We start from the raw sequence: 69,737 nt of genomic DNA on the forward strand, positions 1-69,737 counted from the left end.
TCCATATTGGTTTGTTTGTTGGCTCCAGTGTGCAGGATGTAAAGGGTTGTTCATCCCAGTGGACAGAGGTAGATGAAGCTCTTGTGAAGAAAGTGATTAGAGAATGAATGACTTGGAGCTCACTTTGGTTTGTACAGGTAGAGGTATGCTCAGCCTTGTCTCATACAGTGTAAATTCTGTCACTCTTAACATGTCCAACTGGAATAGTCAGGTTCTGTGCAGACTGGATACAGTGTGAGGAAGCACCCTTTAAGTGAGAATGTGGAAAATAATTTCACCAGTATTTGCTGTATTACTTTGTCAGTAACAGCATTATATATATATTCTATGATTCTATGATTAGCTGTCTGACTTGCTCTGAGAGCATCATTCTCCTTTGCTGTTGCTGATAGCTTTGCTAGTTTAAGTTGTCTTGTAAATTAGAGGCATGGAATTTGGTTGAAAATTAGATTTACCTTCAATTTTTCTCCCCCCTAATATGTTTGCCTTACTATTGTAACAATGGTTACTTAAGAGGCTGGGTGAGGTTTTCAGCCAGGATTCACACAGAACACTCAATCTGAGGTTTTAACGCATGATGGGCCTGCAAAGCTCTTGCACATCATGATAATGATGTGAAGCACCTGCTCTGGAGGGAACGCATTCAGACTGTCCTTGGAGTAGCAGTGGATTCATGGTAATGTTGCTGACTAACAGTTTGGCTCTCTGCAGTTCATTAGCTGTGACTTGCCTGTGTCAAGCCACAAGTCCCTGGGCCGTTGGAGCATGGTGCTGTTGGAGAAGTCAGTCAAAAGCTTCTGGTCCTGCATTTCTGCTGTTCTCTGCAACACCAAAGCTCCACTTTAAGAAAGCATGGATTAGAATTTCTCTTCAGTTTTCAAATTGTTGCCTTGTTCTTTCAAGTGCAACCAGACGTATTCTGCAGAACCATCCCTACATCAGGTTCATGTCTGGCTGGTTGCAGACAAGAGACCTGTCACTACACTTGATGCTTTTGGCCATTTCTATTGCTGATTGCTTTGGTGGGTCATTCAGACCTGTCTGCAGTTTGGGCAGGAGTGTCCTTCCAGGTGCACTTTTACAGCTGCTGCACAATGAGACCATATTGAAGCTATTTTCTGTCATTAGGATAGTTGTGTTGGATTGGAAATGTTTCTGAACGTGGAACCTAAAGGCCAGCAGAGAATAACCCATTGCTGATGTTCCTTGTGAACGTGTACCTTGTGGCCGCAGCAAAAGTAGTGCCGTCAGTTGTTAGGGATGATGTAGACAAGTGACCTTCCCCTTGTAATTCAAAGGGGAGAACTGCATTGCTCTCCAGTGGTCAATGTTCTCTTCAGAGATAAGTAGTGGACTCAAACTAGGGAAATCAAGGGTGTGTGAGGAGCAGAAGTCATCAGCAGTTGGCCCTCACGTCCTCGGAGTGCTGTTGAGGGGCTGTGCTTTGCTCTGCTTAGCGAAGGAAACTGGTTACATTGGGCAGAGATCTTGTCCCTCAAATTCCTGAGCTGTCTGAGTGCCATGGGAGACAGCTGGCGATTCAGGGAGTGGGAAGTCATTTGAAAAGACTTGCTAGATTGATGTCTGCATTGTGGAGCTTTCAAAGGATGTTAATAAACCTTCCTGCTCCGAGAAGATGAGTTGCAAGGAGACATCAGGAGACAGCTGTGCTCATGCCATGTGAACAGCTGACTTCAGAGCCTCATTCAGTGATTCACCTCAGCTTGTTTCCTCTCTGAATTATACCCTGGACAGCTTGTATGTATTCACTGACTACATGGGTGCCCCAGAGCCGTAGCATAAAAGCGGGTCTGTAGCAGTGAGGAGATGCTATGTCTGTTCCTGTCCTAACTCACTTAAAGAATAAAGTGGGACCTTTGTAGGGATACAGAGATGTGGGAGAGCAGTGCAGTTTTACACATTTATGCCAAGGAGTTAAAATAGGCAGCTTGAACATTTTCCTGATAGCTCTGTTGAATTGCATGAGTCACGCAGGTGTAAATGAGGTTTATTTTTGTCCCATCCTGTGGGTGCACTTGTTGCTCTGGGGCAAGCTGTGGTGCTCTGTGAGGTCCCCATAAGTCAGCAAAATTCCCTATAATGGAACCCTCTTTATGGATGGAGTTCTTCTGCGTTCAGTGTGTGTCTTCTCACAGCATAGGCAGTGCCATTAACGGGATTTACTGTGTTAAGTGCAAGGTCATACGGTGGAGCAGCTGAACATTCACAGTTGTTCTGCAGGGCTGAGCTAACGAGCATGTGATTTAGTTTGCAACTAATACCTTCTGCATTTGGCACATCCATGGTAGTGAGCCGGCATCGAGGTTCAAACAGCGGGAATTTATTTCACCTGTTGTGATTTCCAGGCAGGTCTGAAAATAAGGGGCCTGAGCAGTAATGCAGGTCGTAGTCTCATGAGGAATTTGAAAGAACAACTCCACTGAATTATAAAATGTTTAATGCCTACATCTGTTTACAAAGAAGAGCCTGGGGAAGGGTCTGAAATGTACAGAATGGTCCTCAAGCAGGAGGGCCCAGTTTGTGTCCTGGGGGTGACAAGGCGAGATGGCATAGGGGATTAGCCAAAACTGCTGTGACTAGTCGCTGGCAGATGCTGACTTTGAAAGAGGAAGGAGATGACTGCAACTTTAGGCTTTTTTTAAAGGTATTTACTTCCAAAGCCATTTTGTGCACATATTGTACCAGTCAGCCTGATCTAGAGGGTCAGACAGCAGGTGTTGCTGCTGGCAGTTTGGTACCCAGGTGGCTGTGGCGGTGGCCGTGCTGGTGTTGCACTGCATGATGTCATTCTTTGAGGATGCATCTCAGAGCTCTGCCTGTGGGTATCTGTGCAGTTTTATCCGGACTACACCTAGCTGTGTACAGAGGAGATTTAGATATATCCTGTCTCAAATGCCACTAAACCAACGTGAGTCTCTTTGCTTCCACCCCTGCTCTCTTTCCTGCGGCTCTGGCTGTGTATTAGTGCAGGGGAGCTGGTGACTTTGTCTTGCTCTGCGGTACTGAAGAAATACATCCAAAAATAATGCAAAGGTTTTCCTTCTCTGACCTTGAATCATCTACATTGTGTGCTACACACATTGACAGACTTTCTTCCTCCTCTTGCTCACAGCTTTACATCCTCCATGGAGAAAGTTTATTGTCCATAAAAATTGTTTTTGGGTAGCTGCTTGTATCTCTGTTTCTCAATGTTGTCTTCCTGGTATGTAGCAATGGTGGCATGGGTATGTTCCCGGTGTATTTAATTTGCATGTGATGGTGTTTCTGGGAGATTGGACACGAATTTGCATAGCTGAGGTTCTTTAAAATATTTCCAGTTATAAGCTGCATGAAAACAGCTTGCAACTGCAGCAGTGCTGACTCAGCAATGCTCTGGCTGAGCAGCAGCTTGTCATTCCTAGAGGAATGAAATTTTGGCACGGTGCGGAGTAAACATTTCATGCAGGATTAGGTACTTAACTGTCACAGAAACTTTTGGTGTTATGAATTGACTGTAATTAACACAGTGAAGCTTTTTGATTGCAAAATATTGGAATTTTTTTCTCCCCTCCCCATAGTCAAATGCTGGATGTTAATATGTATTTCAGATGTTGATAGTATTTGGGGGTTTGGATTTTGGAATGAAGAAAGCTGTTTTATCAGTTGCTTGTATAAAGTACTGGCATTCAGTGTTTCGGTGATGGCCCTAATGCCATCTCAGTGGGGGATTGCTTCACCCTACAGAGTTGTCGTTAGGAACTTGCTGAGCACAGAAGTAGGAAGGAAGTGGAATATACCTGGGGTGATTAGCATCTTCCCAATTAGTAAGATGTTGATTTTCAGTGAGGATGATGTGAAGGGTTTTTACAGCTAAAGCTATGAGAAAGTCCTCATGTGAAACGCTGTCTTTGGCTTGTTGAAACCCTTCAAGTTGATCTGGATTTCTATTCTATGCAAAAGGAAAAAAAATAAATGCTACGAAATGCTTGATTTAATTGGGAAAAAAAATCTCCCTAATTTGAATTAAGGGAAAATGCTGGTTGAGACTTGAATTACAAAAGCACAGTCTGGCAGCGATGGTGGCTGAGAATAAGTTCTTCCTCTGCGGAGATCCACAGATTTGACAAAATGTATTCTTGTTTGTTTCCTGCATACAGGACGGGGTGACATTCAGCCCCAGTTGGATAGTGCTTTACAAGATGTCAATGATAAGTACCTGCTGCTTGAAGAAACTGAGAAGCAAGCTGTCAGAAAAGCTCTGATTGAGGAGCGCGGTCGATTCTGTACTTTCATCTCGATGCTGCGGCCTGTGATAGTAAGAGCTCTCCATTTTATGTCGGTACAATTCACAGATTGGATAAGTGGCCAAAACCCTGTGAAAAGAGGAGCTTGTTATGTCCAAGGAATGAATCTCTAGAGCTATAGAAACTGGCCAAAACTTAACCTGCATCTCTGCCTAGGAAGTGGTGAGGGGTGGGCTCTTTCTCGCAGGCATTTGGAGTAATTCAGGGACCAAACGAAGACACTGAATGATTTCAAGATGATTAATGGAAAAACAGTGGGCACAAAGACTGAAGTGGGCTTGAGTTCCCTATGCATACCAACCTGAGACTGCTTTTTTTTCTTAACATCACATTTTAATACGAATCTTCCTTACTCCTACTCCAGCGCTGGGATTGATAAATGTTTCAAGACCTCCCCTGTGTGTATAATGACATTATCTGACAGATTGCAGGCTGCTTCCATGCGGTTTTCTGGCAGCTCTTTTCCTCCTACATGACAACTTTTTCAGCTCATTGAAAAGGTTTAAGTATATTTTCATAATCTCAGGTTGTCTGAAGCCCAGCGATGAATCTTTTGTGGCTTTGTGCGAGCATGATGCATTTCCAGAGGGCCTCCAGCATACTGGGAGAATGTTCCCATGCTTATTTACAGAGAGCATCAGTCTTAACAGAAAACGGTGGTTGGAGGAGTGGGGAGGTGATGGCTGAGCAGGAGGGGGCGAATTGCAGGCTCTGAGGACCTGGATGAAATTACCATGGTAGCTAAAGGATTACTATGGTAACTTACGGTGTGAATCGTCGGAATTAGCTGTTGATGTAGCTTGAGCCGGAATGAATCATAGATGCACTGATGCTCTGTACCTGTGTAGCACCTTCATCTCACAGCTCCCAAAAGCTAGCAAAAAGTATCAGTGTAACACCTGTTTAGGTTCAGGGTTAAAATCCTTAGGGCACATTCGTGAGGATACATAGAGGGGTTTAATCTTTTCCAACTGCAGCAAAACCAGCACTCTTTTTCTGAAGATGTCACCAAAAGAAGGCTGAGGTTTACTTTATTGGTGAGAGAAAGGATTTCTGGGCCTCACAACTTAGAGCAATCTTAAAGTAGTTATAAAACTCTAAATTAATATTTCCACCCCTGTTTTGAACATAGTGATTCCTAAATGGGCAGGGAAAAGTTCTGCTGGACATTCCACAGCTATCAGTCATATATTCATAGTCACAGAATCACAGAATGGTTCGGGCTGGAAGGGACCTTAAAGATCATCAAGTCCCGACCTCCCTGCCATGGGCAGGGACACCTCTCACTAGACCAGGCTGCACAAGTCCCCATCTAACCCGGTTTTGAACACCTCCAGGGAGGGGGCAGCCACCACCTCCCTGGGCAACCTGTTCCATATTGTGTTATGAGTCTGATTTTTAAAACCGAGGCTGTGATTAGCCTTGCTCTTTTGTCTTTTCAGGAAGAAGAGATATCGATGCTAGGAGAAATAACCCATTTACAAACCATATCAGATGACCTGAAAAGTCTCACCATGGATCCACACAAATTGCCATCCTCAAGTGAACAGGTTAGCTTTTGTTTCCTGGAAATTGTTGGGGTTTTTTGTAGCTTGTACTGATTTTTCTTTTGTGTCATGAGAAATATTGACTACTAGCATTTAGCAGCTTCATGTTATGTGCTGTAGATGCTTCACTGCAGCAAGGTCATTTTTAACGTAAGCAATTTTAAAAAATTATTTTGAAGTACCGACTGAGTGCTCCTGAAGTATTTGGTAAGACCAGTGTGAAGTGGTAGCAGTAACACTGTGAAGTGGGTGAAGATGCCCAATTTCTGCTGAGGGTACACGAGGAATGAATGTCATCTCCTCACCCTGTGTTTGAGCACCCCAGTCTTTATGTGGTCTCAAGATTACTGGGATTAGGTAGCTTGATGAAGTCTAACATTCGAGCATTTCACCATGCTGGCCTTAAAGTGCATAGGGAAATGTCTGTCTTTCAGTGACTCCAAATAGGAGCTTTTTCTCCAGCCCTGCTGTGTGAACTCAGTTTTCTTCTCACACCTTAATCACCAAATGACCTAGAAGTGCAAGGAGGGAAGCCCTGCTGTGCCTGAATATTGGATCCTCCATTATTTTTTAACATGTGACAGGTTTTCAGCTTTAAGGCTGTAGAAGGTTTTCACAGAATCACAGAACTGTAGGGGTTGAAAGGGACCTTGACATCCTCGAGTCCAACACCCTTTTTTTAAAGGGAAAAATCCCAAACCAAACCAGCTTACAGCATGGATACAATAAATCCCCAGCTTCCAATTCAAATCTGAACTTTCCTTCTGTGGTAGAAGCCCTAGAGTTGAAGGATGGTAGTTCTTGGGAAGACAAGGATGAAGCTGACTCCTGTGTAATACACACAGTGTGATTCTGGAAGAGAACTGAGACTGGGTCAGTTGGCACTGAAAGTTTGTAGCGGTGACGAATGTTGTATGACAAGCAGATGCTTTCTGTTAATAGGGGATTTTTTTTCATGTTCTTGATGCTATTGATTATCTTCCATCAGGTGATTTTAGATTTGAAAGGTTCTGATTACAGCTGGTCTTATCAGACTCCTCCATCCTCTCCCAGTACTACCATGTCCAGAAAATCTAGTGTTTGCAGGTAAGTAGGCTGGTAATACTTAATTTTAACCTGTTTGGGGGCAAAGGGAGGCAAGTTCAGACTGTAGTATTGATTTGTTTGCATACTTAAATCATAAATAACAACTCTTCATTAAATCAACCCCTCATGGTCTTTATCTGTTTAAATGTGTGACTGGGAATATTAAAAAGGATGGTCATGACTGAACAACTTTTGAACTCAAGACAACTTGAGGATGCTTTTGGTTCAGTTCTCTTGAATCCGTTTCAGAACAAAGAGCAGACTGTACTGATCGAAGCTCTGAGATTGTTCATTCATAATTTCCTTTTCTGTTTTTCATGTGATGACTTTTTAGATTATTCTAAGTAGCTGTTACTAATCAGTAAGTTAAAGTGTTTGAAAAGGAAAAACATCCTTGGCAATTACTCTATCAGTCTGGTAGATGGAAATGCTTTTTTGATACGAGTTTTTTTGACTGTTTAATGCTGTCTAATGCTGTCCTGAAATATGTTGAAACACTGGATTCTGTCTACGCTTTCTCTGTAAAAACTGTTTTCTCTCAACAAAACAGTTTATTAGCATGTTTCCCCAATACCCTGGTGTCTATATTTACTCTTTCCTTTTACTCAAAAGGAAGATACCCTATTGTGTATTCTGCTCAACACCTCTCTAGCTGCTCTCGAATGGTTACCTTTAAGTTTGCTTTATGAATAACGTACTACAGGTTCCCTGTGTATGAGCAAAGTTACTTACAGCATGTCAGAGCAAGTGAACATGACTTCTTCTATGTACCTACTTGTCTCTGCATGCAGATATATATAAAAAAAAGTCAGTACTTTTTTATATATGTGAGAAAACATGCATATTTAGGAGCAATGAGCACAGGCTTAAAGATGCAATATCCTGAAGCTGTAAAAGAAAATGGCAAAAAACAAACCCTGAAATCCATCATCTGTTCCTAATAAACCTTATCTTTTTGTGTGGTAAAATCTGTATGGGACATGGGTAAACTAAAGTGGACATCCCCTTCCTCTACCCCGAGCCGGATTGTACATCTTCTGTGTACATGGCGTGTGTGAACAGGAGGCGCAGTCCTCGCCCGGGTATCATTTAGAGCCACCCCTTCAGCTACTCAGTGGGCTTCTGCCGTGGAAGGCAGGAAGCTGCCTGCAGATTGATGCATCCTACTCATCCTGCTCAGCCACCCCATTGGGAAACTTCAAGGGCTCCCACATTGTGGCTGGCATGTTGTCACTGTCATTCGTGGATACTGGAGATTAAAAGTCAATCTCTTTGTTTGAAATATCAGGGTTTTTTTTAAATGGATACTTATTTGGAGTTTTAATTCTCTGATCATCTCTCCTAGTAACTAAAGCTATGTACCCAGCAGTGTGACTTCACTCAATATGCTGTCTCATGCTTCTTTTTCTGGTAGAAAGCTTTCCAGTGAGCCAAAGTTGTCCCAGGTACTCTGCAGCCTGGGGTTTTGGCCATGCTTTCCAAGTGTCTCACACATTGGCCTGCTGACTGACTGCAGCGGCATGCGTAGAGGCAGACTTCTAGATGAACTGCAATGCCTTTGGACTCCCTGTTAGAGATCCCATTGAAAATTTGGGCTGTGGTGCAAGAACAACATGGTGTAAGTCAGGAATAGGAGAGAGCCGTCAGCAGACATTGTTTGTGCAAGTGTTGTGCAAATGCTAGAGAGGGCACACAGCGATCCCTGCGTCCCTAACCTGACTTTGAGTGTTTATGGAATTTGATGATTTGAGTGAAATTCAAGGTAAAAATGCCATTTTCTCTCTGGTCACTAGGGATACTGCAGCTGCTTATGGTTCTCTACTGATATATATGTGCATATATATATATATTTTAAATTTAATTTGTCAACATTTTTTCTTTTCCGGTTTATGCTGCCTGTTGCTAGAGACATGTGGAATGTTAATTGTACTGTATATGGGTCTCTCCCCACCCCACCCTTGTGTCTTTTCCTCTCCCCTTTCCTTTCTTTGTTCCTTTTGTCTCTCACAGCAGTCTGAACAGCGTTAACAGTAGTGATTCCCGGTCCAGTGGCTCGCACTCGCACTCACCTAGTTCACACTATCGCTATCGCAGCTCCAATCTGCCTCAGCAGGCACCCATGAGGCTGTCCAGTGTGTCCTCCCATGATTCTGGATTCATGTCCCAGGATGCTTTCCAGTCCAAATCGCCATCCCCCATGCCACCAGAAGCACCTAACCAGGTACGTGCAAGCATGAGAACAAAAACCTGAGCGTGAGCTGGACTCTCTTAACTTGGCTCACTTTTCACAAAACAAATCTGGTGTGGTTTTGGGGTACTTTGGAGTCAGGTTAAACACTGAGAGTAAGGTTTGTCTCACTGCACCTCATCCATCTAAAAGTTGGGCCTCTGGCTGGAGCGATTTATGCTGCTTTTGCAGTTAGCAGTGACAAAGGTGGATGCTCCCAGGGCATTTGGTTTTCAAGCTGGCCCTGGAGGGAGCCTAGATGCCTAACTTTCAGATCCATAACACACAAGAAAGAGCAAGAAATCCCACCTTACAGGAGGGAGTAAATACTCACTTTACCCATTGACGTTACCCCTCAATATCCTGCACAGATTACATGTTGTTAGTATCTGGTGGCTGTTTACTGTTTAATAGACAAATAAGAGTGCCAGAACAGTCTTCTGGCAGCCCCAGTACCGATACTGGTGGCTTCAGCAGCAGAGAAACTGGTTTTATTCCTCCACTGAAAAGGGCCTGGAGTACTCAAAATGCCATTAGGAGTATTGTATGAAATTGGTTTTGCCTTTTTTTATGACATCCCTTTCTGTGGATAGGCTTGCTCTTTTTGACGCTCACTTGAGCACCTTGCAAGAATAAGGTTTCTGCATGAAAATGAGAAGTATTTTTAATTCTTTAGAGAACTCATAAGGATGAGTGTTTGTGTAGTCCTAAACACAACCAAGAATTTCACTATAAACATGAGCAGAACTTTTCCAGAGCATTTTTTGCTCTGCTGCTCTGTTGGTTACGTCATTCCTGTAAATGCTATAGCCATCCTCCAGCAGGTAGAGGTGTGCATGCCTCCATGGCATGTATCTTCCAGCACCTGAATTTTGTTTTGTTTTGGGTTTTTTTAACAAAGCACACAGCAACTGCAGTATTTTTTAAACAAGGCTGAACTGCTGTCTCCCATTTGAGGTCCCACTGTAAATCTTAGTTAGAATTGAAGCGGACCTAATGTCCTGTTGTTGAGCATCACTCATTTTTAATACACCCCAGGTCACTGGAGGAGGTTGTCCTTTAGTGTAATAAGTGTAGCTGCACTCCTTTCCACATGCTGGGGAGTAGATGGCAATGACAGCTTTAATCCTCACAGTCAGCAAGCAGCCAACAGTTTCAGTGTTAGTGGCTACCAGGCATCACCTCCACACTTAAGCTACTCCTAGACCGCCTTTGGCAGCACGCAGACCCTTACTTTTGCAGAACATGTAGTAAGTAGGACCCATAGTGAAATCTGTAAGGTGTCAGTCAAAACTACACCAGCTCATTTAGCCTTGAAACTTTCTGAGGGGAAGCTCAGTAGTTTTTTAATATATTTACTCCTTTCATTTTAATAGAAATGCTTTGTTTTCAAATGAATACATCTTCTGCCTTGTCCCCAATCTGGACACGTCAGCACTTTTTTATAGATGACGTCCTGGAGAACTTTGTGCACACTAATAAAATGAATGTTTTGTTTAGATTGGCTATGGCTAACCTAAGTGAAATGCAAAAAAGTAAATGAGCAATAATAAAGTAAACTGGAATAGTAACAAGGTAAGGAAGTTGACTTTTAAGATACATATATCAGTTATACATGCTAGCATCATCTTTGGTTTTCATAGTATCCACTGCACCTGCATAAAAGGGTGGTAACCGACATGATGATGCCATGTTTGCAGATGAGGATGTAACTTTGCAGTAGCCCTTAGCATGGAAAAAAACCCAACACCTCTCTTTGCAAGTTCCCCTGTTCATCAGGGGAGAGAACTTAGGCCGGTATCAGCTGGCAGAACATCCTGAGAGCTGATGGGAGCCACGCTGATCCACACCAGCTAAGTTCATAATGCTTTCACCTCATTTTAGAAACTGTCCATAAAGTTGCAAACCGATCCAAGCATCACTTGAGCTACTCATGAGCTGTAGAAGGCTGCAGCAGTGTGGCGTTGACTTGACAAGTGTAGTGTGTTGGTATAACAAATAGGTACGTGCTCTGTATGTCTCTAGTTCTGTATACCTTTACGCAGAGGAAAAGGTAACAGATCATTGCCTGGCCGCTTCATCTTCGCTTCAGTGTCTTGCTTTGTATGTTCAGCACTGAGTAAATCGTGTGTGTTGTGCTGACAGAAAATTGTGCTCGTGAGCTTACCGAGAAGCTGTTCGATTTACAGCGTTACTTCATGTTGTGTGTCTCTAACCAACTGACGGGTCTGCCTTGTGGTATTGTGCTTTTGAGGCTCGGTGGTGGGTGGGGAGGAGCAGCCACACTGGCTGCCGGCTGTTTCTAAAACACTGATGTCATTGTTTTTAGTAGTGACACTGAGACAGCAGAAAAGCCAGCTCTGGAATCAACAAAGGAAATTAAAAGCTATATATCTTGCGCAGGTGGACACTTTGCTGATGTTTGCTAGCTACATGCTGTGCCATCTACTGACAGCAGTAGTTTTGAAGGCAACAAAACCCATTTTCTTTTAATAGTAGATGTAAAAAAGAAAGGAGAGGGGGACCACGTGAAATTACCGCATTACGGGAATGAGAATCCATGAGCTGTGTGAAGCTTTTACACTCTCACCTGCATTTAAGATAAGCGAGTGTCACTAAAATTAAACTCAGTTTAATTTATTCAAAATCACAGTTGGGGGGAAAAATACCAAGCAAAGAATAAGTAAAGATTTAGACAAGATACAGTCTGTACCAGAGGCAAGAAAGCTTTTTGGTCTGTAGTTACTACATAGTAAGTCTTTACAGTTAGCCACACTCTGAGTAGAAGATAGGGAAGAGAACAGTTATAAATGCCTTTACACTGGTCTTTTTGCTGCAGCATTGCTGTTAACATCACTGGGAGTAAAAGCGTTTGCCCGTAACAGATAGCTGTACATGTGGAAGGTCACTGCAAAATGCTTTAATCTTAATTAAGCAAATATATTTGGGTATAGTTGAACAGCTGGAAGAGCTTCACAGGTCTCTTTGTGGAGCAGAACAATTTGTCTAAATGCCAGATTTGAGGTCAGCCCTTGCCAGCGCTGCCAATGGAATGTACTGGAGCTACATAAAGCCCTTGACAGACTTGTGCTGGGAGCTCAGAGAAGCTCTTGAGTGGATATTGATCATGGCTGGTGCTGCTAAACCTACACGTTGCCATATGTAGTAGACAAACTAAGGTCTGGAGGTATCTACCATTGTAGGATGGAGTACTGTGGTGGTAGTATGGTTGTGTTTGATTTCGGTCCATGATAATAAAAGGAACCACTGGACTTGGAGTGAGCACGCGTAGGAGAAGCAATTTTACAGTTGGATTTTAGAGGCTGCTTATGACTCTGTGGGGATGAAAGCCAGGGAAGAGAAAGAAACAGATGAAGAAGAGAAGTCCAACCTGTTGATGTGCTATCAAACAGCAGAGGATTAAGTCTTTATTGTTAGAATATACTGGAAGTTACTTTCCCTGAACAGACACGGGGAGGGAAGCTGAATGTGAACTTGCTTCTGCCTCTGCAGATTAGCAAGCTGGAAAGATTCTGCTTTTGGGGAGACACTGTTGCTTGGAATGGCTTGTAGTTTGAATAGGGGAAATGTAGTTACAGCTACTAGGTTTTCCATGTAGATTAAGAAATGCTCCCAAATCTGACCTGAAAAAAAACAAAACCAAAAAGAACTGAAATGCACCTATAAATTACCACCAAGTATTTGTTTCTCCTGAGCTTTCTTTTTAAGTGTCCCAACAGTTTGTCCCTGACTAGAAAAAATGGCTCAGTAGAGCCATGGAAGTGAGATAAATTGAGGAGGTAAACTTGAGGTGAGGTTGATATCCAAAGCTTTTTGGAAGGCAACTGAGACATCTTCCACTGACTGTAGAGGGGCATGGGACCAAGCGCTTCAGTAGGATTTGATCTCCCAGGAATCTCCCTTTAGTCACTGCTGAGGAAGGGAAGGGGTTAAGAAAGCAATAGTATATTCAAATGGAAAACCTAGCAAATGATGCAAGTAACCCAAGGTAACTGCTGTCATTTGATAGGTGAGTAGGTGGAAAATACAATCATACAGCCCAGAATACAGCTTTTATGTAGATGTAGATGTAGATGTAGATGTAGATGTAGATGTAGATGTAGATGTAGATGTAGATGTAGATGTAGATGTAGATGTAGATGTAGACGTAGACGTAGACGTAGACGTAGACGTAGACGTAGACGTAGATGTAGATGTATCTGTCTCCTTGCTGGGATTCATACATACCACACCAAGCAGCGGGTCACTATTAAAGAACAAGCCATGGCACGACGACTGAGAGACCAGATACCAAGCTACATATGTATAATGTACATTTGGGGAACAGTTTGTTACTGTACAGAGCTCACTCTTAGCTTTCTGCTGATGCTGTTAACTTTAAGCTTTTTCTCAGAAGAGATGGTTTGAGAGCAGAGCAGAACCACCATTATCGCAGCTGTGGGGAAAAAGAATAATCTCCCAGGGTTAAAATAGCCCAAATGAATGAACTGATTTTAAAAATTACTCCAACTAAACAATCATTTTAAAAAGAACTGGCTAAAAAAAATGTTGGAAAAGTGCTATGTCAAACATCTCCCTCCATGGGATGTGGAGTAGGAATTGCTCTGCTCTTTGTTTGGCTGTGCGTGTGCTCCCAGGGACGCGTGTGCTGGCGGGTGTGCATCGACAACAAGCACTCAAAGGTTTGAAGACCTTTTTGCCCAGGCAGTAGCTCTGTAGTTCCTGTTTTCAGCCCTTCGTGTACTATCTGCTAAGAAATGAAAGGTGGCCTGTGCTTCCCACACCTGGGTCCTGACAGTCAGGACAGTTCCTGCAGGCTGATCCCAGCAGCCTTTCACCTTTCCACCCCCATTTTCCTGACACTTTTCCTTCAGTATTCTTCTGTCTCCCTCTCCATCACTTTCTCACTGTTGTGATCCTGTTTTTAGCAAGACCAGAGACTCCTCTTCCCTGTGCCATGCAAGTTTCTCAAGATGAGGAGACCCTGTTGCCCTACCACCACCTCTTGCGTTTCCTTCAGGTGTTTCCCCCCGGCCTCTTGGTTCATTCCCTGTCTAGCTCTGCCTGCTGAAAATGGTCATGCTGAGTCAATGGGAGAGTCCTTCCATCTTTTTTTTTCACCTTCAAGACATTTTATTGCAAAAATAATTTTACCACTTCCAGTCTCTTTTCCCCATATGCCAATTAAATGGAACCATTCTTTGCATCTTCAGAATTTGCATTTTTGGCCTTTTCCCGTTTATTTGCTACATGCAGCTTTGTTGCTAATTAAACCTCATTTATGACCCATTTCCATCATTACTTGACATAATCTCTTCAAGCTTCTGGCTTGGAAAAAGAAATAGTCTGTCGGGTGTAAACTCCAAATTCTCACTTGTCAGAGCATCTGCAGAAAGCGAGGTGGTGTGATGCAGTATTTGGAACTCAGATCCGTCTCTGTCCTCCCATCTGCAGAGTCTGCAGTCCCAGGAGGGTCATCAGGCCATAAACATGAGGGTTTAGAAAGCATTTTCTGAAATTACATTTTTCTCTCTTGTTTTTTGTTGTTGCTTTTCTTCCCTGGCCAAAGTGCAACATTAATGTGAGTGTTCTCATGGGGCTTTTCAAACAGTTTCCTTTGCTGAGCTGCCTAGAATGTCAGGCAGAACTTAAAGAGTTTTAGTCTATAAGCTAATTTTCTGTAAAGTTTTTTCTCTAAAGATAGAAAAAATAGCTTCATCTCTGTTCAGCACACTGCAGTTAGCTCTGAGGGCAGTCAACTGCAGCTTCTGTTTGTTGCTGTTCATATTTTTAGAGGCTTTTCTCCTGTAGAAGATGTTGCATTAAAGCAAGAATGTGACAGGTTCCACAAAGCATCCAGCCACTACGTCATCAGGTGCCCCACCACATACTTTTCACTTCTCTCCTTAAATAGCTACATGTCATTTGTTGTAGTTTCTTCTAATCTTATGTTCACCTTGGCTCTTACTGCACTTTGAGTATCAGCCTTGTTAGCTGAGCTTGCTGGTACCCTAAAAGCACTTGACAGGTCACCCACGGAGCTGATCTCATGTCAGCAGAAGATGGAATGTGAGTTATTTCTGTAAAATGATCCACCACATCACATGTTTTCTTTTTCCACAGCCCTTTTTTTACAGTTTCATTTAAATCCATAGTTTGCTAATAAGCTCAGGGTGCCAATGCTGTATTGGCTTCACAACAGCCCCAACACACCAAAATCCTTACGGTGGTGCCATCCCATCTCAGGATGCTGACCATTAGTTAGACATTCCTTAAGCTCCTGGTGAGCAGTGAGACTACTTCTGGGTGCTAACAGTAAAATTTATTGCAAACTTATGCCAAGTCTGAGGTTAACTGATGCAAGTTTATTTCAGGTGAGATTTCCTTCCTCTTCAAAATATCATTCCTTGAAATCTGAGGTTTTTCTACACAAACTTGATACAAGAGGGCATTCCCTCTGCTGCCAGAAAACAGAATGCCGGGGATGTCCCTACGTAGACGTGCTTCACAGGTCTTGGACTACCAAAGGATGAGTTAGTTAGCCCTGATGGTGCTGAATTTCCAGACAATGACTGGAGGCCAGCACTGCCCTGACAGCTTGGCTGGTATTGGCCATTTCCAGGCACTCGCTTGGACCTGCAGAAACATCCCTGCTGGGGGTGATGCCCCTTCTTTGGGGCAGGTGTATGAGAGCATTGTAGATGATAAAATGGTCCACATGGTTACTCACCTTGGCCTGCACGCAGGTGATTGGGGTGCTGTTGTAGAGGTCTTACAGCAGCAGATGTACATAAAGGTGTGCAGTTAAAATTGGGAGAGAAGTTCCCAGCCAGGAGCAAAATGTTCGATGGACTCTGCCTTGCATTTTCCTTCCCTCTCCATCCAAGTCCTCGTTACTTTCTCTCTCTGCTGTTAAGAGGAGGTGGGTGGCAAGCACATGCCACCGTTTATGCACTCAGCAGAGTACTTGTACCTTCATAGCAGCTGCTGGGCAGAAAGGTTTGAGTGAGAGTGCTTTTGGTGTATGCATACTACCCACAGAGGCACATGCATACAGGTAATGCGCTTGGGAAGCCTCCAGCTGTGGTGAGTATCACTTCTTTCTCTGTTCCCTAATATTTGAACTCGGTTGAGCTTTTCACAAGTGCTTTTGCAGATCAGAATATCTCAGAACTTGTGAATGTAAGTGACATTTGCTACTCCATGTTTTAAATCTAAACTTTTGTGTCCTTGAAGTACTGATGATCTGCTTCTCTGTAGAAACCGGTTGTCTCGGTATATTGCATGTTTGGGCCATAGGTGCCCTCAGCTCCCTCAGCTTCTTGCTCTGAGACAGCTAACAGAATTGAGATGCTGGAATTGCAATGAGGAGTTGAGATCGCTGCCTCGATTCCCTCATTGCCCCGCAGCGTGGCAAGTTCTTGCATTAAGCAAATGCCTTGTTTTGTTTCTTGTAGATTTCCTGAACATTAGCAATGGTTTTGAGCAGTTTCTAATTGATTTTTAAAACCCTAACCCTTTGCTTCTCTCATCCTTCCCTCTCTCCTGTGTGTGTGTCTCTGTGTATGTGCTTTTTTTTGTCTTCTTTTTTTTTTAATGTGTGTGGTTTTTGGTTTATTTTCCCTTTTTGGTGGCTTGTGTACCCTTTCCCTGCGTTGCGGTGCTGTTTCACGCTGCAGAATTCGTCCAGCTCTGCCTCTTCAGAAGCCTCTGAAACCTGCCAGTCAGTGAGCGAGTGCAGTTCCCCCACCTCAGTCAGCTCAGGCTCCACCATGGGGGCTTGGGCCTCCACAGATAAGGTGAAAAACTTCATCTCAAAGACATACAAACTTACTAGCTCGTTATCCAAACCCAGCAACACTTGGACAAAGAACACCCCAAACAAATGTGCATGGGACACAGCCAGGATTCCTCGCTGTGAAGATGAGAATAGGAACTGTTGCACGCTGCCTTAGAAGTGAAGGTGTTGGGAGAAGCCTTTAACCTAGCTGCTAGGGGAAAGCTACAAATCGGGCGTCATTTGTTAAGAAAACCTCACTGTCCACCTGTCCTGCTTAAAGACATTGTGGAACGCTGCCCAAACCCAACTGGTTGCCTAACAAAGAGCTTCTTGCCCAGGACGTACCGTTTGTGGCTTCTCCCCTCTCCCTCTCTGCACGCATGACACTGAGCAGCTGTGGTATGCTTCTGACCAAAACAAAAAGAAAACAAATGTTGGAATACATGACAGGGGATAGATCCTCTTGGAGTCAGGGGAGGAAGCGATGGCGGTCTCTATTCTCATCTGGTAAATCCTTGCTGTTGTTTTTTTCTGGGTTTTTTTTCTGGGATTTTGTTTTTCCTTTCCCTTCCATGTCATCACATGGCCAGAACTCGTCATTTTCAAAGGCGGGACGCTTTCCCTCTCTGTCCAGCAACACAGAATAAATGCCACCAGTGCAAATGCCTCCAGTGCTGGAAATGTTTTGTGTCTGTGTCTGCAGTGTGCAGGGTACCCAAATTGCGACGCCTTTGTCACGGTGTGCCGCTTTCCTGGACAGAAGGCAAAGCTGCTCAGCCTGGGGACAATGATGGCTGGAGCAGTGTCTGAAATTTGTTATACCCAATAACAATTTTCACACAGTCTTGCTTCTGAACCAAGCATTGTATCAATTTTCTGTTGTTTATTTGCTGCAAAGCTAAGATTTTTCTTTCTCTTGTTTTAAGATACAGACGTTTTCTCCCTAGAGCATCAGTCGCAGTATATTTTCATATTCATCCTGTTTATATTAATTTCTCTGTTTTTTGTTTGTTTATTTGTTTCGTTTCCAGTTGTCTAATGGGTTTTATCACTGTAGTTTATCAAGTGACCCATCCGTAGCTTCAGTTGGTGCAGGTCCTTTCCCTCATTTCCCGCCTGTCTCCCGCGCGTGGACTCGGGCTCCCTCAGCCCTCCTTCCAGACTACGTTCATTATTACACCATTGGGCCAGGCATGTTACCATCATCTAAGATCCCTAGCTGGAAGGTTTGTGTTCCTTTTGTTGTGGCAGTCCTCACCTCCTCATACCAACGGTGTGCGCACGGCGGTTGTTGCTTCCTTTCGCTCCCTGTAATTGCTCCTTGATTTGCTCTGTTTAATCTCACTCTGAATGAGCACTGCATGGTGATAATCAGTTAAAATCCAGTAGTGGATTATTTCTGAATGACTTTGTTATGGCACTGCCTAAAATGTGTTAAAGCTGACACCACCTAGGTAGGAAGGAATAGTTCAACTCTGGAACGGTGGTGATAGGTGGTGATAGCACTCCGGGCTCTATTCAGCAAGAAAAGAGTTTGTTTAGCACCGACAAAGCGCTCGCATGAGTGGGGGAAGCACAGGCTCGGCGGCCAGTAGGCTTGGTGAAGCCAGGTGTGGAACAACAGGATGTTCTCCCTGAGGCTGTGCTTGGCCCCCACCTCGGCCATAGGCAGGCGTGCTCTGGTAGATCCAGCTGGAGTGGTTCAAGAAGGTGCTCGTCATCAGGCAAACCCAAGGGACAGCTGAAGCTGTCCTGGCTTCACTTCACACCCAGCGTGTTTTGGGTGAGACCCTGGAAAGGGTGCAGTAACATCTTTGGGTTGCTCCAGCTGGATCTGCAGGGATCTTCCTTGGCATCAAAATGTCTCTGCACTGCTCTTCCTCTGGGAGACTCTGTTCCAGAGCAAGGAGAGAAGGTCTCCTGCCTGTGGCCTGGAAGCTTCCCAAGACTGATACGCAGTTGATAGTGGCTGCACAGCTCTTGGACACGCCTGTGGATGGTTATGTGATCCTCCATATGCACCATGGGGCTGCCTTATCCCCCTAAATTGAGATGCCTATTGCACATCCCCCTAATCTCTCTCTCTGGGCCACTATGTTTTAGAGCTAAATTCTTCAAGCAGAGTCAGCCCGTTAAAGCAGAGGTTCCTGTGTGATAACACAACCCAAATCAGTGGTGTCTGCACAGGGCGCTGCCGTGCGCTTCTTATACGTGGGGCTGAGACCTGCCAGTAAAAAGCCAGCGTGCGGTCTCAGCCCAGCACTGCTGAGCCTGCCCTGCAGCCAGCTGCTGCCAGTGGTGGGCTGCATGGACAGGCCTATCCCAAAAGCTGTTCCTTCTGGTTTTATTTTTAAAGCATCCCTTGCCTTGGTGAGGAAAATCTCTCTTTGCAGTGCGCTGGCCCCTGTGGCAGTTTGCATTTGGGGAGCTGCTGCTGAGCAGTGGTTCTGTGTCCCAGCACAGGTCATGGATCCATCCTGCTCTTTGTATGCAGCGTGGGGTTTCTGGACACCCTCAGGACTTCGCTTAATAGAGCCCTCAGAGAATCTAGCCCTCGTGACCTGAGGAGTTCCTGTGATTCAGAGTGAAGTTAGCCTGGCTTCCCTACAGATTGTTACTATAGACTAGATTGCAGCCAGTGAGTTAACCGAGAGATTCCTCGGAGTAAATTGCTCATCTGATGTGTATCAAAAACCTGCTCAAGCCTAATTTTTCAGAATGAAGACATGCATGACAGCACATAATGCTAGAACTTGTGTACCTCCAGAGCAGTCACAGCCAGGGAGTTCCGTGTTTGAGTTTCCAAAAACACAGGCCTTAACACAAGGGAGTTTCATTTAGGGCAAAACAGAGTGTTAAAAGGTTCAGTGTCTTCACGTGAGAGCCCGTAGGTAGAACAGGAAATTCAGACTCCCTGTAATAAAGGAGGTGGGTTTAGAAGTGAAGATTTTGAATGTGCTCAAAATTACTTCATTTTGGGCCTCATTCAGAAAGGCCTGTCCAGTTTGAAACATAGCCTCTTGCATTAAAATGGCCCTTTTGCATAGTTTTACTTGTAATTAGAGCACGATTGCTGACGAAAGCTGTCACTAATGAGCGCCTTTCTTTAGGACTGGGCCAAACCAGGCCCGTACGATCAGCCAATGGTGAACACACTGCAGCGCCGCAAAGAAAAGCGCGAACCAGATCTCAGCAACGGAGGAGCTCAGAGCGGAGCGGCCGTGGCCCCTGAGGAGGCCCAGAGACCTCGGAGCATGACAGTGTCGGCTGCCACAAGGGTGAAGCACTCGTTTTGAATGTGCTGTTTGGTGCAAAGGAAGTGGCTGTGCTTCACACTGGGACATGTTTATCTGACAAGCGGGACTGGTGGGGCATTGGGGTGGTCAGTGGGAGTGACGTGAGCTCAAGAGTAGGTGCCGTTGGGTTTTGGTGTTGGTAGAGCAGAGCAATGGCACCCAAAGAAGCGCCTGCTTCTTTGGAGCCCTAGAAGATGGCCAGACGTGATGCTGGTGGGTTGCAATGGTGACAAGCTCTGCTTGGGAAGAGGCAGCTAAAAGTGGGTGAGGGCTGATGAACCCTTCTGGCTGTAACGAGTCTCCTTCCTGTGTGCCCAGCAGGGTGAGGAGATGGAGGCCTGTGAGGAGCTGGCGCTTGCTCTCACCAGAGGGCTGCAGCTGGACACCCAGAGGAGCAGTCGGGATTCCCTGCAGTGCTCCAGTGGCTACAGCACCCAGACAACAACTCCGTGCTGTTCGGAGGACACAATCCCATCTCAAGGTACCCACCCAAGAGATCCTTCCCAGAGTGTTTGCCATCGTACACTTGCCCCTCAGTGCCAGGGAGCCCCGTTCCAGAAGCTGTCACTCACTGGCTTTGTAGTCAGCTGGGGAGAAAGGGCTGGACGTGGCTGTTGTGAAGCTTTTTCCCAGCTTGGAATGCAGCCTGGGTTTATTAACTGAAGAGAAAATGGGATTGCTGCGCAGTGCGCTGTATGGTCACATTTTCTTGTGCATTACTGGAATGAGTCTTAGCTTAAGGATGCACCATTTCAAAGATGATGCTGGAATCATCATGGGTTAAGCAGAATGACACTTCTTGTGGTAGCAGTATCCTTTCAGAGCTGTTGTTTTAGCAAATACATACTCAGGAGCACTGATTTCTTGCCCTGTCAGTACTCTGAATCTGCTCTTGGTTTCCCTTTATGACCTTCTATTTCCTAAGCAGAAATTGTCATCGTTGGGAAAAGAATCTCTCGGAGACCTTAACTTGGGCGTACCTGGGAAGCTGCCATAAGGTGCTGGGTTTGGTACCCTGTGTCAGAACCAGCAGCGGGCTGGGAGGGACCGAGTTTCTTGTTTGCAGCTCAGCCACCGCCTTGTTTGCTCCGCTGAGGTCGGTAGCACTGCGCAGTCACATGAAGCCGTGGGGCTTGCAGAGGGCCTGGTACCTGGAAAGGAAGGAGTCCAATGCAGTTAATAAAGCTGCTGCTGACAGAGCTGACAGCTGGGATTTGTTTTGTTTGCAAAACAAGCACATTTGCTGCTGACATCACGGGTACACGGTCCCCTGGGCCTGCATTGCCTACTGTGGAGCGCACTGGTTTAGTCACTGACTGTTTTAAGTATTTCTAGCTACAAGCAGTAGCATATGGCTTGTGGGATGCTGGTTTGGGTATCTTAATGTTGGCAACAAACACTGAGTCTTCATTACTTAATTGGTTCTTTCCCGAGGAGGTGACGAATGTGTTCAGTCCTCATTCCCAGGAGACGGAGGTGGGCACCCTGCGGGGTGAGCTGTGGTGCTGCCTTCAGCCATGCAGGCCGAGACGCTTCGTCACTGCCTCTCACTTTCCTTCCTCCTGAAAGTCAAACTTCTCTTAATCTCTTAATTCTCTTGCTATGAGCCAGCAGTGGCTAGGAAGGCCAATGGCATCTTGGCTTGTATCAAAAACAGGGTGGCCAGTAGGTCTAGGGAGGTGACTGTGCCCCTGTACTCAGGATTGGTGAGGCTGCACCTCGAGTACTGTGTGCAGTTCTGAGCTCCTCACCATTGAGGTCCTTGAGCGAGTCCAGAGAAGGGCAACCAGGCTGGTGAAGGGGCCAGAGGGCAAATCCTATGAGGGGCGGCTGAGGGAGCTGGGGATGTTTAGCCTGGAGAAGAGGAGGCTGAGGGGAGACCTTATCACCACCTACAGTTACCTGAAGGGAGGTTATAGAGAGGTGGGTGATGGTCTCTTCAGCCAGGTGACAGGAGATAGGACAAGGGGAAATGGCACTACGCTGTGCCAGGGCAAGGTCAGATCAGATGTTAGGAAAAAATTTTTCACTGAAAGAGCTGTCAGGGCCTGGAACAGGCTGCCCAGGGAGGGGGTTGAGTCAGCATCCCTGGGTGTGTTTAATAAAAGGGCAGATGAGTTACTTAGGGATTGGTTTAGCATAGGATGGGAACGGTTGGACTCTATGATCTTAAAGGTCTTTTCCAACCTTATGATTCTGTGATCACTCCCGACCTCCAGCTTTTTTGGCTCTATATACTTCTTTGGTTCTGCATACTTCAGACGCACTGGTGTGACTCGGCTGCCTTCTCCAGCCTGCCCCTAACTCTTACCTTTTGGCATCAGTTTCAGATTATGATTATTTCTCTGTGAGTGGTGACCAGGAGGCAGAACAACAAGAGTTTGACAAATCTTCCACTATCCCGAGAAACAGTGACATCAGCCAGTCCTATCGCAGAATGTTTCAAACCAAGCGTCCTGCTTCCACCGCAGGTCTGCCAACCACCCTCGGACCGGTCATAGTCACCCCCGGCGTCGCCACCATCAGACGGACCCCTTCCACCAAGCCCTCGGTCAGACGCGGCACCATAGGGGGAGGCCCGATTCCCATCAAGACGCCAGTGATTCCTGTCAAAACACCAACTGTCCCCGATATCCCGGGGGGGCTGCCGGGCGCCCTCGCTGGGACAGAAGAGTGTCCCGAGCAAAGTCCCGACTCTCTGGCAACCGGAGACGGTGGGCAAGGTGTCACCGGCATGCCCTCGTCCTCATGGAGCGGGCAAGCGTCAGTCAACCCTCCGCCGTCGAGCCAGAAACTGAACGCTGCCGATGAGCAGAGACAAGCGGTTCCTGAGAGCGAGGGGGAAGAGAGCGACCGGGACGGCGTCGGCACCCTCACGCCCACGGACCAGCCGGAGCTCGATCCCGGGGAGCTGAGCCCCGGGGACGTCCCGCAGGGTGAAGATATGCTGAACGCCATTCGGCGTGGGGTCAAACTGAAGAAGACGACCACGAATGATCGCTCGGCACCTCGCATTTCCTAGGAGCGGGAAAGCTGCCGGAGTACCAGCTGCCGAGGAGGAACTGTGAGAAAACTAATTTGTCTCTATCCATTCCAATCTGTAATCAATGAATTTTTTAAGATACTCGGTAACAGACAGTCTGGAAGTACTCTAGAAGAGAAAACAAGGTGAAAGAGCGTAGTAAGACATAATCTTCACTGGTGTTTTAATTTGTAAATATATCAATGATTTTTGTTTCTGCATTTTTTTTTGATCTAAGTTACACTTTTAATTTTTTCTGAAGGTGCCAAATCCCATTTACCTTTTTTATAACTCTCTTTGTAAAGTTTTAAATCATAGGAGAAGAAAAAAAAAAACCAACAAAAACAAAAAAAAAGCAGACGAGTAGTCAACTTCAGCAAAGGGATGTAACGAAAATCGGGCTTTTTTGCAAGCTTTTGTAGAGCACCTGGTGATAGTGAGGGTCAAAGCAAACCAACGGGACTTGCTTTCAAGTTGGAGTCAGGCTGTGAGGATCAGATCCTCGTTTAAGTATTAAAAAAAAAAAGAACTCAAAAAGCAGGAATAAAAATCGACAATAAAAGCAATATATAATGCAAGGAAGAAACCTGCAGTTGGTAGAGTATTTGGGGGGTAGTGGGGGGGGAGGGAGATGCCATCAAACTAGCAGACGCTGTTGCACAAAAGTAGCCTAGTAGGATTAATTACTAGTAGCTTCATGGTAAATGCATCAGAATAAGCCATATTGGATTGCAGTGTTTTGTTTCTGTAGGGTGTTTTAAAGACTGTTTGGGGTTGGTTGGTTGGGTTTTGTTTTTTTTCCACGTTTTCTTTTTAGACTGCACAGCAGCAACTCTCAGTCACATGCATGCAGCCTGAACTGTGTGGGCTTGGTTCTTCCACCTTCGCTTTCCGTTCCGCTCATCCTTCCACTGAATACGAAACAAGGACGACAGGCTTAAGGCAGTTACAAATGTGACGACGTTTTTAAAATGCAAGCAGGGAGTTCTTAGATATTATCAAAATGCCTTTTTCTGACTGTGCCCAGCAGGCTGGGCACCTTGGAAAGCCCAAATATTTTGAGAAAACACTATAAACAATTTGACAGGTGTAACCAGCTCGTGATCTGATCAACCGCGAATGTTTCTTTCCAATACAGGGGCTTGTTTTTCTTAACTTCTTTTCAAGGCAGTTGATTGGCTTTTCTTAAATACTGAAAAGAGAGGGGTGAGGGGTGGGGGGTGGGCAGAGATACCGATGTTTTTGATAAAACTGGGAGTCTGACCACTATCTCCTCTTTTTTTTTTTTTGTACTTTAAGTCATGTTTTTTGGAACGCTATTGATAGAATTATTAAGAGTTGGATTTTTTTCCTTAAAGTAAAAGTAAGTTATTGCTGCAATACCCGTCTCCTAAAGCCGATGGAAATCTGCAGCCCTCAGAGCACCGGCGCGTGTTGGGCAAGGATGCCGCGTGCCCGGGCACCAGCCCTGCACAGCTGGGACTGTTCCACCAAGCAAGGGCGGCGAGGGGCGAGTTTCCACCACGCTCTCTGCGGGTTTCCCTTGGCTCTAGACTTACCCTACATAACCCTCTTATGCTTTAATACATAACTGCATTGGATGTGAAACTTCTAGTAACTGTGTAGTCACTGTGTTCTATATAACATTTTACACTGCTGTGGTTGCTGACCTGTTTTGGGTTGGGTTTTTGGGGGTTGGGTTTTTTTTGTTAATGGCTTAAAAGCAAAATAAAATTTAAAAAAAAAGGCAAAAAAAAAGGCATGATTCTTAGAAAATATTAAACCTTTCTTTCTTTGAAAAACAAGCTCCTTATTACAGAATATAATAAACAGTAGTGCCTGTGGTGTAGCCCACCAATCGATCCAGTAGCTGATGCGTCGTGCAAATGAGGCTTCGAGATGGTTTTTGCATAAACAAAAACTGCTAGGAGATAATCTCAATAGTTACGAGTGTTATTTAAACCTTTGGAATAAATGGATGTAACTGTACCCGAGTACAGCTTTTCACTTGTTTAGTTCTTAAACGTTAGTATAATCGGTAAAATTTAATATAAAATGTTGCCAAATTCAATGTAGAAAGAATGTGACAAAACACTTTGGATAGTTCTATTGTTTGTGTTTTTGCATATTGTAAAAGCAGTGTCACAGCTAAAAGAGAAAATGTTTCTAATGGTAAATTATTGTGGTTTAGTTGCTAGTTTGTACTGAGAGTTGACCTCTCCCTGTGCAGTTTTTTGTTCTAAACTGGTATAAATAATTGCTGTACGTGTGTCTCCCTTCTACATTGTAATGATTGCTTAAGCCTACATTATAAATAAAGAACTGCTGGAAAACTTCTGTATTTCAGTTCTTGACGACTTTCTGCTTCCAGAGCTTTGGGTGGCGCTGGCCTGCACCCCTGGGCTGCTGAAGGTCGCGCAGGTTCTGTCTCTGTGTGCCAAAAGCAAGAGAGGATTAAAAAGTAACTGAAATTCCCTGTTGCCATGTTCGCTGGGCAGCAGGGGGGGTGTAAGGGTGAGGGTGCAGCACTAGCACTGGAAATTCCCATTAAATAATAACTGATGCATTTCCCTGTCGCTGCCTGGCCAGGGAGCATGGATAACACTGAGTCTGTGCGTCCGCTGCGGTGGAAAACTGGGGTGGCTTGGCAGGAGACAGGTCCTGTCTGCAGGAGGAGTCCGGTTCCGTTCCCCGTCTCGGTCAGGCTGCAGCTCGTGCTGCTTGGCTGGGCTCCCTTGCTGCAAAGCATATCCCTGCCGCTTCTCCAGGGAATCTCAACTCGATTCCAGCTGCCACACAAAGATGTTTCTTTTGTTGTGGGTGGTTTAGTTGTACTTTGTAATGCTGGGATGGGGGCAGCCATCGCGGTGGGAGCATCGGTCAGACCCGTTCAGGTGTCTGTAGGAGTCAGGAGGGGCTTTTTCCAAAAAAAAAAAAAAAAGCAGTTGTGGCTGGTTGGCTGCCCGGGAGGGAGTGTGGAAAATGGCACATAACCAATGGAAGGAGTATGTTGGTGGTGGTGCCATTTCTGAATAGAACAACCTGACAAAGCACCAGGACGGGGCTTGAGGGGAAGGTGAGGCGCAGTAAGACGGGTCAGGTTTTCTCAGTGTGTATTTGTCAGATGTTCAAACCCACCTGGGGCGCGCGTGCCCGCTGACTGCTCCCACCCTGCGATGACACAGGGCGCTCTGGCTCCAGCCTGATCATACCGCTCACACTCGCCTGGTTACGGCTCCAGTGCCAAGCCGAGGGCTGCTTGTGCTGGGCAGTGTGGGGACTCAGGGGCAGGGCACTGGGTTCGCCCTTGGGGGGGGGGGGGGGGGGGGGGGGTGTTTCCCTGTGCATTTTGCCCAGGCTTTTGGTCCTGCATGTTCCAGTAGCTGCTAAAGCGGATCAGCATTTGTCCCCGAGGGAACGCCGTGCTGGCAGAGCAGCCCCTTCGGTCCTGTAACCTGGAGTTACAGACAAGGGTGCAGATTGGGACTCACTGCAAACCACCAAGTACCGCTGGAGTGAGGGCAGTGAGGGGCACCCATACCCGAGGGGGGAGGAGGGGGGGAGCTTGGTGTTGAGCGGCTGTGCTGGAGGGCAGCTGCACCCCACCCCACTACTGCCTGAGGAGAAATGGGGGCAGGTCCGGCCGCCCGGTAAAACTGGCACTTTCAGCAGTGTGGTATGTGAAGCTTTAGTATTTTTTTTCCCCAAACTTCGGGTCTATGTTAGCATGTAGGCTGATCGTGGACCAGCTCTAAACCACAGCCAGTTAAAGCCTTTCCTTACATAAAAGTGAAGTCCGTGTAGTCCTTACAGCAGCTGAAGTCAGTGCCTTTGCCACCTCTTTCCTTCAAACCTCAAGTTGGGAGCACATGGTGAAATGAAGCCTGGGGGTTTAACATGGTACCAACCAGTAACCTGGGACGCTTGCCAGTCAGAGTTCTCTCCCTAAAACTGGAGAGCGGGAGAGGAACCAGGAGAGTTTCTCCTACAAGCGTGTAACCAGGCTGCTCTGTCCCGCCCCTCACCTGCCTCGCGGGGAGCTCAGCAGGAACCTCGGCAACACTTTGGGGATGTGGCTGGAAGTGAGCAGCTTTCATACCCAGGTCACTGTATCGCACCACATGCTACAGCGGTTCAGGATCCACAAACGAGCACACAAGGAGTGCTGCGTTCCTCAGCGGGTACTGGGTTTAACTGGGGGTGCTCTCTAGCCCCATAGGATTCACTTTACACGGAGGCACATGTGTCCCTCCACTGCAAGCCCAAATGCATCCTGGGCTGCATCAAGTGTGGCCAGCAGATCGAGAGAGGTGATTCTGTCCCTCTACTCTGCTCTGGTGAGACCTCACCTGCAGTACTGTGTCCAGCTTTCGAGTGCTCAACGCAAGAAGGACATGGAGCTGTTGGAGTGTGTCCAGAGGCCACAAAAATGACTGGAGAGCTGGAGCACCCCTCCTATGAAGAGAGGCTGAGAGAGTTGGGCTTGCTCAGCCTGGAGAAGAGAAGGCTCTGGGGACACACCTTATAGTAGCCTTCCAGTACCTGAGAGTGCCTATAAAAAAGCTGGGGAAGAACTGTTCCTGAGGGCACAGAGCAATAGGACAAGGGGTGAGGGTTTTTTACTAGAAAAAGGGAGATTTAGGTTGGGTATTAGGAAAAAGTTCTTCAGTGTAAGGGTGGTGGACCACTGGAACAGGTTGCCCAGACACATAGTGGAGGCCCCATCTCTGGAGATATTCAAGGTCAGGCTTGGTGGGGCTCTGAGCAACCTGATGCAGTGAAGATGTCTCTGCTCAGTGCATGCGAATGGACTAGATGACCTTTAAAGGTCCATCCAAGCTTACATGTTCTATAATTATATGAATCTATTTCTAAGACAGATGTAGGGAAGGTTTGTGTCATGTGAGATGTGACACCCAAGTGAAAAACACAGCAAAGAGCCTACTTAAGGTGGGAGGGGGCGAGAGGAGGGCAAGAAGTCTCTACCCATAAGCAAGGCCAGCAATGCCCACCCTGCAGGAGGAACCCCCTAGCCCATGGCTGTTGCTGTCAAACCTTCAAACTAACTCCTTGCCTGCTTTAAGTGCCAGGATCCAAGTTATGAGGCCAATACAAATTGTTCATTAGTTCCACCTGTTCCCCCAGGCCTCCCCCCCTCCCCTTCTCCACAGGCAGGGACAGGCTCTGGCCCCACTGTTACTCCCAGTTTAGTTGCTTCACAGTTGACCCCATCCTGCAGTAAACCTGCTTCTCCCACGCCTTCCAGCTCACGTTCCATACATAGAACTCGTATGTTTTATATGTGGCCTATTTCCAGTCTTGAAGCTGTCTTCTGACTGTTGCTGGAAAGCTGCAGTGCTGTAAGACCTGCTCTGGGGTTCAGAACCCTGTGAGAATTCCTCACAGGCCCATCAGGGCTCTCTGACAGTTCAGGTGCATCACATAGGTACTAACAGGCATCCCTTCCACCCTGCACAAACTGGAAGTGAAGGGGGAGCATGCTGCAGAAGGACAGGGTGTCAGAAAGACGCTTGTCTTACTTCATCTGGCTTTATTTTGTATCACTTGGAGTAGGAGAGGTCACTGACATGGCAAGTGCCTACAGAAGACCCACCGCTTCGATGCTCAGGTGAAATGCTGCTTTCACATGGGGATCTCACGAGGCCTGGTCACATAGTGCCACCACAGCGGTGGCAGGTGCCCTTCCTTACGAGCCGGAGGCAAAGCTTCGGTCTTTGGACCATCAGCTGGAGTTTCTTCTTGCAGCTGCTTTATCTAGAAGACAAGATGTAAAACTGTGTTAGTAGACACAAGCACATTCCCCTAACGTGGATTTCGGCACCCAGCAGTGAGCCACCTCATCCCTGTTTCAGAAGGGATGAACCAGCAGTACCCAACACCTTCAGCTGGCAGGTTTCCTGTTTCTCAGAATTCACTCAGACTCAACCATCAGTGCAGCCTCATATTACCTAATTAAGAAGGAATTTTTAGGAATAAAGAGCTCTCATCCCTTTGGAATTCCCACAAAGCCACTACAAAAGCCCTGCACAAACTGGAACATGGTTGTGGGGTCAGGTGTAACTTCAGATTGCCTTCCCAGCCTTCGAGCAGCTCTAACTCAGATCTCTGCATACGCAGTTTAAGTCAAGTCAACTGTTCCATATCAACAAGAGTTCGAACAAAGTAGAGTCTAAATGAGGCTGCAGGAGGCATGCAGGCACTTTCCAGGAACACATCTACAAGTCATAGAAACACTCGTGGGCTAAAGAGGTTTTACTCTGGGTCGAGCAAGCACTGACCTCCTTATCCCAGCTCTCCCGCTGCAGCTTCTTCCACTGCTCCCGCTTGGCAAAGTAATCAGGATACATGGCCTTCTCAGAGGGATGCCAGAAGTCCAGGCACCATTCGGGGATCTGTGGCACAAGGAGTTCCATACCCGTTACTCCCACATACTAAATCACACACAGCAACACAGAAGAAGGAAAGGCAATCACAGGAGCCAGTGCTAAAATGGAGAAATAACCCAGGAAACAAAGTACGAGATGAAAACACCTTTTAAGAGCCACCTGGCTACCGTCAGCACGAGGGCACCGTGTGACAGCTCCGTGTGACAGCAGCCAGGCTGACAGTCTCTGGGAAGACATTACAGTGACAGACTTAAACCATCAGATTCCAAAGACAAGGCCCAGGGCATGGCAGTGTACTGAAAACTCCATGTTGTGGGGGAGATTTCACTTTGTCCCTTCCTACTCCCCAAAGTCAGAGAGATCCTTTTCTCTGACTACTGATTGATTTTAGCTGACAGAGGGAGAACCTTGGCTACAGCTACTACAAAACTCAGTGGCCTCAGACTGTGATAACGGCCTGAGCGCTAAGATGTCCTGTCAAAAAAAAACCCCAACCCACAAAATCATATGAGGAACAGCTGAGGGAGCTGGGGATGTTCAGCCTGGAGAAGAGGAGACTGAGGGGAGGCCTTATCATCACCTACAACTACCTGAAGGGAGGTTGTAGAGAGGTGGGTGATGGTCTCTTCAGCCAGGTGACAGGAGATAGGACAAGGGGAAATGGCACAAAGCTGTGCCAGGGCAGGGTCAGATGTCAGGAAAAAATTTTTCACTGAAAGAGTTGTCAGGGCCTGGAACAGGCTGCCCAGGGAGGGGGTTGAGTCAGCATCCCTGGGTGTGTTTAAAAGATGGGTAGATGAGGTACTTAGGGATATGGTTTAGCATAGGACAGGAATGGTTGGACTCTGATCTTAAAGGTCCTTTCTAACCTTGTGATTCTGTGAAAATTTAGAATTCTGCAGCAGCATATCACCGACCATTCACATTTTAACTACAAGAACATTGATTTTAAAATAAAGAAAAACCCACCAAGAGAAAAAAAAAAAAAAACAGAAGAGACCCCAATTCTTCCAGTCATTCATCCAGTGACATTTACACTTGCAGATTGCTGCTGGGGTTCTCATCACTGATTAAGCCTTTGGCTAAAGAGAATTAGTGGAGCTACTAAGAGTAATTAAAAATCTAAATCTACACACTCCAAATACCAATTGAAATGATCAAACAGAGAGAGATCTAAAAATTTACATTTTGCAGCAGCACCCACAATCTACATCAGTGCTACCCACAGTGATACATCCAGAAGCCAAATCCTCGTGACAGCTGTTTGGCTGAAGAACAGTTTTATCATATCAAACAAGGCAAAGAAAAGAGACATAAACCAGTTCATAGTTCTCTGTGAAGATGAATCTTGACCACGTATTGCTCACTGGTTGTTCTTCCTGTCTGGATTCTCTCTCACTATTACCTCTAATACTGCTAAGGCTTGTGACCTTGGCAAAAGCTGAAGTCTCAGCCCCCCTTTTCACTCATGTTCTTTTATCTGTCTCTGACAAATCTACATCAGATTCTTCCTCTCACATGGTTTCTTATAGGCATAAAAATCTGATGAGATCTAGTCTTCTGTCAGCACTTTCTCCAGACTCAGAAGAGGGATGTGTGCACTCTCCAGGTTAGTATTAACTTCTCCTAATACTTCTAAGAGCTGATAAAAAAAAAATCTTGTGTTATTTTATGAAACCTGATTCTTTATCCCTAAATAGAACAATCTATGGAGGGGAAAAAGCCTCTAAGAATCGCCTTAAATTGTAAGAACACTGCTTTCTATTTCTAGGCATACCCCCTACCACACAGTGATACTACAGCACACGATGGGGAAGGATAATTTCACAACATTACTCAGAACACTGGGAGAACGATGGGACTGAGAGGCACCCAACTGCCAAGCCAGTATCTTGATGAGCAGAGAGAAGCCAAGGCTATAACCAGATGCCACCATGACAGAAAGCACAGTCCTTCCTCTGCCTTGTTTGACAGGCTCAGCCCCGCCCCTTCACTGCGTCTGACCCATCACAGTGCAGCTTCCATTTTGCAAAACAGCAGATGATTATCCCTGGAAAAAGAAGCTGTCTGTCTTCAGAGAGACCAGCATAATCCCATTTGAAAGGATCAGGCAAGCAGGACAGCTTCTCCCTCACAAGTGGCAAGATGTTCATCAGCAGTGAGCCCTGCGAAAGCCCACTGAAAGCACTGGCTTTAGGCTCACTGAAGAAGAGCAAGGTGCACACAGTGATACACTGCCTGACAGGCTGCCTTACCTTGTAGCACTCGTATCTCTCATAGGCAGTGCCCCCAGGGGAGTCAGCGAAGATGTACGGCTGAGGATGCTGGTTTGCCCAGAACTCCTCCTCGCCCGCCCTCAGCAGCTCCGTAGCTTTCACCATATCCTTCACATCCTTGTTCTTATCGAACCGCTCTCTCAGCAGGCAGGCGAAGTACCGGTACTTGTCTCTGCAGACAAGGGGTCAAGCAAAAGCTGACGACGCCGAGAAGCAAAGCTTGGCAGCGCCACCGGGCCCCGCCGCGCTGGCAGGGCCCGGCCAGGGGCCCTGAGGCGCTCCGGTTACCGCACTGCCCGCTGCTGCGCCAGGCACAGGCAGGCGACCCTAGAGACCTTCTCCTCAGCCCCTCGACCACCCCCGGGAGAGGGGAGGGAAGCGGACCAAGCCCCAGCCCAGCGCAACGCCCTGTCTCGCCAGGGAAAGCCCCCCCCCAGCCAAGCGCGGAGCCGAGAGACCCCACTCCTGGAAAGCACGGGTCGCCTCCCAGACCCCCTCACCGGTAGATGCACCAGGACTCCAGGTGCCGCAGGGATTTCTTGTAGAGCCGCAGCACCTTCTGCTGGTGCGTCAGGTAGGCCGCCATGACGCGCTGCCCTACGCCTCACCTTCGCGCGCGGGGGCTGACGGGAAGGCGGAGGCCGCCGCGCGCAGGCGCGCAGCCCGCGCTCCAGCTGCCGCAGCCGCCGCCATGAGTCGCGCCAAGTTCATCGGTGAGGAGAGAAAGGGGGGGGAGGGGCGGGATCTGTCTGTCTGTGTCCTCGGCTCTCTCCGTACTGGGCTCATCACCCTCTGTGGCCCCTCTCGGTGTCTCCGGGGCCGCCGCGCTGGCTGCCTCGGAGCCCGCGAGAGGTGCTGGGGAAGGACTGTGCCGCCGCGCGGGGCGCTGAGGGGCTGCTGCGCCCCTCCGCAGGCTCCTCCCCGAGCTCGGGGGGGTCTCTGGCCGCCCCCCGTCCCCAGCTGCGCTAGTTGCACGGAGCTGCCCTGGGTAGAAATGGTGATGTCGTTAGGAAACTGGGCGGGGAGCTTGTAAGCGACTTCAGCGGGTCGCTTCGCATCGAAGCGCCCACCCCGGTAGGAGCGCGGACAGAAAGGCGGCTCTGCCGAGGTAGCGGGTGGTGGGTGAGGTGAGGCGAGGCGCTGGCCGCGCCTCAGCCAAGGGAGCCGGAGAGGGGCTCGGGTGCTGCAGCCTGCCTGGGGCTGGGACAGCCTGCCTGGGGCAGGGACTGGGGCTGCCTCGGTCCCGGAGCTCTTCGAGCATCTGGCCAGGAGGGAGAGCAGGCAGGTTCTGTGGGGCATCCTGCTGCTGCTTCCACCCGGGTGAAGGTGGTGTCCGAGGTGGTGCATTTACCTTCCCTGCTCCTCAGAAGAGGTGAATCTGTGTTTTTGTGGGAAAAGCAGAATTAATTGTGGTAGCTGATGTGCAATCTTTAGCTTTGGTGGTTATGAGGGGGGATGTGCATGTTATACACTCTCAGAATAAATCAGGAGTTGCACAGAAGGCCAACATTTTATTTTTCCATCACATCTACTAAGGTTATGCACGTAACTATCTCTCAGGTTATGCACGTAAACTTATGCTTAAGGCTTATATGGCCTGTAAACATGGGTAGTCAGGGGCTACTAAGATATGCTTCCAATTGTCTTCCCTAGCTGGCTAATGCTCAGAATGAAATGTAGAGCACCTCTAGTATCTGACTTCTATATTTGTTCTTTCATAGATATTGGTATTAACCTGACAGATCCTATGTTCAGAGGAATCTACAGAGGAACACAAAAACATCAAGGTAAATGTTTCTTTGGATCTGCTGAAAGACAAAGTCCCTCTTGTTTAAAACAAACGTCTTGCGTGTCAGAATATGATGTTAGAGTTTCTATTCTCTCCTCAAAAACTTACTAGGGCTTGAAGAAGAAGGAACAAAATAAATTAGATATTCTAAGTAAAATACATTCTCAATTGCTTTTAAGTTGTCATACAGGTAACTCTGCTTCTAGAGCAAAACGGACAAATACTGATCTATTTATATTAGGATTGCATAGAAAAACAGATCTGAGAATTATGAACAATAAGCTGTCAAAGTATTTGTGGTGGGTTGACCCTGGCAGGAGTCCTGTTGCTCACCAAAGCAGCTCGATCACTGTCCATCCTCAGCTACACAGATGAGAGAAAATAGAATGAAAGGCTCGTGGGCTGGGATAAGGACAGGGAGAAATCACTCACCAGTTACCATCATGGGCAAAACAGACTTGATATGAGAAAATCAGTTTAATTTATTACCAAGCAGAGTCGGGTAATGAGAAAAAAAGAAATCTTAAAACACCTTCCCCCACACCTCCTTTCTTTCTGGGCTTGACTTCACTCACAGTTTTCTTTAGGTCCTTTCCCTCACCCACAGCAGCACAGGGGGATGGGGAGTGGAGGGTTTCAGTTCATCACATGTCTCTGCTGCTCCTTCCTTCTCAGTGGGAGGACTCCTTACACTCTTCCCCTCCTCCAGCGTGGGGTCCCTCACACGAGACAGTTCTCCACAGTCTTCTCCAGTGTGGGTTCATACCATGGGCTGCAGTTCTCCATGAACTGCTCCGGCGTGAGACCCCAGTGGGGCCACAGGTCCTGCCAAGAGCTTCGCCCACTGTGGGCATCACACAAGGTCCCAGCCTCCTTCAGGTGCTCCAGCACAGGGTCTTCCAGTGGCTGCAGAGGCCAGGCTGCCTCCCCATGGTCTTCTCCATAGGCTGCAGCAGAATCTCTGCTTCAGCACTGGAGTGCCTCTTGCCCCTCCTTCTGCACCTACCTTGGTGTCTGCAGAGTTGTTCCCCTCACATATGTGCACGTGTCTCTGGTGTCTGCTGCCAGGCAGTATTTTCCCCCCTTTCAGTTATCCCAGAGGCGCTGCCACTGCCGTTGATAGGCTCAGCCTTGGCCAACAGCAGGTCTGACTTGGAGCCAGCTGGGGTTGTCTCTGTCAAATATGGGGAAAGCTTCTAGCAGCTTCTTGCAGAAGCCACCCCTGTAGCCGCCATCATCTCCCACCTCCCTTGCTACCAAAACCTAGCCACACAAGCCCAATGCAGTATTACATTGCTGAATCTAGTTGCTGTTATAACTTGTGCTTTTTGTTCTCACAGCCTTTACATACAGATGTAAAAACTGAGTCTACTGAAGCGTGTGAAAAACTTCTGTTGATGTCTTGGATTTAAATTGGATCTTCAGTTACTGCATTTTGTTACGTTATTGTCTTCTAAAGATTGCTCAAGTGTGGGTTAAAGATTGCTCATGATAGGCATTTTAACTGCATGAAAGTGATTTTTAGTTGAAATACAGTTAAATTGTGCTGTAAAACCTTACATTCAATTAGTGACATTTTTATGAACTTTCACAGATGACTTTTTGGATGTGATAGAGAGAGCAGTCAAAGTTGGCATTAAAAAGGTAATTTTTAATAAAATTCCTTCAATATTTTAAACTGCTTTTTAATACTTCGAGGTTTAGTGCTTCATAATTAAAATAAATGTTTCTGGAACTCACAGTGGAAAATGCAATAGCTTTCTTCAGTAGCATAAAGCAATAATGTTCTGGGCAGAACATTCCCTTTCCTTTGCACAGGTCATTATGTGCTGATAATTTAAGTTCAGTGGTATTGTATGCAATATGTATGGAGAATTTCTTTTGTACTGTTTCAACAGAGAGGTGCTCACCTCTGACCTGCTGCAGTCAACTAGCAGATCATTTTCCATGGTAGTTGTGTTACAGGCAGCCACTCCTGTCATCTTGCATCCCACATTACTTACTCAACAATTACCAGTACAGATCAAAACTCAAAAACTCTTCTGCTAGTGATCATGTAGGTAATTCTATATGTAGAGAAAATGGGTAATTGCAGACAGGCTGGGAGTGCCCATAAATTCTTGTGCTACAGATCTCTGAACATCTGATAGTGAATGTCAGCTTCTGTGTATTAAAAACGCATCATTATGAGCAGGTTTGTAACCCTTGGCTTGAATTGGTATTTTCAGCAGTGGACCACACTCCTTGAGTTACAGCAGTCCAGCCTGCCTGTGTCTCTTTCTCTCAAAACTGAGTTGTCAATCAAAAATATGAATTAAAATAAGACTACAGTGGATACAGTCAAAAGCTGTTCTACTGTACTAATAAGGCTGGTGGGTTAGAAATAAAGAAAGAAACCCTCCTCTAGAAGAGGAACAGGCATCTCACAAGCTTGCTGAAAGGCTCTCCTCTGAAGAGAGTAAGAAATAAACTGGGAGACAAAAAAAAAAAGAAAACTCTAGTGATGCAGAAGTTAGCACACCACAGCAAATCAGTCATTTTTACTGCATTTATATGTGCAACATAAGTACTATTTAATCTTCATACCACCCTCTGAAAGTAAGTGGCAATTTCCCTAATTTATCTTAAAAACGGATTGGTCATATAACTTTTCCAAGATGCACAGTGGATTCAGGAGTGGAATTCAGGAGTTCTGTGTCCTGAGCTGTACTTCCAGTCTGGCCTGTACGGTGTCAGAAGTCTATTCCATTCCAGATTGTTTCTCCTTGCCTAGAAGCTTAATCTGAAGCTGCTGATTCATGGTAATTCTTCTGTTTCGCCCTGTGCTGTGTGTACACTGAGCCAGTTTCAGCCTGACTTCCTTTTCTGGTGGTACTGCTGGGGTCTGTGTGTCTCATGGAGCATATTGCAGGAGTGCCCAACTTGCTGCTGACCGAGTCTGGTGCAGCATGTCAGGATAGGAGCTCTCCAGAAGCATTGTAGTCATGATTTACTGGGACCTAGAGCACAAGATCCTGCGAGCAGTGTTTCAAAAAACACTGTAAGCAACAGTTCTGGTGTGATAACCTTTGATCTTAAGGTAAAAACAGAAGATTGGAGCCAGAAATTCTTAACTTTGTAATCCCAACTCTGATACAGACTCTTTTGTTGGTTTATCTGCTTACTTATGTCTTGTTTTGGGTGCTGGGGAGTGTTTAGTTTCTCTACCTGTAAGACAGGGCGAGTGTTTCTGAATGTCATTTCTTGGATACAAATAACGTTTCCTGAGTCATTGTCTAATGAAGTTAATGTTGCTGTGAATAGAAGTCATTGACTCACTGAAAGGTTTAAGTACTTAGCATAGGAGATACATGTTTTGATACCTCATGTATGTATGAGCTCCTGGGGTTTGTTACAGGTTTGTGGAATTTTGTTATATACATTAGTAATTGTCTTCTGATATTCTCTGTCTAGATTCATGCTTATATCTGAGTGTTTTCTTTAAGTATTCTGTTTGATGTTCCAAGAAGTACATACTCACTGATGTACTTTTCTTCTTCCAAGTTTTTGATTACAGGTGGGAGTCTACAGGACAGTAAAGATGCATTGCAGCTGGCACAGACAAATGGTATTTCCACTTTACACTTACACTGTCAGTCAAAAAGCTGACCTTTCCCACTCTCAGAATTAAGAGTTCAAAAGGACCTGCCCTTGGAAGTGTTTACAGAATCTCAGATTAAAATCAGAAGTTATGTTTCAGGATGGGATGAATGCATTTGGGATGAGTTTCTCTCTAGGTCCCTGGGTGTTGGGAGGAATCAGTCTCTCCTGTGGTTTTGATGTTTTTAATCTAGAGATAGAAATTACAGGAAACTTCTGGAATAAAAAAAAAATTGTTACAAGACCCATCTAGAAAGAAGATAGAATGCTTATATGGTGTGGAATATATGTTTTGGTATTTTGCTTGTTGCTTACCAATCATGACCTGCTTGAACAAGAGAGGTATCTCTCTCTTTGTGGTTCTCCTAGCTTTCCCTTTCTTTTTGTGAAAAGGCAAATATCATTGCACTAGCTACTTAAATTTGTATTTGAACTGAAATACTTGTTAAAGTACAATTTACAGAACAGAGCCATAGAAGAATTCAGGTTGGACTGAACCTGAGGAGGTAATCCAGTCCACCCCCACTTCCACCAGAGCAGGCCTAGCTTTAGGATTAGGTCAGGCTACTTGGGGTCTTACACAGTTTCCCTCCCTGCCATGATTTTACAGTCTCCATAAAGGCACTCAGCAGGACTGTCAGTTATGGCACTAAGGTGATCTAAATTACTTACATAGGTAAATCAGGATAGATGTTTCTTGCAGAACTCTGTAACAGCTACTGCAGAGGCACACGAGGGAAATCACATGCTGTCTGCTCATCTTACAGCTGAGGATAACCTGTTGCATTTTGAATGAGATGTATTTCTGGATGATCTCAAGAGGGCTCTTCCAACCTCAACAACTGTATGATTTGTTGAGGGGCTGCTCAACCAGAATAATTCAGCTTTGAGTTACAGTTTTGGAGTATGCTAAATAATGTGTACTAAAAAGAGACACACTCACACACCCCCACTGGAGGTACTGGCTAGCATTTTAAAGCAGAAAGTATCAGTGTAATAAGATTATCAGCAAGATAAGGTTGTTCACAGGGAGTTTTCTTTTAAAATTATGAACAATAAAAGAAACCCAGATACTATCTGTACCTTTTTTATATTTTTTTCCCTTTTTTCCTAAAACCTTCTGTTACTATTTTGCTTTAGACTTGTTTTACAGCACAGTTGGCTGTCATCCTACCCGCTGCGGAGAATTTGAGCTGAGTAACCCTGAGCAGTATTTATCTGATTTGAGAACTCTGATTGAAAAAAATAAGACAAAGGTAATAGCAGTTGGAGAATGTGGCTTAGGTAAGTGTTATCTTAGTACTTTTTCTTTTTTTCTAAACACACATTAAAAAATTCTAAACCACTGAGTGGTGTTTTGTTCTTTCTGTTTGTAGATTTTGATAGATTAGAATTTTGCCCAAAGGACATCCAACTCAAGTAAGAAACCTTCTGATGACTATAAATTGACTTGTAGCAATTTACAGGTGTGTGTTTTATCTTGCGCTCTATGAGGGAACATTATCAGGTATAGACCTGAAATTTGCAGGGTTGGATCTGGGGTTTTAGGGATGAAACAGGACTTTACTTGAACATAGGCATCTTTCTTCAGTGCTATCTGCTAAATTTTGCTACCTACCTGGTGCTGACTCTAGCCCTGGTGCTGACTCTAGCTGTCTAGGTAAAACTGATCAGAATCTCTGGGTTTCTGGGTGTGACAAGTTCTTTCTAACACTCAGGGGTGCTTAGAGACTCATGGGGAGGGTAACAGAACTGTGCTGTGTGAAAGAAGAATAAGGTTGAGTGAAAGGCACGAGGAAGGGAACAGACCTATCAAAAAGGATAAGTCAGCAGTGGGGAAAATTTGAGCTTTTAAGGGTGGTGTTAGCAGGGAGCAGTTAACTGAGAACTGATGAAAAAGGTGATCTCGGGAGCTAAAGATCTGTGTTTTGAAGTAGTATGTGCAGCATGAATATTGAATGGAAAGAAGCCAGCATGGCCCCCAAAGTCAGCTTCCATTCTTGTAGTGGAAACTTGGGTCCTCAAAGGCAACTGACCAAAAGATGCCAGTGATAAATTCAAAGATGATGAGTGATTAATGAATTGTGCTTGCACATTACTGTTCTGAGTAAATTAGTCACTGGGGGGCAGTGGTTAGTTGTGGGTTTTCTCTAATTGCCATATATTAGCAATAGGAAGTGCTAATTTCCCCATAACGCTGCAGTCATCCAGTAAAACATTCAGCAAAGCAGACAGAGCTTTATTTCCTGGTAGAATTCAGTGTACAGTTCAGCAAAGCACACCTTGCAGCATAACCTCTTTCTTTTCACTGGCAAATTAAAGCACTGAGGGAGTATCACACTGTAAGATCCTTAATGCCTTGATACTAATGGGAGGGGAAAAAAATGTGTCTGCTTTTCCTTATCTGATGGGCTGCAGCTGAAGACCTGTAGAGAAAAGCTCCTAATGAAGTGTGCTGAAATTGGGTCTTGAGGAAAGAGAGGTGACAGGGTGGAACAGAAACACCTTTTAAAGTGGTAGGTGAGTCCTTTCTAATTAAGGTTGATAATGACAGCAGGTCTTTATCTGAGCTATTTCAGTGAATCACACGGAATATATAAATCTAGTTCTCCAAGCTCCTTGGAGCCCCTTCCTGGAAATTGCATCTGGAAGGAGGTGATCGATGAAAGAGACAGAAAGCAAGAGGTAGGAGGAAGTGAATGAATACTGAAAGCAGAGGACAGATGCCTGCAGGCCTTGGGTTTGCAAACCCTGTGTTTTCTAAATGGAAAGGTTCCCTGCTCTTTATATGTGTTTGTGAGACATGGTGTCAGGGTTTGGGGTTTTCATTTCTGCTAGCCAGGTGACTTGGAGACAGCTTGTCTTTAAGCAGGCTGGATGTTGAGATTTTAAATTAATATGTAGCGTATGCTTGATAAATGAGCTCAAAGAAAAGAAAGGCAAAGTGTGAAACTTACAGAGGCAGGTCAGTGGTTTTCAGCAGATCTGTGGGTCAGGCTGTGATGCAGTCACTGCAATAGCTAGCAAGCAGCTGCAGAGTTACTCTAGAAGTATGGTAGTTTCCCATTGGGCATTATCTGAGCGTGACCTCTGCTTTGTTTAATGTTTAATCATTATTTTGCAGTTAGTTATGCTAACTGATTTTTTTTCTAGATAATTTTTACTTGTAAAAAAGGAACTTTTTTTTATCTACTTTCTTGGATTGAAAAACTAATAAAGATGAGAAGCTAATAAAGATGAAATTCCTTTGTTGAAGCAACATTTTTTGTCAGAATTTTTCTCCATTCTTGTAACTTTTCCAACAGAAAATGGTATTTGAATGGTAGTTGGCCTTTGTGTTACATTGAAGGTCATGTTATAAATGGACTGATAAGTGTATGGAAGTTTCACTTCTGTGCTCCTAGGAGGGGTTTGTGGAGCTTAGTAACATAGGAACAGGGGTTTTCTTAAATAAATAGGAAGGGGAGAACAAAATCACACACACTGTTATTCATACATGTACCCAGAATTGTTTGTCTGGGCATGTTCTACCTCCGCGAGGCCAGTTTGCTTCAGTTCCTCTAGTGTCTTGATCCCAAAACCAAAAAGACCAAAGTATTTGAACTTTATGGTCAAAACTAAACCTGGAAACAGCCATGCAGAAATAGCCTGGTTTCTTTGTGCTTTGCCAGGGTCTCTTTCTTTTTTTTTTTTCTTTTTTTTCTTTTTCCTTTTTTTCCTTTTTTTCCTTTTTTTCCTTTTTTCTTCTTTTTCCCTTTTTTCATTTTTTCCCCTTTTTTTCCTTTTTTCCTTTTTTTCTCCCCCCCCCTCGTTCCCCCCCCTTTTTTTCCCCCTTCCCCCCCTTTTTCCCCTTTTTTCCCCCTGTTCCCCCCTTTCTCCTTTTTTTTTTTCCTCACCCTTCCCCTTTATTTTCATTTTTTTTTCTCCAAGAGCTTCCTCATTCACCTCCCTTTCTTGTTTGCCAGGGCAAGCAGCATGTGTTGGGCTTCATTGTTGCTACAAGTGGAGGAAGCTTGAGTTGCGTTTCCATTTGCAAGGGCATTCCACTTTGTACTTTCAAGACCACTGCCCTTCTTAAAAGTAACCTACTGGCCAAATTCAAGTTAATTAAGGGGCATATTTACAGCTCAGTCTCTAGAGCCTCCTTTCCTTATGAAACAAGTCATCTGTTTAAAAGAAAACCAACCCACCAATAGTCAAGCAAATGTAGCTATTTAACCACAAGAGTAGTCATGAGTTGCAATTAAATTTATATTTAGTCAAACTGAGTGTGGTGTCTACAGAGGTGATTAAAAATAAGTGTAATGCATTCTCCTGAATTTTCATGCCATTTTTTAACATTACAGCCAATTTCTATACCACTGGTTTTATCTCAAAAGATCTGCACTGGTTAACAGGGAGGGTAGCTTTTATCAGAGAAATACCAACCTGTAAGGTAGAGGAAACTGGAAATGGCACAGAACTGTGACCAGTTGCATTGTCTGTTTGGTTTTTTCTTTTAGAAAAGTGTAGATCAAACTAATGTTTTGCTGCCACTCTCTCCTGGTTGGTACCTGCATCACACACACTGTGCCGACACTTGAGGTTGCCTTTGAGATGTTTCTGGTATCTGGTGATGGGAATGTCCCAGTGCCCTGGACTGCTTTTAACAGCAACTCTTAAAGAAAAGCAGTATGTGGGTACAGCCCCAGCCTGGTGAGACCACCAGTGTCTGCCTTGCCTTGGCTGAGTAACATCATCTTACGAATTACGTGTGGACACTGAGTCACCTCTGCACAGCTGGCCCTCCACCATGCATAAGTTCCTCTACCGTGTTTCCTGAGCACTGGTAATTTGCATGCCTGGGTGTAGTGTGGCAGACAGAAATGGTAGATGATCATGCTCTGGGTCAGAACTAGCTGCAGTGGTGGGTCACTTCAGTGCAAATTAGTTTCCTTTGGAAACTGCGGGGGAGAAATTTTTCACCTTTTTATGTTCCCTGTGTGCACGTTTTGCTGTCTCTTCATAGGGTGGCTGCCCCCTGTTACTGTTCCTTCAAAGGGAATATAAAGAGTAGAAGGTAGGAGAGGGATAAAAAGGAAGGTAAAGGAAAGGAAAAGGTGCATGAAGAAGAGGTGGCAGAATGTGGCAAAAGCAAGTTGCCTAATAGTGGTACTTGTTCCACCCCAGGAGAGGAAAGACTGACCTTCATTGAGGAACAGACTACAGCCTGGATTGTTACTTTATGGACCAGCCAGCTCTGGATCAGCTTCAGTCACTTGAGGCTACAGAAATCTGCATGGCTCTGCCTTGCTCACCCTCACTGCATTTACAAGTGCTTCTTGAAATAGTGGTCTCTGCGTGGCCCACCCTCTCCCTGACACTACAAAACTTTGTGGAGAGAACCATCAGTTCCTCTGTCATTAAAAGTAAATAAAAACAAACACCCATGCTACACAAGAGTACATGCTTAGCATAATTATGCATATGCTCTTGTCCACTTGCAGTCTTTGAGTATAGATGACTACTACATGAATACACCATGGGAAAGAGTTCCTTTTAAATCCTTGCACAAATTAGAGCTTTTGCATGGCAAATCCATTAACTCTGTCTTTAGTTCTGGAGGACTAAAATATAAAAGCACCAGAAAAAAACCCACCTCTTCTGCTGTCTTTATTTGCTGTTACACTGAGTTTTTATTTAAAAGTGGGTTTTATTTTACAGGTATTTTGAAAAACAGTTTGATCTGTCAGAACAGACACGACTGCCCATGTTTCTCCACTGCCGAAACGCCCATGCTGAATTTTTAGGTGGGTTTTGTTTGAGAATTTCATACTTGGAGCAAATTCTGAATGTGAAAAATTTGGAAACCTGAATCTTTCTCTTTTTGTCTGTTACAAAGATGTCTTACATCTTTATTTATCATTTCATAGACATAATGAGAAGAAACCGAGACAGATTTGTTGGAGGGGTGGTAAGTAGCGTTCATTTTTACATGCATGTGTGTGAATATTGTTGCTTAATATGGGACTTACCATGGAAACTGGGTAGGCTTCCTGTTATGTGATTTTAAAATATTATTAATTAATTGGTGTTTTTCAGTGCCTTCTAGTATTTTTATTTCTGTTGCTTATTCAACAGGGTTTCTGCTAGGTAAGAAGATAGGCTGAGAAAAAGCTCTGCAGCTGGCATGGGCAGTTTTTCTTGGCCTGTCAGAAGGACAGTTTAAGCACCTTGTAATTGACGTTGGCTTTTTCCCAGCTCCTCAGTTTCTGTAACTGCAGTGCATTCAGACCACAGATAATTTAGATACATGTTCCCAGTGGAAGCCATAACCTCAAACATTTGCTTCTGACGTTAGAAATAGTTTTCAAATTAGATCCAGATGTAACTTTTGATTGCTTTATGTCTTTAGATATTCAGATCATGTGTTTTAATTCGAAAGCATAACAGGAAAAACTTTGGATGAGATGATTAAGAAAATCCAGCAGCACTGTCAGGTTTCCATTATGGTGGGGTTTTCCAAAAGTAGTAAATGCTTAGATATTCTATCCTACAAACATCAGACCAGACTTCCTACAGTAATGCCTCAGTTCCCAGGTTTCTCTCTTGTTACTGCAAAACCTCCCCTAGCTCAAAGCTTTGCGAGTTGTGCTCTTACATAATGCTGTATGGTCCCTCCTTCCTTCCTCTCTCTCTTCTGCAAAACCAGTAATTAGTGGAACGATGAGGAGCGGGCACCCTCTGCGACTGACCATCCCCTCAGTGTGGGGAAGCAGACAGCGTCTGCTCCCCTCGGGCTGAGCTGTGGTTATCATAGAATGGTCTGGGTTGGAAGGGACCCCAAGGATCATAGAGCTCCAACCCCCCTGCCACAGGCAGGGACACCAGCCTCCAGGCCTGGATCTACACAAGGCTGCCCAGGGCCCCATCCAACCTGGCCTTGAACACCTCCAGGGATGGGGAATCCACTACCTCTCTGGGCATCTGTGGTTCCCAGATGCATTATGCTGTTTGCATCTGGTGACCTACCACGTGCCTCGTTAGTCCCTGGGATGACCAAATGGACTGTCTCTGTAGCTCCTGGGGACTAAAGTACATGGAGAATGTAACACTGCTCTTACTGTGTCCCTACGAGTGCCTTGTAGGGAACACCAAGGAAAGAGTGTAAAAATTGAGCATGCAGGGTTAAGTTCTGTGCCTGGTCTCCCAGCTGTCTGCTACAGGAAGTTCCTGGGCCAGAAGTGGAATCACTGGATAGGCCATTAATGTGCTTATTTATCAGTCATAAAACATAGTAACCACCTCTGTGGCAGTATTTCAGTGACTCCAGCCTGAACTTTGCCCAGATTCAGAATCAACTGAGCCATGTCCCATCTTTATGTTATTGACATGGAATGCATTCTCTCAGTTACTATGACACAAACAAAAACTAGCACTTAGTTTTAAATGATTGGAGTTTTAAATGCAGTGCATACATTTGTGTATATGTGTGTATCTGTATTTACATATGTTCTAGGTACATTCTTTTGACGGCACAAAGGAAGAAGCAGCAGCTATATTAGACTTGGATCTTTATATTGGAATAAATGGCTGGTAAGTTCTTTACAAGAAATAAACCTATTTTAAAATAGTAGTGAACTCATTGCTTTCTTTTAAACAATGAGGTCAAGTTTTCAAAGCTCACTAGACTCTTAATCATCTGACAGATTTAGAATTGCATTCATTAGTCTGTTAGCTGTAAGAAGTCCTTAACTCACAGCTCAGCAAGTTAAGTCTAGTTTTAGGTCCATCCTACTACCCTCATATCGCTCCTTGTTGGTAAATAAATAAGGTGGCTGAATGTAGAAGCAGTCTTTCTGAGAAGTGTTTAAAAAATAGCGTCATTTTAAGCCTCCATGTCGAATCCAGCATGCAAGTGTAACTGGAGCAGCCTTATCACCGGTGGCACAGTCTGAATTCTCATCGGTCATCTGGCCAAAAGCCAGTTGCAGGGGTTGCTGAGGCCAGGCCAGTATGGGAAGTGCAGGCAGGGGTTCTGCATGCTTACGAGGGTGAGATGGCTTCACTGAGTAACTTGCCAAATTTGCTGTTTTCTGAAAAGTTTGAACTTACAGGCAGCACTTTTAAAAATGAAGCAAATTTTATTCACTAACAGAAGTATTTAGGAAGCTGACTTTGCTGCAGAATGTTTCAGCAGGGGCAAAGTAATTACTTTTATACTCTTTGTTTATTTTTTTTTAAACCAAACTCTGATTTTCTAGTTCACTGAAAACAGAAGCCAACTTGGAAACACTGAAGTCAATCCCTAGTGAACGATTAATGATAGAGACTGGTAAGATTTTTATCTTGGTCAGTTTGTGACAAACAGTATGAGGTAGTGAAATACGCTTGTAGAGCAATGGTAAGGCAGAATCAAGACCTAAGGAGTTTGGATTGGCTGATTCTCTGCTTTGGAAAGCAGCTCACAGGCTCCAGAAATGTTCCTTTTCAGCCTTGTGCTGAGAGGAATAAGCTGCCATGTCCGTTCCCAACATTGCAAGGGAAGGTGAATGGTACAGAGTGGAAAGCCCAGATGTTTACATCTACCTAGGTACCAGCATCCTGCCTGAATTCCTTTTACCATATAGCTTGCTGGAGATGTGCCAGACCCAGGGCAGCCACTGGGATCTTGCCAGGGGTAGCAGGGACAGCATTTGGAAACAACAGCTCTTTACAATGAATAAGGTGGAAGAACGTGTCCATTCCCTCTTGGCCAAATGAGCAGGGATTTTTATTGACCAAGTAGGGATGCATTTTATTTTTTTAAATGTTCATTTCAGTTATCAGTAACTGGCAGTTATAAATACAGTATTCATTTTAATTTCTGCATCTGAGAAAGGAAAACCACTACCTACCTAAATCCTTAAATTGATTTGCCCGTAAAGTACAGACCTGCTAAAGTGTGCAGAAGTTTCTGTGGAATATGCAGAGTTTCTCCAGCTATCTTTACCATGTGGGAGAAAATAAGTGTTATGTGCTGTTACTGCTGATTGTTTCAAATGTCAGATCTTGTTGGGAACAATGTAAGACCCCAAAGATTGTGAAGATGTTAAACTGCCCAAATCTCCTACATTCCATTTGGAATTGGACATCACTGCTAGAAAGAGATTGCACTGTGGAAGTAGTTGATTCAACTATTCTCATACCTTTCTCAAACAATTTAATACTTTTTTTTTTTCCAAATGAAACTAGATGCACCTTGGTGTGGAGTGAAAAATACTCATGCTGGCTCAAAATACGTTAAAACTACATTTCCTACAAAAAAGAAATGGGAAGTGGGGCACTGCTTGAAGGACAGAAATGAACCCTGCCACATAATGTAAGTGTACTACTGTGGTATTACTTTAAACCTTTCAAATCTCACAAGGGGGAAAAGAATTTACTGGAAATGTCATATATAGAAATGAATTCTAGATTTACTGCAACTTGTGCAAGGTATTGCTTTATAGGCTGTGGGAAAATGAAAGTCTCAACTGCCCCATTACAGCAACTCTGGATGTAAAAAGCTCCCTGAAAGTGAAACCAGTGGTTTTATCTTTTCACTTGACACGTTGGAGGAGGGGTTTAACCCTGTAAAGTAACCTGACTTGCCTAAATTTCACTCAGTTGTTGCAGTTACTTTTAAAACTGGTCAGAGCAGGGAGCTGTGCAGTCCCCCACAGAGGGGGCAGTACCAAGACACTGTGTAGGGCCTGTGCCTGTGTTCATAGCACAGTGTCTGTGACATCAACAGCTGTAATGTGAATTTGGTTGAGGTTGTTTCTTCATGCTGCTGCTGTGCCTAGAAAAAAATAAAAAGGCTGGATAGAACACTGTGATCCTAGTAAGTTCAGATAGGGAGAACTGCCAGCATAAGAGAGGTGCAAAGAAAACCCCAGTGGCTTACAGGCAGAGTTAGGAAGTGCAGAATCTCTTTTCTGCTGCCTTTTCACGTGCTTCCTCACAGAGGTGTGAAAAGCAGGGAGATTTATTATTGTTTTAGTGAGAACGTTTCATTATCTCTATTAAATAGCACTGGTAGATGAAATGCCTTAATTTTCACTGTTTTTCCTGAGGTCTGGTCAGTGAGTTTTATCAGTCTCCTCAGTCATTGACTCCCTGAAATGGATTTCAGGAAGGTTTCTTCTGCTGTAGTACGTCAATCATTTTTCAGCAATGAAGCTCACAGCTGTACTTCTGCAGGCACAAACCCCCTTTACTCCATCAGCAGCTTTTTTTTTGGTGTAAAGTCTGTATTTCTATAAAAAGCTGTGAATGACCTATTTGGAACTAGCTCTTGAAATACTGCTTAGGACAGTACTACAGAACTGGGGTATTCAGCAAGGTGTCTGAACAAGAGTTGGAGAACTGAAGGGAATTCCACTGCTCTTTTGGGAGACTTGAAGGAACTCTTAGGAGTGCTAAAAGCACAGTTTAAGCGTACGTGGTGACATCTGGTCTTCAGATGTATTTTAATGCCATTATAGCAATTTGTAATACTCTCTGTGTTTTAAAGACAAAGCACACACAGTAGCACGCCAAGGGAAGTATATCAGTATTTCCAAGGCAAGTCTCTGATGTTAAAGTAAGTGAACACTGAGATCAAGTGAGAACAGTTCTCCGATCACAACTGGAGGACCTCTTCTGGTGCTGGATAAGGTCACTTGAGCCACCCTTTGTTATTACCACCCCCCCACCTTTGTCACCTTAGTTGTAGATTAGAGTGTTTCAGAAACCCCAGAACCAGAACCACAGTAGCCAACTGCTGTACTTTGGCTCTTGCTTTCTTTTATAAAATAAAATGTTGTTTAGTTCAACCTGATTTCAAAACATTGTCCCTTTAACATTAATTATAACCTGTGCTAATTGTAGATCCTGAGAACCCCTTAAACTGTAGGAAAAATGAAGTATGGTAACCGCCAGTTGCGATTTTGTCACTTCTCAAGTAGCAAGATCTGGTGTGTGGGAACAGTTAGCCTCAGGCCACAAAACAATGTTGAGGGTATAGATACTGCTTAATGTAGCTCAGGTGGCAGGAAAAAATTTCCACTTGCCTTTTTTTGTTGGTGGTGCTGAACACCTTGCAGTTTTGATGGCGATGCTTCCATTTTGTATGTATTTTCAGAACAGCACTACTTCCCCCCCCCTTTTCTTACAATTTTATCCACAAAAAGCTTATTTTTACTCTTTTGGTGATTTTGTATACACAGCGTTATAGGAACAGGTAGCATTCTACTACACCCATGTGGGGATAGATACCTAAGCCCTACAAGGTAATTAATGGGTGAAATTCTTGTATCTTCCTCAAAAAGAAGTTTAGCTGTTGCGCAAGAGGCAAGCTCTAAAAACCAAAACCACCAAACCCTACCAAGCTTGAGGTTCTTATTCTTCACCATCAGGTTGTCTTTTTTCTACAAAAAAAATAAATCAAAGCTTAAAGCATCATAGGAACTGTACAGAGTATTTTTTTTTCAGAATGACTGATACAAAATAAAGTACAGAGACGAGATTGTGGCTTGGTTTTCTCTTACCTAGTGTGAATATTATCCCATTTATTTTGCCTCCTTTTCCTGGCTTGCATGAAGACTTTGGGCCTGTTAACATTGCTCAGTTAAGGTTCACTTCTAACCTGTGACTGTGTTAATCTGGAGAATGGGGGAGTAGGGCTAAGTTACTGGGGCAGCTCTACTCCATAAAGCTCTACCTGGAATTTACACTTTGCCATAACCCAGTTTAGTCACAGTCCAGTGTTAGCCTTGAAAGGCTGAACAATTTCAGTCTGAAAAATAGAGACCAGTGACAAAGACACCCACAAAATGACACTTTCTTTGAAACAGAAAGCTGTTTAATTTTTTGACCAAAGATGAATCTGTACCAATGAGCAACCAGTGTTCAGGGTGAAGGGAATGGCAGTTAGTGACTTAAAAGTGAAGCTATTTGCATATCTGAGCACCTTGCCCTGTTGCTCTCAGCATAGGTTTTTATTCCAGGTTACTCTTAGCAACTTGTACATACACATGCAGCAGTCTGAAGTCTGTTCAGTACTGAGGTTCAACTCTTCTGATACCAATCTTTCTTTTTTAGTCAAATACTGGAAATAATGGCGGCAGTAAGAGAAGATGACCCACTTGAGTTGGCCAATACTCTATATAACAACACTATTAAAGTCTTCTTTCCAAATATATAAAGTTGGCTTTCTTACATTTACTCAGCATAACTTTAGTAAATATATTGCAAAAACTGAAAAATTATCCTATCTGCAAGTTCTTATCAATGGAAGCCAATATGTAGTGCTTTTTTCTTTTTTTTCTCCAATGGTACAAGATTAAAGCTGCTTTTGAAAAGGTGGTCTGCATCTGTGCAGTTTCTAAGCCCTGTTTCCCTTTCATCAAGATGTTTTTTGAGGACAGCCCAAGTTAGCAACCCCCCATTAACACCTGTACACGTTACAAGATGAACATCAGGCTGCTGAGTTTAGAGTGCTTCAAGCGACTACCGGTAATTCAGAAGCGTGTAACACAGCAACAACATGCTTACTACTTTACCTGAAAGCTTTGCAGTTTCACCTTTTGTTCCACATATGCAAATGCTATAACATTAAGTCTACCAACCTAAATTTTTAACCTTTTTTGTTTTAAAACACAACTCTAACTTTTAGCGATAAAGCTCTGCTAATACTGAATCTGTAAGTAAAGCTGCTTTGGTTCAGGCTTTTCCGATTTCACCAGTATTTTTCATTTGCATCCAGAACTCCTTGATCAGGGGTTACTGGTACACAGTCTTTGGCACAGCATTAGCACTACATCAATTAAAAGAGTGTTTTTCCAACCATCTTAAAAACTTGAGAAAACGTTTTATTCCATGTACAATAATGTACATAATTTTAAGGTGGTCATGAAAAAGACCAGCAAAAATTAGAGGTATATTTACAGTAGCACACACCACAGTAAACAACCACCATTCACAGACTCGACATTGAGATACTGCTGTTGTGCTTAAGTACAATAACTACAAAGTGATACTTTTATTCTGTTGAAGTCAATCTTGAACAAATACCTCACGGCTTCATAAAGGGACATCTTAATCACCAAGAGAGTTAGAGTCAACATTAAGAGTCTCATTCAAGTGCTGTGCCACACAGTCATCGTCTTCCTCGTCACTATCAGAGCTGTCATTATCTTCATTTAATTCATTTTCAGCATCAGCAGCTTCTTCTGCAACTTGTACAGGATTTTCATTTGGTGCTGCAAACCCACTGTTGTTAGAGATACTGCCATTTTCCTTGTCCTCGATATACACTTTCTGATGGCACATGGGGCAAGTGTCCTGAATGTACAGCCACTTCCGGAGACAAAGTGCATGGAAGTAATGGTTGCATGGCGTAATGCGAGCGGAGGTGGTGAACTCGTGGTAGCAGATCGCACACACGTCATCTATTTCACGTAACCGACTTCCTTTCACCTCTGGAAGGGAGTTTATTTTCTTAACAGCAGTCCGGCGGTTTATGAAAGTCTTCCAGCCATTCTTTGCTTGCAAGTAGATGTTGAAGTACGCGTGCAGACACATCATGCAAGCGCGAATCTTGCTTCCTGATTCAAAAACCATTGTGTAAGCTCCATTTCCAAACATGATTACTCCAAATATGAACTCGATAATATTGCCCGTTGAACGAACGTAATAGACGTAATCATCAAGTTTTTCCCACAGCACGTTATAGTAGCCATCGATCATAAACAGTATATAAACAGTGATAGAAACGATGACTTTCAGGCAGAGCTCTACACAGAACGCTGTAACTGCAAAAAGCCACGTATTTAGTGCATAGTGGTGCCAGAGGATGTAACTGAGCAGAACTGGAAGGATGAAAAGGCAAGCGGAAACAAACAGTACAGGGAAGTGTCTGCGGAATGACGACACGTGGGAGGCACTGAGAGACATCAGCACGGGGTCCGTCATCCCATGGATAAAATGCAGGACTGCGGTCAACAGAAGGCACATGTTTCGACTCAGGCGAACTAATCGTTCTTCTGGTTTCAGTCCGCTTAACCCAGTCTGCAGGGCCAAAATGAAGAACAAGACGGGGGCTACAAAGCCAAGCCTTTTGTCATCCTCATCAGTCGATCCGATGAAGGCCAAGATGCCAAGTCCCAAATAATGAGCTATTGAGGAAATGACAGCACTCATGCCTAGCACAGTTAAAGTAGAGTCACACCCACTTATGATCAGACTGCAGATCAATTCCCAACAGTTATCCCACGATATCAAGAAGAATTTCTCTTCTGTGTTAGTTTCTGCCATCTTTACGACGTATGTTAATACCACGGCTTGCGCTGTAAGTCTCGTTAGCCAGAAGACACGCAGCACAGCGGGAAACCGAATCCTTTTCCATGTATCTTCCATCAATAGCTGTAATCCATAAATGCGATACATGTGCCTCACCAGCAGATACACATAGCGCACTGAGTAATAGAACCACTTAATTTTTGTTACCAAAATGGCTGTGGTATTTACTGTCAGAACCAGACCTGAAATAAAAACTAGCATCTGCCGGACATTTAATGGTAATTCAACCACCAAGCCAATTACAGGAATCAGTATATCCAGGATGATGAGTTGAGAGTATATGGACTGCACGTTTAGCAATGTAACGTATCCAATTCCAAAGGTGAGCTGAAGGATGGAAAGTGCCATCCATAGCGATGGTCCTTTATGAGGGAAGATCTGAATTCCAAATGCAGCTGTGTAGTAGGCACTGTAGAAATTTATGTGCAAAGCAGCATAGTAATTCACCAACACTGAAGTTGCAGCCAGCAGAAACGCAGAGGCGATCATATAAAACTTGAAAAGTGCTCGCTGTTGTAAGACCAGAACAACACTGGATACAAAGACACCTAAAAACAGATTGAAACTGTTTAGTTCTCAGCAGAAATTCAACAACAGATTCTAACTTACTAGCTCTGGAGCTACATTTGTTTCATCTGTTGCTTCCACAACTTTACATTACCAGCAGTGCCCTTTTCAGGGGACAGGCAAAAGGACAATGTAATCTCTGCATGCAGTGCATCTGTGCACCGCAGCTCCAATACAAAGCCAGTGCAAGCATCAGGTCACAATCACCACTATGTTCATCTGTGGTTTCACACAGGAGCAGGGACAACTTTCGGGCTTAGTCTGGAAATCTAAGGGTAGGCAATTTCTAAAAGCAGGAAACAGTTACCAGCTATAGGATCACCTTTACAGACAAAGTAATAAATGGATAAAAATTACTAGTAGTCCCCAAATTCACTTGAGCAATACACTTAGCCACAGATGTCCAAGCTAGAGTATTAGAGGTAACAGTCCCTAAAGCAGGACAGCTAAACCCTTCAATGGGAAAAGGCTAAAAATTGCTGGAGGGAGGGGAAACATCTGATTCCCTTCAGATTGCTCTATTTTTGATAAGGCATCCTGAAACCAAAGTCTCATGGAGAAGACCTTCCAATCTAAAGCTGCACCAATCACCTCTTTGCCAGTGCAAACTTGTGTCTTGCTTGTTTTAAGTCAGATCTTTAAATTCCCGTTTGCTAACCCTTTCCCTCCTGCTGACCACCTGGACCATGACTGGGATGCCTGCACCTTCCTACAAGAAATCCTACTGCAGAACCTATAGTACCTTGGCATTGCTTCTATGACCTTGCAGTAAACTCCTCCTTCAGTGCAGCTTACAAATTTCATCACCAGTAACTACATACATAGGGAAATTAAACAGCACTTACCACCAGATTAACTTCCTTAAACATTTATTTCTCTTCAGGAAACACACTGCCTTTGTTTTGGGCTTCTCAATCAGCTTCTAGTCTACGTAGCTGCTTCCTCACCCAAACTGGTTTGGGAGAGATTTTGACCTCTACAATTTGTCTTTGGTTCCAAGTCGCTGTCAATCTCCGTACTAAAACTCATGAAATCAAAAGTAATCCTCTTCCTACTGTAGGACAGCATCAACCTTTTCTGATGATGGTGTTTTAGACTTTTCCAAATCCTCCACAATCAAGCTCTTTAAAAAAACATTCTAAGCCACGGTATCCTGATCACAGGACTACAAAACTTTGCTAAGAACCAGTATTTGATTCTACCAGTAGTGTTACCAGCTTCTTGTATTAAAAACCCCAACCCAACCCCACCATCCCCACCCTGAAGGACTGAGTAAGAGAGAGGGTCAAACATCAATCAACAGCAAAAGGCAGGCTACAGAAAAGTTATTCTTGGACCTTAACAGTGTTCCATACCAGCCTCACTGGCCCATGCAAAAACACACTCCTTAACTAATCATTAACTAGCAACCTTGTGAGTTGACTGAGGAAAAAGCCTCCACTGGTTTTCAGGAAGTGCCTTGTATTGGAGCTCGGTTCTTCCATGAAAAGCTGAGCAGTCACTACTGACAGCACTTGTAAGTTACGCTTGAGGATTCCATCGCCTTCGCATGTGTGCTGCCATAAACACTTGCAGGAAAGCGAATGCTGCTGGAAGGTTTGTACCCTTTGTCTCTTCTTGTAAGTCACAGAAAAGGGTCAAATGCCTGTAAAACTCATTGCTAACATAATTCTGATCATTTGAGCCAAGTGAGATTCATTTTGCACTAAGCAGGCTGCTCTGAAACACGCCTGTAAACAAAACCTGGTTTTCTTCCTTGCAGTTGCAGACCTGTATTTAGATACCACCAGTGCTTTACTATGTCACATGCAGAACACATCCCTAAAAACAGTACCCTGGTGAGTCAGTGAACAGAAGAGCTAGTCCTACTGCTTTCTCTACAGAGGGACTAACAAAAGGCAAAGCATTTCTGTCAGCACTTGTGTGGAGAAGCCAAGACACCCACAAAGGAACCTCAAAAGGCCACAGGAGGTAACTCCAACCTCAGGAGGGGAGGCAAGCACTCCCCCCACCCACACCAGACTCCCCTAGCCCTGCAGCATGCTGAACCTCTCTTCCCAGCTTCCCCTATAGGAAATGCTGCAGTTACTCCTTTGAGATGATCTGTCTCACACTGCTGGATCTACTGCTGCTCATCTTTACTGTCCCTATCCACACTGCCCCATCACCAGCAGCCTCAAACACAGCATTTAATCCAACCACACGCATTTACTATTAAAATAATTGTGTGTGTTACAATGCATTCCTCCCTCTTGTGTTTTTCTCCTTTAACTCCTGCAGCTTATCAGTATCTTTACAGGAGCACACTGCCTAGGATTTGACTTTCAGTCAGTCAGTTCAATTACCTTCATGCTGCAGTATTTTAATCATGTGGAACTGCCAAATTATTTTCTCCTCAGCCCCAGCCATTCCACTCGCTTCCACATCTTTCTACAGACTACAGTATTTACAGTAACCTTCCCAAAAAGCAGCATCCTCCCTGAAGAAGGACTGAAGTAAATTTCACACTCATGGGGGTGGTGGTTCTGCTGGAATCCAGACAATGAAAGGAAAAAAAAAACAGCCATGTAAAGATATGGAAGGTAAACATTGTGTTAGAGACAAAGCAAGGTTAACCAAAAAAATTAAAGAAAAATTGCACTCCAGTTGTAGAACTTGGTTCTGGGCTGTGCATAACTATGCACTTGTACAGAAAATACATGATGGAAGAATCAGACTGATGAATCCTACAGTATTAAGTCATATAGATTTCAATTAGCACTCCCAAGGAGCTGCACTTGCAAAATATTTCAGAACTGCTCAACATCACCCCTAAAAGCTATCAAAACTCTCCAGAGCTACAGTATTTATAACCAGAGGATAAACTGTACATTTATCCAATGCTAACGAGTATTGTGTTACAGGAAAAATTTGGATTGGTCTTTCAAAGCCTGCAAATGGTAACTAAAAGGGCAATTTCCCCACTATTTACAGAACAGTAACAAAATATTTCAGTTTATCCTACCAGCAGCAAAACCCCAACCCAGTAATCCTTAAATTCAGATGAGAAAAACACATGCAGCAGCACTCTGTTGTCTGAACCACATAGGCGTCTGACATTAAGTGGTTACATTTCAATTTTGCTTTAGTTTTGGAAAGCCAAGAACCAGAGACTGCTTGTCTCAAAGTACACCACCTATCTCCCAAAGCTCTTTTGCAGAAGGCAGGGCCCTTCTTCCCTCAAACCCTTCCAGAAAAGTGATCATATAAATGCAATCATGTAAAGTGCCTTAATCTGTTAATCCCAGTATCACAGATTCATGAGTGAAATTTAACCACTCCTCAGCTTCCTACCCCAGCAGCTGTACCACCTATTCCCTTCCTGGTTTTTTTTATACTACAAACATCAAACACAATGCAAAACCAGCATCACAGGCCTACAAAAAACAAAACAAAACAAAACAAAACAAAACCAACACAAAACCAACCCCAACTTGCTGTATTCCGGTTCTCCTCTCCTTCCTGCCTCAGGATTCTCACCTCCAAAACGTGATACACGACACAGCATCCCCCACGCAGCAGTTCGCATACTGGGGCTCCAACCGAGCTGAGACTACGTAAGAACCCAACACTACAAGTAACGCTGAAAACAGGATCACCTAGTTATACCAGTGACTTTCAGCCTTCATCCCAGGGGAAAAAAGGCCCCAAACCAAACGCTTAAAAATGACCAGCGCGAGTCCCAAACGTTTCCCTTCCACTGGGAACCAAGTTTCTGACGTCTCTGAACTGCTGTTCTGAAAATCGGGGTTTAGCAGCCTGTTCCGGAAAGCCGCCACGTTCCCCAAAGCGCTTTCAGAAACCAAGCCCACAGCCACGAAGCCCCACGCTTCAGCCCGGGACGTCCGCAGGGGAGGGGGCTCACGGCCCCGACGCCCCGCGCCCGGCCGTCCACCGCCACGCCCGGCGCGGGCCCGAGGCTCGGTTCGGCTCCGCCGGGTCCCCGCGCCTGCCCAGCGCTACGCCGCCGCGAAGCGGGAAGATGCCGCCCCGGCGAGGAGGCGGAGGGAGCCGGCCCGTCCCACCCGGCTCGGGAGTCAGCGGACGGGGATGGAGGCGGGGGAAGCGGAGAGGGAGCGGGGGGCAGGCGCTGCCGGCTGGCAGGAGGAGGGGAGGGAGGTGATCTACCCGAGCAGGGACTCGGAGGGTGGGGGAGCCCACGGCGGTAGAAAGGAGACGGCAGGAAAGGGGTCGCAGACAGGGGAAGGGGGAGGGGAAGACGGGCCGCGACAGCAGCCGGCAGCGAGGCTCAGGGGACGGGGGAGAAGCTGCGATCGCGCCCCGCCTGCGGCGGCGAACAAGGCCGGCGGGGACAGACAGCAGAGGGGACAGGCCCGGGCCCCCAGCGCCCGCCGGGGGCGAAGGCCGGAGCTGCGCGGCGGGCGGGGAAGGGCGGCGGAGCGGGAGTCGGCCCGTCCCGCGGCGGGAGGGGAAGGTCTCTCACCCAGCAGCCGCAGCAGCACGCCCAGGAGCGCGGCGCACAGGGAGCCCCCCGGCAGCGGGGACGAGTTGAAGATGGCGTCGATGAGGAACAGGCTGGGCACCCGCAGCGCGACCTCCAGCCCGGCCCGCAACCGCGGGCCCAGCCGCAGCCACGGGAGCTGCGGAGGGCCCGGGGCCGCCATCCCCCGCGAGGAGTCAGGCAGCCCGCCTCGCCCGCCTGTTAAAAAGCAGCCCAGGAGGGTGCTGGGGTGGGGAGGGAGTGTACGGCCGGCGGGCTCGCTACCGCCCCGCGCCCGCCGCCGGGCCCTGCCGGGGCCCCCGCCGCGCCGCCGCCTCCTCCATGTTCCTCTGCGCTCCCTCAGCAGCGCCGGCCCCAGCCGGGCCGCGGGGGCGGGGCGGGGCGTCGCGGGCGTCGCAGTGCTTGGCCCCGCCCCGGGCTCCCACGCGGGAGGGGGTGGGCGGCGCGCGGCGCCTCGTGCTCTGCCTGAGGCGGGGGGGGGGGAGCTGGGAGGCGGTCGGGCCTCGCCGTGCCCCATGCGTGGCCGCGCTGTCCTCACGCGGAGCCAGGGCGCCCTGTGAGCGAGTCGGCAGCGGAGGCCCCGTGAGGGATATCCCGCTGAGGCGGGCGCGGCGGAGGGGTGGGCGAGAGGGTTTCGCCGAGGGCCGGCGGTGCGGCCCGGCCCCGGAGGAAGGTGCGCCGCGAGCAGGTGCAGGCTCCGGGTCCGGGGAACGCTCTGGGTGGCGTTTGCGAGCCAGCCCGGGGGCTCGTCCCGCAGTGCCTTGCTGCGGGGGAGCTTCACCTTTCCCCTCTGGCACACCAAAACAAACGCCGTCTACCGTTCCGTGAGAGGTAATCGTGGGTTCACCCCGCATAGCCCCCCCCCAAAAAACCCCAACAAGCCTTTTCTAGTAATAGGGGAGCGTGTCCCGCAGCGCGCGCGCTGCCCCGGGGCAGGGCGGCTCCTGCTCCCCGCGGGAAACCGGCCACTCACTCCAAGGCCCACTGCGGCCCCGAGCCCTCCCAGGCCCCGGCTCCCACCGCCTCCTCTCCCCAAGCAATCGCTTTCTGACGAGTGAGTCGTTCACCTTGGAGAGCTAACGAGCTTTTAATTAGGGGAGGGTTCTGCAGGGTTTCCTGTTGTTCGGCGTGTGGTGCAGAAGCGCTGCCGTGTGGTGCCCTGTAGGTCGGGGCATGCGGAAAAGGTGGTTTTTCCTTTGAAACCTCTTTCTTCCTCATGCGCCTTCACAGAAGCTGCAGACACAAGGACTAACTTTGGGAAGCTTCAAGTGGACCTGGTTTAAAAGAAAAAATAAAATCTGAAAAAGAAACGCCAATGTGTAATCAGCGTTAGTCTGAAACAGGCACCTGCCAGCCCGTCACTTCTGCGAATTAAAACTGAATTCAGCTCACGCGCCTGTTGCCAGCTGCCAGGCCGTGATGTCCTGCCAGCGTGTGCCTCCAGCTTCACCTGCCACAGACCAGCCTTTGCCTGAGCCCGACTCGTTCAGGGCTTAAGCCCATGGAAGTCTTTCTATTATTTTCAAGGGATTTTGGATCAGGCCACAACAGTATTGCAGAGGAACTTTCCTAAGCAATGCCTCGCGCTAACAAAGCCAGAAATGTTGCCAGATTGCTAAAGGATTGTGTTACAAAATCCCTGGACGTGGACAAAGTGCATGTTTTAATCGCATGCTGAAAGGCATAACTCTGCCCTAGTAAGTATCCCTGTGCCAGATAATAGAGGTTAGGGTTTAAAGTGTGAAAAGTGGTTTTTTTACTTAGATTTGAAGATGGCTGAATCACAGCGATTCGGATTTGCCTGAATAATTTTACTCTTTGGCTACATATAAAGCTGCTGAATAGAAGTAAAAGTATTTGGAAAGCCATGTAAGTCAAGCAGATCTGGGTACTTGATAATGCTCAATAACCCACATGAAAATATTAATATGAGGTGTTACTTTCAAGACAGCAACAACTTCACGCACCATTTATGGGAATGGAATTCCCTGCTCTCCCAAGGCCCTTCCAATTTCATTTAATGCCCTCCTCAGCAGAGAGGTTCTGAAACCTGTTTCTGCAATACAGGCTTCGGGATCAGAGGCAATGCTGTAGTACATATTTATGTTGCTTGAAGGACATGTGGATTAAATGGAATCCATTACATGGATTTTCAGGTTTTAAATATGTGCATTTGCAGGCCTATTTTACAGATGTTATTTAGGCATGTAAGTACAGTCATGGTTATCTGCAAATTATTTTGTGCATAAACAGCTCCACGTTGCAAACATTCCAGTCAGTTCACATGTTAGGAAAGCGTACCAGATCAGTACATTTTTTACGCATGTTCAAAAAAATTGTTGCACTGTTTGAGTCCTATGGGAGCTGGGCCTCTTGCTTGGAGGAGACTGAGGGGTGGCCTTATTAATGTTTATAAATATGTAAAGGGTGAGAGTCAGGAGGATGAAGCCAGGCTCTTCTCAGTGATGGCCAGCGATAGGACAAGGGGCAATGGGTGCAAGCTGGAGCAGAGGAAGTTCCATGTGAATGTAAGGAGGAGCTTTCACTGTGAGGGTGACGGAGCACTGGGACAGGCTGCCCAGAGAGGTTGTGGAGTCTCCTTCTCTGGAGACATTCAGACCCCGCCTAGACACATTCCTGTGTGATTTAGTCCAGGTGATCCTGCTCTGGCAGAGGGGTTGGACTGGATGATCTTTTGAGGTCCCTTCTGACTCCTAATCTGCTGTGATTCTGTGATTCACTTAAATTCAATTTTTTAAAATAAATCTAAACATTATTAATATTATTAACATGTAGGAAGATGACACCTGCTGGATAGTTTTAATTTTGCAGTTTGCACTATGTAATTACACTTGTGGAATAACAAACTTTGTTGCACAAGCATAACTACTGAATTCACTTCAGTTCCAGACACAAGTTCAGGAGAATCTGTCATATTTCTAGGGTCTAAATGCAGTCTTGATTTCTTTGTGAATCTGGGGGTTAAATCCCATGCTAAATAAATTCATATTAATACCCCTCTAACAACTTTTCTTGGTTGGGGACTTCCACAGTTTCTTGTTCATAAACTAACAAGTTGGGCTGATAGCTCCTTTATTTGACAGTATAGATAACTTGTTAAGGGCAAATAGTCCTGAACTCCAAGGTGAAGGTTGTTCCACGTAGCGTTGTGGCTGCGTGTACCTGACTGGGTAAACGTGTCCAGTGTCAGGCCTACACCCCATGACAAGGCAGCGCAAAATAACACGTCCTAGGGAGTTGTTTCGTAATAAATAATAACTTAATACTCAAAAATGCTCTCTGAATAATGCACCTCCTATATCAGACTACGAGGTAGAAGGTCACAGGTTTCAATAACATGTACGTCACTAGAATTCTTTGCTGTTATATTCAGCAGAAGGTTGGGCAGTTACTCTCAGTCATGTAAAAATTATTTTGGGGACTTTTTTACAGCTCAGACTGGTCCAAATTAATATATTTTTTTCCAAAGGCCAGTAACACTTTCAATCTAAGGTTTTTAGAAGATGAGAAACTACATAAATCATCAAGTGCAGTGTCTGATGGTTTTCTTGATCTGCAGCTGGGCATAAAGCAATCTCCATTACCTTCAGAATGGTGGAACTGCAGAGGTTCTATCCCAGTCTGACAGCCATGTTTAGGGGCTGTGCCCATATGTGACAGCCACATCCAAACCCACTTTTTGGCAAGTCAACTTTTGAGTTTTAAAACTCCTCCCGTTGCTTAAGTGCTCTCAGAAACCTTCCAAACCAAAGGCATTTTTGGATTAACACCAGTGCTTATATCTGATGCTACAAAATCACATGGTCTTGTAAAAATCATATCTTTAATAAGTAAAAAAACCCAATATGCAGGGAGAGTTTGAGAGTACTGTGGGTTGGGTTTTGGTTTTGGGGGGGGGTTGTGGGATTTTTTCCTAATTACAAGATCTTGAAAAGCATTAAATACACACAATATCTTCGTGTTGAAATACCACGTGTAAATTTAGGCTGATACAATAACCTTTGTAAGAATGAAAGAACAGAACAGTTGGTTGTTAAGCAAAACAGTGCAAAATGCCCAACAGAAATTAATTTTCCTTTGCAATGAATGCAGTAATCCACTAACTTTTTCCAAACTTCATTTCTACTTCCCAGATACCTTTTGTGGGGAATATACCTTTGCATATATTTTGAAAAATATAACGTAATTTTGCATTCTTTTTGTAAGAGTAAAGCCCTGTACAGTGGATCTTTCATTTTGTCATAACAGCTTTTTCATTACAGTCAGTAAGGACCTCTGGTTTTTGGACTGAAACAAACCAAGAAAAAGGAATGTAAAGTAGATTTTCTTCTCCTAGGATAATATTCCAGCAGAAGAGAGACCAATCTGCCTGCATTGTTTTAAAAGCCCAATATCCATGTTTTATTAATGCAGCTTTGGTGGATTCAGCATGTGGGTGACACCCAGCTGTGCCCGGGTGAAGCTGCTCATTACCTCCTGCTGAGGACAGCCTGTGTCATCACTTCTGCCTGTCTGAGCGCAGCGTTGGTGGCTTTGGCAGTGAGTGCTGCTAATGAGAATGAATTTCCAGCTAATGCAGACAGACAGGTAGACTTCCCTACATCTAACTTCTTGTTCTGCAGGTTGGTGGGGATAGAGCTTTGTATGTGGCACTTCCAGTGTGGCACTTGGGAAATACTTAAAGACAACGTATTACTAAAGAAAGATTCAGTGGAAACAATTCCCACTTCCGTGACTATTTTTAATACCACCATTAGACACCAGTAGTCTTTACTCAAGAATAGTTTATATGTGTCTTCTTCTGAACAGAAGAGCAAACCAAGCAAACATTTGAAAAGCTGAGGTAAAACCTGCAAATACAGTTACTGACCTACAGACCTTTTCAATATATTAAGAATTTCCCCCTAAAAATTCATGGTTTAAGATTAGTTATTTTATTAAGTTTGGGGGTTTTTCCTTCTCCACAGCTAAGACCCAGGGGCATAGATAGCATTTGCTAAAAGAGGCTAAGAAAGCAGAAAGCAATTTACTTGTAGTAAACATTTGACAAAATAAATTCTAATAACTTGTTTATGTGAAAGATCAACTTTGGTTTCACATCTGCGTGAAGCGACAATGTCTGTGGTGTGAGCATTCGTTCTCTTTCAGTGGAGGATGGCATTCTTACGCTTCTTACTTGAAGCAAATGCTCACTTGGAAAGTTCAAAGTGCCCTGAAGAGTTTTCTGTCATGACAAAGCAAGGCACACACTGGATCAAAACACAGGGATGAGTCTTGAGTCATGCCTGCATGAGGAAAATCTCTTTAGTTCTACAGATTTACCCATATTCCCTTAATGACAAACTCCTCATTCTCTTTAGAGATGATTGCAAAGAAAGGAGTTAGACCTTGATGTTTACAGCTTTACAGTTTTCTAGAAAACTGCAGAGAGAGAGCCTTTGCGCTTTGCCTCCTGTGAAAAAAAGTGTGTAATGAGAACAAATCATGTTGACAGCTGCTCACTGGCATATTTATCTCATTCCCTAACTATGCCTGGCATGCTTAGCCAGGAGACATGGAAAGAGACACAGACTATATCTGCAACCCCTTCCTGGTGTCTGTCTGGCTACAGAGAGACCAGCTACCACCTGCCACCAGTCCCTTGTCCCTGTGAGGTCAGCAGACGTGGCCACCACCATCTGGTTGCCAGCCTGGGCTCTGCTGCCCAGCTCCTGCCAGGAGGCCCATCCTGAGGGAAGCACTTGCTTTTGGCTTGCTTGGCTGCAGTTCTCCGTGCTGGGGCCTTTGGGAAATGCACCACTTTAGATGGCTCCTCCCTGACCCTTCATCTACCCTGTTTTTGTTTGTTTTTTTCAGGCACTACAAGGAGAAAAGCCTTGTTTTCCATAACTTGCCACACAGACACATTGTGGCTTCTGCTGCAGAGGGTTGCTGCCTTTTTCAGAGTTGCTAACTCTATTCCAGACCTGATTTAAAAGCTTAATGAAGCAAGCAAACAGAAAGAATTATTAAAGATCTGGGGTTTGCTTATTTATTTTGTTTGTGGTTTTTTTAATTATTGCCAAGTACGCCTTTTTCTCCTGCAATGGTGTTTGAGTTTTCAACTGCACCTTGCTAGAGACAAGCAATATTATGGGCTTGCCTGTTCAGAATAATGCCCCTTCTTAATGGTTACGCACATACCTCCCCCCTGCACCCCACAATTCTGTTAGTGATCCCCAGCAGAAAAGGCAGCATGCTGTATTACAAATGACGAACTCAGTAAAATTAACTCTGGAACATTCAAGTAGTAAAGTATATTTAAAGTATCTCAGAGTAGATGTTAGAAGTTTGTCCTGGGAATTCATACTCAGTATTTTTCTGGATTTTAATAGAAGTTTTTGTTCTGTAGATATTCTTGGCTCTTACGTCTTTTGAGTTCAATACCAGTTTACAGAAATATGTGTCTTTGTAAAACAGGGGGGAAGCTGGAAAAGCCTGACAGCCAGTGCAGCTCATTTTTCCTACTGCCAGACAACAGTGCAGAAATTTAACCTCATTAATGAAAATTTTCCCTGTGATGACACAAATGAAATAGCAGCTGCACATATAGAACCTTGTTCTATATGTTGTTTTTCATGGCTAACGAAAATCATAACACATTACGCTCAACTTTTTTCCCCTTCTGAGGTGATGTGTGGCTGTGCACGGTGAGTTGTTTCAAATCTAACTCAATATGCACAACGCAAAGGCCTTGTAGAACTGTTTCTTTCAGATATTTAGCAACATCTGGAATATAATTGTAGATGTCCAGAGTTACAAAGTGAAATGACAAAGAGCAAGGCGGGTTCCGTCAGCTTGGGGTCACAGCATTCATCTTACATTTGTACTGGTTTTGTGAGAGACAGAAGTGGAGAGAATTAGAATTATACTGGAAACTAGACATATCACAGCAGAAAATGTGATGCTCCTGAAAAGTCCTGCCTTGTAGAGGAAATCCCAGCTCTGGAAACATTGATCTCCCTGTCATGACTGGGCCGACCCTGGTCTGCCAGAGCTTTCCTCTTCTTCTCATTAGGACTGTATTCAACGTTACCAAACAGTCTTGAGGTTCACACTGAAATCCTGGTCTCACTGAACTTCACTACCTGTACAAAGCCTTGGCAGAAAAAAATCATAGTGGGAAAGCTCTGTTTTCTGAAGTCATGTGCAGAACAACCCTGCCCTTAGTTCCCCTACCCTTTGCAGTCCCAAACGGGAGCTGTTTGCTAATCTGTGGGTTGCTAAATTTAGCTAGCTCCTGGTAACTGAAAACGGTTCATAGGCTCAGATTGTACTTCTGGTCACCCATGAGGCCACTTAAAGCCAGTTAACATCAGTTAGCCAATATAAAACTAACTGAAACAATTGGAAGAGGTACTGTGTATTGTAACTTTTTTTTTTTTTAATTAATGAAGCATAGTGGAAAGAATAATTTTCTGGTTTTAGCTAAAACAACACATCTCGGTGATTTCAGTCTTCAGAAGAGCTGATCTGGGAGATGCCTGTTCACAGACAAGAGGTGAGAGACAGAAGTGGAGAGAATCCAATTTAAACTGGAAACTAGACCTGCCACAACAGCCAATGTGGTCTTCTTGAAAGATCCTCCTGGTAGAGGAGGATCCTAAAATTTTTCCCATGAAAAACCTTCAGCAGCCTGTTTATGTGTAAATCATTGTAGATGAACGTGGTCAGCAGAAAGACAGGTCTGAGTGTTAACCATGCACAAGGCTGGGTTAGAGGGTTGGAGTAAATCAGACTGCATGGGGGGTGGGTGGGAAGAGGGTAGTTTTGTCTCACATGAAGTTGAGCATGACTGATTTGTAGTACAGTGCAAAAGAGGGTTCAGAATGATGATCAGTCTTGCCTTTCTTCTCCCAGGGAAATACAGAGCTTAGTTGAAACAGTGATAATTTTCACGGGCTTTATGCAGAAATCTGGTCTGATGTCCATCAGACTTTTGCCTGATATTGAAGAGTTGAAGCTGGACAACCATCCAGCCTCACTTCCTCTGTTAATGCAGAGAAGTAAGTTCAATTCAGCTCTTTAGTTTTATCAGCATCTATGACTGCTGTCTGAAAGCCTATTGTTGTTGTTAACTATGCAGGTTTCCAGAGAAGTTAGTGAAGAGAGGTGGGCATCTGCTGTCATGGACACTTGTCTTTGAAGAGGTGGAATCCTCCAGAGCTGAGAAAATACATCTCACAGCTTGTCCTGGGAAGCTGGACAGTTCCCAGCCCTTCATTTGATGTAAATTTGGTGAGGGAATTTACTGCTAAGGGCTGGATAGCAAAGTCTCCATTGATGATGAAGGAATTGGCCTTGTAAATTCTGGGAGGGCACTGAAACTAACCTGATCTATTTCTTACATGCTCGTTCATACAGGTGACTCCAGTTCCCTCTCAACTGAAGGTGATAGGGAACACAGATTTTCTGTTTATGAATGATTCAGTGCCGTAGCTTAAGAGACAATTAATTAATACAGCTTTAATATAAGGAGAATTTGTGTGTTTTCAGAATAGAAAGTATTTGGATGTTTTGAGAACAGAAAGTATTTGTGTGCTTTATATTTTATATTTTAAAATTGAGGCATTAAAAAGATAAAAATTCTGAGCAATTAAAATGCTTAAGATTAAATATTATTTGTATTGATAGGTGTAACATGAATGATATGCATATATGATGTAAATTGTATGCATATATGATAAAGATACTGCATATTTTCTTTTCAAAGAAAATCCAAATCATGTCCTATTTGGAAAACACCATCCTCCTTTTCTTGCTTTTCTCTCAAGTTTATTAAAGCAATGCAGTTTTTTGAAGTGTTTTGATTTTGACATTTCATTTTCCTACAGGATGGCTTTAACCTGGAAAAAAAAATCATCATTCTGCTGTTGTGGGTTAGTCATAGGCTTTAAAGGGAGTATTTATGAGCATGCGATCTAAAGTGCTGCCTAACAGGCTGTGAAATACCAACCAGCAGTTCTGGTACCTAAAATAACACATGTTCTTCAGAAAGACATTCATCTTTGTTTTGAAGACTGGGAAGAACAAAGAATCGAAAGAATTGTTTCCAGGAGAGTTGACTTCTAAACAAAGTTTTGCTCCTAGTTAGCAAATTCCTTGCTTTGATCAATATTGGTTTTCTATAAAAGCCACCGAAACCATGATTTAAATGTAAAACCAGCTTAATAATGACTGTCTTTGCTGAAGTCCCCTTTTAGACTTGGAATAAATGACACGCTGAGGATATTTGCAGGTATGAAGATTAAAGGGAAGACTCCTCTGAATCCTTGTGGATCAGGAGAGAGGAGTTTTGCAGGGCTCGAAAGCTCAATTCTGTGATGGGGGAACTTCTCATCCAACAGAAAAATTCAGTTTCAACCTGCTTGGTTGGTTGGGTTTACAAGAAGAAAGGCACAGCCGGTGCAGCCACGTCGAAGTGCATTTACAGCCAGCCCCAGGTGCTTGGTGGCCTGGCCAGAAGATGGCAGGAGTGTTTTGTGGGAGTAAGGAAACCCTGCAGACGTGTGTGTGGGGGGGGGGGGGGGGATTCTAGCTGTAAGGATAGGATATTTCAGAGTCAGGACCGAAACGTTAATGTTGTTTTTGTTATACTTGTAATGGTTTAATTGTAAGGTAACAAAACCTGCCATGATTTACAGCTGCCCAGGAAGAAGCTCTTGGGGATGAAAAACCCTTCTGACCCCACTGACATCACTGATGTGGGATGTGCTCCTGAGTGATGCAACACGGTACCAGTCTTGTGTTCGTGCTGCCCAGCAGTTAGTGCCTGGCTCTGTACAGCGGTTCCGAGAGAGCCACAGAAGAATCCTGCACAGCTGGGCTGCAGGCATCACCCAAAGCCTCCTCTCAGCTCTGGGCTTTCTGAGCCAGCATCCACTCTCGTGACTGGCAGGAGGTGTCTTTTCTTGCCTTAGGAAATTACAGTGAATTAGAATCTGCTGTTACTTGTTTGCTTTGCTCTGTTACTGGTCCTTCCATAACCTCGGCGTGGGAAGAGGCGAGGCTAAGCAGGCACTGAGTTTCTTGCTGCCTTACAGTCTGACACTTTCCCCTCTCAGCTGCCCAAGACTGCCAGTTTCTCTGCCCTTTCCAGGACTGCAAGCAGTCCTTTGCTTCCATAGAAACAGAAAAACTCTGCCTACATTCCAGCTGCTGGTAACTGGATAAAACTCTTAGTTTATCAACTTGCTTTTGGGTTGACTAGCAGTGCAAACTGTTGAAAGCAAAGCAGTTGCTTCTCAGTAGGGGCTGAACACTGAGTTTCTACAAAGCCCCAATTCACTGACCTTACATTCCACAGGGTGCAGATACTCCACAGAGAAGACAAAGTTGAAGAACTACACACACCATTTAGAGGGAAGTTTCATGATGCTTATAATGTCTCTGAACTTATGGGAGATCATTCCACAGTTTTCGACCTGAATTGCTAGAAGTGTGACTTTCTGGACAAGGAGCTGTACTGTGATTGTGAGATACTGCCCTTCAGTAGAGAGCTGCATTGCGGGCAGCGACTCCCGTTTGTAGGCTCTAGCTGATCTTGTCCCTGGGCACAGGCCACTGGTTCCCCCAAAAACCTTGACCATAATTACATTTTGTGATGGAAATGGCAGAGGGAGCGAAGGACAGGGCTGTGAAGAGAAGAGTAATACTACATAGGCATTTGTCAGAGGTTCTAAAGCCAGGCATGTTGTATCGCTGTAATCCGGCTGAGAGGTCACGACGTGCGACTGACTGAAGCCAGGCCATTGTTCACCAGGACAGAAGGAGCCTCTGCTGAAAGGGAGGCGGTCGCAGTAATGCTGAGGTACCTGTGTGAGAAGCTGCTACAAGTGATGAATCGAAGAGCATTAAACTGAGTGTTTGATTAGTGGTGCATGTGTGTTTTCAACGGGAGATTGAAAGGCTCAAAATGTTCCCCATTGCTGCTGGCTTTTCTGTGGGCTTCAGTCTACAGTTCCGTTATGACCTGCGCTCACTAGGCCACGGTGGCAGCTGCAATGTGACGGTGCAGAACTGTGCTGCTGGAGTAGTGCTAACGCTTGAATCTGAATCATCAGATCGGGTCACCCAGGGGCTACAGTCATTTAGAGACCAGAGAACAGATCCCCTGGGGAAAAGGCTGTTTTCCATCACTGCTCAGGGTGGGCTGAAACACATTTAATGCTGTCCAGAAACTCCAGCCTATACAATCACTTTGCATGCAGTGGAGCTGAAGAGCAGGGAAGGATTTGCAGGGAAGAAGGCAGATGCAAACAAAATACAACATACCACAAAGGGGAAGGGTTGTTTTTTGTTCCCATGACTTTTCATTATGTCTCAGACTTTTGTTAACCTGGTTCCCATATACACATTCAGAGCAGCTAGCTTTGTCATGAACAAAGAATGAAACAGAAGCTGTATATGTTTCAGTACTCAAAATTATATGTGGAAAGGGCACAGGAATGATATGTTTCCTCTGCTTGTTTGAAAGCAGTGCAGCCTTACAAGTCAGTTTCCAATTTTCCGGCAAAGGATGGTGCTGTACATGAGGTTGAAGAAGGCATAACCTCCTCATCCCTGTTATTTCATGTGAGAGAAGATTTCTTTCTTTTAGTTACAAGCACCACAGCCCTCAAACCAAAATATATCATATGCCAGTTGTTTTGTTGGGGGAAAGAAATGTCTGGTGGTGATAATGTTTTCTGTGTTACCTTTGAGGGCAGGAAAAAAAAAGATGATGACATAATAAGCACTACAGGATTATTCAGTTAGGTATTATGGAAGGCTTTCCATCGACAAAGGCAGCTCAGCTTAGGGATGAGCTTAGTGAGTTGGGGGAATTCTGCCTTTGATGGCTTTTATAACAGCAGGGTAGAGAAGTAGATAAAAGGAATATTCTTGATGCTTTTTGCCCTAGCACAGCAAGAGTATGGATAATCATTACTCATTTCTGATACCTTAGAATTCTGATATTTGTGATGCTAGCAGATGGTGATGAACTGAATCAAAATTACTATGAATACTTATTTGAATAGGTTGCATCAGTGTATTGACTGAACAATCATAATTAATCGCTACATAGAAAATGACAGAGTGTTGCTAACATTTGTATTATGCCATTACGATCTGATCTATTCTATTCTTTCCTATTCCTATGCTGTGTTATGCTATGCTATTCTGCCACATAGCATTCCAGGTGCATTGACCTGGAAAAAGCATCCTGTTGGGAAAAAAAAAATCTGGAAGGAAAAACCCTGTTTCCCTGTTGGTGGGCAGTTCCTCATTCCAGTACACTGTTTCCACACATGTCATGTGCAGTACTGCTTTTGAAGAAATGTTCTTGGAATTGCAGCTTCAATTTTCCCCAGATTAAAAAAAAAAGGCTGCAGATACCAACTATGGAAGGTGTATTTGTCTGGCAAATGTTCTTACAAAAGGATCTTTATTTGCACTGTCAGCAAAAAATGCGCCATCTTTTCCTTTCTGAGGAACAAATTCTTGGTCCCTACGCAGAGTCTGATTAAACAGGATTCACTCCCTGCTGCTCAGTGCTGTGAGAAACTTTTTCCAAGTTGCAAGGGATGATTCCAGGAGCAGCTGTGGCTGCTGATGCCCTGTCCTGTTGTTCCCAGGTGTTTTGGCCACGGTATCTGTAGTGCTGCTACATGTGTCTTGCTCTCTCCGGTCAGCAATCTCTGAAATCCTTTTGAACAGACAATAGGGAGTGCTCGCACTGCCTTGTTTGGGTCAGGCCATCTAGGTGCACTTTCTTGGTCCGTTTCAACTGGTGGTGTTCTGTGCTGCTGGTGGTCCCTGGTTTTATCTCCTGGCAACATGGTTCAGCGGCCTCCCTGCACCCTGGCACAGAGCTCACATGGCTGTACAAT

At 45.0% G+C, this 69,737-nt stretch overlaps 4 protein-coding genes across 4 annotated transcripts in view; 2 read left to right on the forward strand and 2 right to left on the reverse strand.

Moving 5' to 3' along the window:
• The window catches only part of MTSS1 (MTSS I-BAR domain containing 1), a 128,189-nt gene extending 103,744 nt beyond the window's left edge, over window positions 1-24,445 (forward strand). The window contains exons 7-14 of the mRNA XM_084260145.1: window positions 4,158-4,315; window positions 5,747-5,854; window positions 6,840-6,937; window positions 8,948-9,158; window positions 17,997-18,191; window positions 20,076-20,243; window positions 20,583-20,742; window positions 22,586-24,445. Coding sequence (XP_084116271.1) covers window positions 4,158-4,315; window positions 5,747-5,854; window positions 6,840-6,937; window positions 8,948-9,158; window positions 17,997-18,191; window positions 20,076-20,243; window positions 20,583-20,742; window positions 22,586-23,283 — 1,796 coding nt within the window. The 3' untranslated portion in view covers window positions 23,284-24,445. The remainder of the gene's footprint in view (window positions 1-4,157; window positions 4,316-5,746; window positions 5,855-6,839; window positions 6,938-8,947; window positions 9,159-17,996; window positions 18,192-20,075; window positions 20,244-20,582; window positions 20,743-22,585) is intronic.
• A 4,369-nt stretch (window positions 24,446-28,814) lies between these two features.
• On the reverse strand, window positions 28,815-32,590 carry NDUFB9 (NADH:ubiquinone oxidoreductase subunit B9). Its single transcript, XM_084280199.1, has 4 exons — window positions 32,467-32,590; window positions 31,946-32,138; window positions 29,583-29,696; window positions 28,815-29,058 (listed from the first exon to the last, which is right to left on the reverse strand). The coding sequence occupies exons 1-4, from the start codon at window positions 32,550-32,552 to the stop codon at window positions 28,927-28,929; spliced, it is 525 nt and encodes a 174-aa protein (XP_084136325.1). The 5' UTR covers window positions 32,553-32,590; the 3' UTR covers window positions 28,815-28,926.
• A 1,107-nt stretch (window positions 32,591-33,697) lies between these two features.
• TATDN1 (TatD DNase domain containing 1) lies at window positions 33,698-50,115 on the forward strand. Its single transcript, XM_084280480.1, has 11 exons — window positions 33,698-33,753; window positions 35,350-35,399; window positions 37,299-37,362; window positions 38,535-38,678; window positions 38,771-38,813; window positions 43,098-43,183; window positions 43,307-43,347; window positions 44,893-44,969; window positions 45,638-45,708; window positions 46,608-46,734; window positions 49,479-50,115. The coding sequence occupies exons 1-11, from the start codon at window positions 33,714-33,716 to the stop codon at window positions 49,579-49,581; spliced, it is 846 nt and encodes a 281-aa protein (XP_084136606.1). The 5' UTR covers window positions 33,698-33,713; the 3' UTR covers window positions 49,582-50,115.
• Window positions 50,116-50,227: 112 nt separating this feature from the next.
• On the reverse strand, window positions 50,228-57,038 carry RNF139 (ring finger protein 139). Its single transcript, XM_084280479.1, has 2 exons — window positions 56,788-57,038; window positions 50,228-52,285 (listed from the first exon to the last, which is right to left on the reverse strand). Exons 1-2 carry the CDS (start codon window positions 56,966-56,968, stop codon window positions 50,475-50,477), a joined length of 1,992 nt encoding a protein of 663 aa, XP_084136605.1. The 5' UTR covers window positions 56,969-57,038; the 3' UTR covers window positions 50,228-50,474.
• Between the last annotated feature and the right edge of the window lie 12,699 nt (window positions 57,039-69,737).

The sequence above is a fragment of the Gallinula chloropus genome, assembly GCF_964237585.1.
Source record: "Gallinula chloropus genome assembly, chromosome: 2".
Taxonomy (NCBI): Eukaryota; Metazoa; Chordata; class Aves; order Gruiformes; family Rallidae; genus Gallinula; species Gallinula chloropus.

What these genes read in the sequence shown, in the direction of transcription:
- TATDN1 (XM_084280480.1), top strand. Translation starts at nt 33,714, where the DNA reads ATGTTCAGAGGAATCTACAGAGGAACACAAAAACATCAAG. An exon ending in ACAGATTTGTTGGAGGGGTG is followed by an intron (nt 43,348 to 44,892) that starts GTAAGTAGCGTT and finishes CATATGTTCTAG; the next exon opens with GTACATTCTTTTGACGGCAC. An exon ending in TATATTGGAATAAATGGCTG is followed by an intron (nt 44,970 to 45,637) that starts GTAAGTTCTTTA and finishes CTGATTTTCTAG; the next exon opens with TTCACTGAAAACAGAAGCCA.
- RNF139 (XM_084280479.1), bottom strand. Translation starts at nt 56,968, where the DNA reads ATGGCGGCCCCGGGCCCTCCGCAGCTCCCGTGGCTGCGGCTGGGCCCG. An exon ending in CGTGCTGCTGCGGCTGCTGG is followed by an intron (nt 52,286 to 56,787) that starts GTGAGAGACCTT and finishes ATCTGTTTTTAG; the next exon opens with GTGTCTTTGTATCCAGTGTT.
- NDUFB9 (XM_084280199.1), bottom strand. Translation starts at nt 32,552, where the DNA reads ATGGCGGCCTACCTGACGCACCAGCAGAAGGTGCTGCGGCTCTACAAG. An exon ending in GAGTCCTGGTGCATCTACCG is followed by an intron (nt 32,139 to 32,466) that starts GTGAGGGGGTCT and finishes CCTTGTCTGCAG; the next exon opens with AGACAAGTACCGGTACTTCG. An exon ending in AGAGATACGAGTGCTACAAG is followed by an intron (nt 29,697 to 31,945) that starts GTAAGGCAGCCT and finishes CTTGTGCCACAG; the next exon opens with ATCCCCGAATGGTGCCTGGA.